This window comes from Amblyomma americanum, chromosome 10, assembly GCF_052857255.1.
Source record: "Amblyomma americanum isolate KBUSLIRL-KWMA chromosome 10, ASM5285725v1, whole genome shotgun sequence".
Taxonomy (NCBI): Eukaryota; Metazoa; Arthropoda; class Arachnida; order Ixodida; family Ixodidae; genus Amblyomma; species Amblyomma americanum.
This window is the reverse complement of record NC_135506.1, coordinates 89,723,223-89,795,311: the sequence shown is the minus strand read 5'-3', so window position 1 is coordinate 89,795,311 and position 72,089 is coordinate 89,723,223. Positions and strand designations below refer to the sequence as shown.

Here is a 72,089-nt window from a genome sequence, read left to right as displayed (position 1 = left end):
CGAGACGGGTGACGACACCATAAGGGTCCCGCTATCGAGGCAAGAGTTCGGCGGCACTTGCAGTAGCGTGGATGGCGCGACAAACGAGGACCAATTGTAGGGGTTGAAAAGAGCGACTTGGGAGAGCCACCTAAGACGACACATGCACACGCGCGTAAGCTTTGCTGAGGCTGCGGTGGCGTCCAGGCGGGCGAGATGAAACCGTCGAGTGGATTTTGGTGAGGCGTAGTGGGACGGGACAGGCCAAGTTGGGTTTCAAGGGGAATGGAGGGCATCCGGCCATATTCAACTGAAAATGACGTCGCCCGCAATGTGTTCATCGGTGCAGTGTTGACGGCGAAAGTTGCGGCAGGAGAAAAGTGGTCCCAGTGGGTTCGGGTCGAAGCTGCGTCGGCACTGTATCCGCTAGGGTATGATTGAAACGCTCCACAAGCGCGTTGCGCTGTTGCTGGTTGACGGATGTGGTTAAATGCCGATGCCAAAATAGTGGATGGCTGTCTCAAATTCATGTAACATGAAGCAGATCGCATGGTTCGTTCTGAGGCGGCCATGCACGCTATACTGAAAAATGAGATGCTGCTCCACAAACAAGATGTTCTGGCAAGATGATGTGTTGGGGAGGGGAAGGCTTCAAACAACTTGGAGAAGCGGTCGATTGAGAGCAGGACATACCTTTTAAGGTGCGTTCAGACGAGCGGACCGGATCGCGGATGGTCCGGGTGCGTCAGCGCTGCCTGCTTGCCACGTGACGTGAACGTAACAGTTCTGAACGACCGTGAGCGGATGGCGCGGTCTTTTCCGGGTTCGGACCGTGGACTGGGTGCTCAAGTGAGCGCTTTATTCACTCCGGGGGCTTCGCGGCGGGCCGGGATTGTTTTTGCTCTTTTTTTTGCTTCTTGTTTTTCAAATGCTGGCTCCAGCGCTCGTCTGGCTTGCTATCCGAAATGAAGTCGGCTTTGCTCCATGCTGACGTCTTTCGCTGTGGCGCGCTTTTCGCCGTATTTTGAGCTCGAGTGCGGCATTGTGTGTCCTCCTTTTCGTGTTTCATTGACTGCGTTGTTCACTCCGTACTTGCTGCAGTATATCGTTATTGTGCGTTTGAGCGTGTGCGCATGCGTGAGTGCCGGCTTTGCTTTGCTGTTTCTGGTAATGTGAGGGAAATTGGAAATAAGGCGCTCAGTGACGAAGCGACCATCACGTTTTTGCCGCTTGTTGAGAGTTGCCAACCTATATGGAATATTGAACACGCTTACCACCTCAAGCTGGCTCTAAGGAATGGGTTGCGGCACAAATCGCCACGGAAATGGATGTGCGACATCCCGAGTGAACCCCATACACAGTCGGTACGCAATGTTTTTATATTTTTCACTGAAGCATTTCACTTAAGTGGGCTTTCGGAATTTGTTCTTGCTGTGCACTTTACTTTGTTACGATTCCATACGCAAGATTTTTGAAGGCGCTGTTTAGAAATAAGCGCCAAACGTTTCGAAATGAACTTAAAACATTGAGAGCTGCGATGAAACGAAAGGGCACCGACGAAGTTTACGCTGGCAAGTGGCGGTTTTTGTCGTGCTCTTTTCCAACCATGGCTTTGTCCAACATAAACGTTTTTAGCTGAGAAGGCTTCCTCGTCGTCATGACAACAGTTAATGCAGCGAGGCGGTGTTTGCTCTCCGCGTCTATGTTGAAACTCTCGGTAGCAGAGTTTTCGGGTCGCCGTAAACCACCCATGCAAGCTGGAGGTGCGTACGCGCGGATTATCCACTGCATTCGTGTGAATGCTTGACGTTTGGACCATAATAGCAGCGCTGACGCGCGCGGACCATCTGGGATTCGGTCCGCTCATTTGAACCCACCGTTTGCGGCGCGCATCTTGTGAAACTGGCCCCTAATGGTTTGGTGTGAACAGTTAAAAAGTCAAAGTGGGAGGTGGGACAGCCTATATCTGTGGCTTGGGACAGCCGGTAGACTGCTTCTGGTACTGGCAAGTTTGGCATGACGGCACGTGTAGCTGGACGTCACTAGCCATATTAGGCTGCCAAAAACACTCCGAGACGCGAGCGTCAGTTTGCCGCGGCCATGGTGGCCTGCAGTGGCAGCATCGTACAAACTACGCAAGATGTGAGGCCACAACGTTTTTAGAATCACCGGAAACCACACGGGAGGTTGGCCACGAAGCCCCTTAACAAGAGACAAGAGGATCTCCATAAGCCGATAGGCAAGGCATAGCTTGCGGGTGCACGCCCCAGCACCAGCGCTGAGCGCGCAAACTATGGTAGCCAGATCAGAGTCGTCGGCTTACGCAGTCCGCAGGTCCGTCAAAGAAGTCACAGACGAGAGGTGTTAAAAATGAAAATCGACTTCTTGGTGGTCGGAGCTACGCTGCTGTGTGATGACAGAATTGTCGTCTTGAAGTTCGATAGACCAGCGCGTGATTTTCGCATTAAAGTGCGCAGAGGACAGCAACTAAGTCAGACCGATGTTGTCACTTACTATGATAAAGTGGCGGCCGCATATAGCTGGCGACGGAACTTCGCAACCGCCCAAACAATGGCTGGGCACTCGAACTCCGATGAGTGCCGCCGACGATCAACGTCTGGGAGTTGGCGGCTGGCAGAAGCCAGGACCGGCTAGTCGCTATACTCGGCTTCCTGCAAGAGAGCCGCTCCAAGCCCATCTTAGCTTGCATCCGTGTGAAAAATGGTTGGGGCAGACTCATCGTAATGGCCCAATCTAGGGGCTCGAGCGGGTCACACTTGATGTCGACGAACACTCGTTGTTAAGCAAGTGTCCAATTTCGCACTGCATTCTTCAACAGGGCGGTTAAAAGCGCGCTTCATTTGACAAAGTTCGGTATGAACCAGTGGAGGTAGAAAGCGAATCCAAGCAAACTTTTGAGTTCCCTGGGCGTGGCTGAAGCTTCATAAGCCATGATCGCACTGAGCTTGTCAGGGTCGAGACGAATGCCATGCAGGTCCACAACGTGTTCCAAGTACATCACCTCGGCAAACTTGAAGAAGCATTTGGCGGTTTCAGGTGAACCACTGCAGTGGTAAATGTTTCCAGAACAAGCTTAGGGCGTCCCTAATGTTGTAGCGGCCGTATAGAAAATTACGTCATTCAAGTATGTCAACGCCATAGCCCCCTTCATATGTCATAATACGCGGAGCATAATGCGGTGAAACGGGGCCGGGCATTCTAGAGGCTGAGGGGCACATGATTAAAAAGGTACATGCCGTCGGGGGTCGCAAAAGCCGTCTTTTGTGCGTCGTCGGAATGAAGACGTGCCTGCCAGTAGTCTGAAAGAAGGTACATGTTGGTATAAAGTATCGTGACCCCTTTACCCCTTTAGGCGGACGAGCTCGTTGTCAAGGCGAAGCAGCGGATATACATTAGTGCACAAAGTATATGGTATTTCAGTTTTTTAATTGAAGTTTTTCTTAAACTAAATTTGTACGCGATGCTAGTGGGAGGACAATCTCGCACTTTTTACAAAACAACTAATTTTTACGATCATTTTAGGTGATAACTTGTTCTCACAGCAAATTTATTGAAAATCTGCTTTTTGTGTTGCGTCTAGGTAACCGCAATTATATGTTATTTTTTGTTACAAAACAAAGCACCAATTTAAAGAATGTCTTTTAAAAATAACCTAACGCATCATTACTCCACACGCAAGACTTTTCTGGCGATCACTGCTTTACTCCGCGAAGCATGGAGTACAGGAAGCTGTCAGTGAACGTTTATTTCATGGTTCTCCACTTTTGCGGCAGCTTTACAGCTTTCTGCTCAGCGCTGCTAGCGTTTTTGTCCCTCGGAGGATATGCAGTGCTTGACTAAATACATTCAATTGCAATATTCTCAGTAGCCCGGCTTGGCCGCTCCATAAGGTCCACTCTCCTCTTCTTCATTCAATTTTTCAAAAGCGAACAGTGCTACTGGTCGTAATTCTGCTGAAAAACATATTCAAATTCCAGATACTTGCGTGACTATGGAAGCATAACCTTTTCAAGAATGACCTGAGCAAACTTTTAGCTCATAGTACCTTAAATTCAGTCAAGGAGATAGACTCAACGTATGGAGAATCAGCCCCATGCCATTACGTTCCCGCTGTCTGTGGTTTAACGTGGAAGGTTTATAGCCTAGAACATGTAAATTGCGTTTGGGGTGACGTATCCGACAAATGCTATCTTTCCTGCACAACAACCGTGTTTTATTTAATGAAATTATTTTTTCCCAACTGATATTAGTCTTTTACATTCCTGACCTAACCACACCGGGTCTTCTTTTGCCTACTTCGCCCTGGAAACCCCAATTATTTTGTTAGCTGTGCAGGATTGGGACCCTGTTGTTTAGATTAGCACATTGCACATGACGTCTCAGATTCTATGTTGTTATTCTAAAACCTGATAGCAGGAACAGCTCTTCGGAAATGTCGATAACAGTCAGTCTAGAGCTATCTAGGCTCGCGCGAACAATGTCACCCTCGACAACTTGCTTTTTCGTTCTGGCGTGTCTCCTGCGAAGATAGAAAAACCAAAGCCTCCCTGAACCCGCATCTCTTCAAAATTTGTGAAGGCAGGGGCTCCTCTACTCTTAAATAGAGTGAAAACTGATGGCATTCCATCTTGTAGTTGTGGCCGTGGATAATTGTCATTTGAAGTCTTGGTGATGTATTAACTGCTGAGGCCGCCCACACCTTATAAAAATGTGCACTAATACATGTAACCGCAGAACATATCACCTGAAAATGACAGCAAGCTAATAATTTAGAACAGACGGGCAATCAAAGCAATGGGAAGCGCCCACGAAAACACAAATATAGCAAATGGTCTCAGGCCAACAGCTATACCCTAACAAATTCTGTAGGAAGAAGCGGGTATTATTGCATTGCATTATACTCAGAAATAACAAAAGATTTTTATGTCTGCGATATTGATAATTTCTACGAAAAAGATTGACGATATATTGCCACCGTACCAATCAAGCCAGTGGCTCCGTACGGTGGCCTAACTGTTTTAGATTGGACTTGCCGTGCCTTGCGCACTCTAGGAGCTAGAGGTTTTTTATCTTCTTCCTCGCTCAAGCTTCCTGCTGTCTTGCACGCCCAGCACGTCAAACTAAACCTGGTTTGAGCGCTTCGACCGTTTATCGGTGACATATTTGGTGGAGCCGCTGGGTAACGGTCCATATACGCTGACCTCGAGGACACTCTCGAAGTCAGTTCCCAACGCGTGGATACAACACCAGTCCACAAGGCGAGCCGCTGCCTGCGAGGCCTACAACCAGAGTTCGGCCAACTCGCAAGATCAGCAAGGGCCATGACGTCCGCTACGACTAGTCAGACAAGTGAGCTTTCCGGGAATGCCCCGCCGTTCGTCCTTCACACACGTCGGTCGCCCCCATCATTCCACAGTGAGAGGTTTGAGGACGTCGAAGACTGGTTGGCCAGCTTTGACCGTGTGGTGGGCTTCAACGAGTGGGACCACGAGCGCAAATTGCGGAACGTCTAGTTCGCACTACAGGACAAGGCCAAGACGTGGAAAGAGAACCACGAAGCTTCCTTCACTAACTGGGAGATCTTTCGTCGAGAGCTCTAAGCCACGTTCAGCACCAGCGAACGAAAGGAGAAGGCTGAAATCGCCTTGCAGTCGAGGACGCAGCAGCCGAACGAGAGCGTCGCCATGTTACTCGAGGACATGACGCGGCTCTTCAATCGCGCCGACCCTGCTATGCCCAAGGGCCAGAAGGTGCGCCACTTAATTCACGGCGTCAAAGAGCAATTGATACCGGACTGGTACGTGACCCGCCAAGAACGGTGGCCGACTTTGCCAAGGAGGCGACGAGTATGGAGCGTTCTCAGCAAGAACGGGTCGCGCACTATGGCCGTCAGGCTAGTGTAGCAGCCGCTCACCACTACACGCCCGCGTCGCAACCCACTGAAGAGCTTCGATGGCTTGTGGGGAGCCTGGTGCTCGAAGAACTCGAGAAACTTCGCTACGAAGCCCCACAGGCTAGCGTCGCTGCCATACCGGACGTGGTCCGAGATGAAGTCCGGCGAGGTGTTTATTCGCCACCAGCTCCGCAGCCAGCGCCCTATTCACGTGATGACATACAGTCAAGCACTACAAAGTCCTCCTGGGCCAGTGAGACAAGCCTTTTCTCCCGTCACTCATCTGCCTTCACCGCGGTACCCAACTGCAGCTGTACCCGTTCCACCGTCGGAGCCCCTGTCCACCCTGTCCACCCCTGTCCACCCCTGTCCACCCTGTAAAGCGCGCGTTTGGCGTACGCCAAACAATAGGCCGCTCTGCTTCCACTGAGGGGAGGCCGGCCGCATCCTGCGCCACTGCCCCTACCGAAGAATGGGCTTAAGGGGGTTTCCACCTGACGCACCTCGACCGCGCTACGGAGAACGGCCGTGGGACATCGAACAGTGTCTGTCCTATAACGTGCAGCCAACGACCTCGCGGCGACGCCAGTCCCGGTCGCCATCGCCAAGGCGGTTTTCTTCGCCAAGCCGCCCGTCTTTTTCTAGCCAGTTCAGAGGCGCATCACCACATCGGGAAAACTGAAGACGGCGTCCCCCAGTGGTAGGGCCGCCGCTATTGGCTCAAGTCAAGAGCCTCCACCCGACGATCCGCGGCTACGATCCGACCGACGACGACCTCAACGACAACGACGTGCTGCGACCGACTGGTGTCTGCCGAAATCCCAGTAATCGCTGATAATCGTGATGTGACCGCACTTGTGGATACCAGCGCTGATTTTTCTGTAATGAGCAGTCGGTTAGCCACGGCCTTAGAAAGGTTCTGACCGCCTGGTCTGGACCACAGATCCGCACCGCCGGCGTCCATGTGGTTACGCCTACTGGCGTCTGCACGTCACGAATCCAGATCCGCGGTGCTACTTTCCCTGGTTACTTTGCTGTGCTGCCCGAGTGCTCCAAAAACCTGATACTTGGTTTGGATTTCCTTTGGTAGTACGGTGCTGTCATCAACCTTCAGGAGCTGGTCGTGTCATTTTCCACTCAACCCCTGTTGGCAGCGATCCCGGGCCACGCGGGGATAAGTTACGCGTCTTTGACGACCACGTATTAATCCCGTCGAGAGCTAGCATGTTTGTTACCGTAGATCGCGACATCACTGGAACTCGTGGCATCCCTGAAAACGACATGTCGCTGCTCCTTGGTCGGTAAGTCTGTGTTCTCGCAAAAATTTTTAGCTGAACAATGGCCGAACCGAGCTCTTGGTAACCAATTTTGGCTGTGAACCTCAGTGTTTGCCTGGCAGAACAGTTATTGTGTATTTTGAAGAACTCGGCGAATTCGCGGGACAGCACTCTTTGTGCGAAGCCTCGGTATAAGTGGAGGCATCGACCACTCCCATAAAAGCGGACGTGAACCCGATCCTTCCGTCTAATAAGAAACGCTGCCTCGAAAGCGTTATCCAGTCTTTCTGTGATTGCTTCTCCTCGACCTCTAAGGTTAGGCAGACACCGCTCACAAAGCACCGAATTATAGTCGACGCGAACCAGCGGCGGTTATGTCAGCCGCCTTACCGGATCTCTTCAAAGGAGCGTGATGCTAATCGCCGCCAAGTTCAAGAAATGCTTCAGAATGACGTGATGCAGCCGTCGTCGAGCCCTTGGGTGTAGCCTGTTGTTCTAGTGGCCAAGAAAGATGAAACCCTACGGTTATGCGTTGATTACCGACGTTTAAAGAAAGTCACAAAAAAATGTTTATCCTCTGCCGCGCATTGATGACTCCCTGGATCGGCTGCGCCACGACAAGTACTCCTCATCACTAGATTTACGCAGCAGCTATTGGCAAATTGACGTGTACGAACGCGACAGGAAAAAGACAGCCTTTATTACCCCGGACGGTCTGTACGAATTTCGGGTGCTCCCTTTCGGCCTGTGCTCGGCTCCTGCAACCTTCCAGCGGATGATGGATACCGTTCTTGCAGATCTGAAACGGCAGTCCTGTCTCGTGTACTCCGATGGCGTTATCATCTTCTCTGATGCGTTCGAAGAGAATCTGAGACGCCTGCGCTCTGTGTTCGAAGCAATTCGGTCGGCCGGTCTTTCCTTGAATCCCAAAATGTGTCACTTCGCTTTCGAAGAGTTTAAGTTTCTGGGCCACATCGTGAGTGCTAAAGAAGCTAGCCCCGACCCCGATAAGACAGCCGCCGTGCCCACCGATAAGCGAAGCGTGCGCCGCTTTCTGGGTCTCTGCGCCTATTATCGACGTTTTGTGCAGAACTTCTGTGAGATCATTAAGCACCTCACCAGCCTCACGAAAGATTCCAAACCGTTTTTTGGGGCCCAGAGCAACAGTAGGCATTTGAAGACCTCCGAACTCGTCTCTAATGTACGCCCATTGTTGGAAACTTCGACGAGTCGGCCGCCACTGAACTGCACACAGACGCCAGCAACATCGGCCTCGGTGCAGTCCTTGTGCAGTGGCAGCATGGTCTTGAACGCGTAATCGCATACGCGAGCCGCACCTTTTCGCGAGCTCAGGCAAACTATTCCACCACCGAAAAAGAATGCCTAGCCGTTGTGTGGGAAGTGACTAAATTCCGCCTGTGCTTATATGGCTGCCCTTTCAGGGTCGTCAGCGACCACCACTCGTTCTGCTGGCTCGCGAACCTCAAAGATCACTCGGGATGGCTTGAACGCTGGAGCCTTCGACCTCAGGAATGCGATGTCGCCATCGTCTATAAGTCTGGTAGGAAGCACACTGATGCCGACTGTTTGTCTCGTGTTTCTATCGAGGACCCCCGAGCTAACCCCGACGACGATCGCTCAGTCTCCCCCACGAACCTTCTCACGCGGACTCTCGTCGTTCTGTTCACGCGACGGCATCCTGTATAAGAAAAATTACAGCACGACAGAAGCTGTTTATCTGCTCGTTGGGCCTACAGCTCTTCGCGACGAAGGCCTCCAGGTGGGCCATGATGACCCATCTTGTGGTCACCTGGGTTTTTGTCGAACTTTGGCACGATTACGGCAAAAGTACTACTGGCCCAGGGTTGCTGTAGTTGTGAAGCATTATGTAAGAACTTGCTGCGAGTGCCAGCGCCGCAAGACGCCGCCGACTAAGGTAACCGGCCTACTGCAGCCTATTGATCCGCCTCAGGTCCCCTTACATCAAGTCGGCATAGACTTACTCGGCCTACTGCAGCCTATTGCACACACCGGTGCACACACCAGCCTACTGCAGCCTATTGATCCGCCTCAGGTCCCCTTACATCAAGTCGGCATGGACTTACTCGGCCCATTTCCGGAGTCCTCACTGGGTAACCGCTACATTGTAGTCGCCACCGACTTCCTCAGCCGATACTGTGAAACTAAGCCTCTTCCCCGTGGTACCGCTGACGAAATTGTGCAATTTCTTATCCAAAACATTGTGCTTCGTCACGGTGCACACACCATTGTTTTAACTGACAGGTGAACAGTGTTCACCTCGGCCCTTACGCAGGAGGTTATGCGCCTGAGCGTCACCAGTCACCGCAAGACAACCGCTTACTTCCTTAAAACCAAAATCCTCACCGAACGGCTCTACAAGACGATCGCCGACATGATTTCTATGTATGTCGATACGGACCACCGGAACTATGACGCCATACTCCCTTAAGTCACATTTGCCTATAATACTGCAGGCCATCAAACGACACGCTTCACTCCTTTTCGTTTAGTACATGGTCGCGAAGCCACAACCACGCTGGATGCAGTGCTGCTTCCAGCTAGCACTACCTCCTCTTTTATGGGTGCTGCCCAATTCGTTCGTTACGCTGAGGCCGCCCGCCGACTAGCTTGAGAGCGCATCCGGCACCAGCAAGATCTCGACGCTCGGCGCTATAACCTCCGCCACCGAAATGTGCGTTCCCAGCCCGACGAACAAGTCTGGGTGTGGAGCCCAATCCGCATGCGAGGGCGCTCTGAGAAGCTTCTACGGCGATATTTTGGCCCATACGAAGTACTCCGTCAAGTCAGTGAGGTGAACTGTGAAGTTCTTCCTCAGGAAACAGTTCGCTCCTCTAGATGGCCGACTCCCGAAGCCGTCCATCTCGTACGAATGAAGCCGTACCACGCCCGCTAGCTCTTCAGGCGTGTCTACACCAGCCGCCAGAACATTCGCCGTCCCTTGCCTTTCTGCTTCTCATTGTTGCGGCCCCGAGTCGTTTCCCTTCAGAGAGGGGAGTAATGCCACAGTACCAATCAATCCTGTGGCGCCATACTGCGGCCGAACTGTTTTAGATGGGACTTGCCGTGCCTTGCGCACTCTAGAGCCCAGTGGGTTTTTATCTTCTTTCTCGCTTCAGCTCTCTGCTGTCTTGCACGCCCAGCACGTCTAAATAAACCTGGTTTGAGTGCTTCGACCGTTTATCAGTGACAATATATTTTGTTCACTACTGTACGTCGAGATGGGTGACGGAGTGGAGGAGGAGGAGGAAAGGAAGAGAGGTTAACTAGAAGAATAGCCGATTTGCTACCCTGCACAGAGGGAAAGAGTGAGGGGAGAAAAAATGAAGGAGAAAAGACAGTTGCAGGAAATTAAAGTAAGTACGCAAAATCACAGCCTTTCGTGCAAGCCAGATGTCCTTAAGCGGAGCAGTGCCTTGGAGGCTTTCACCGCCGACGATAACCGCGGCCGGTGGCCGAGAATCTTCGTTTCCGTCAGTGGGCGCAGGTCTAGATGCTCAGTGCACGGCAGAGAGACGTCTTTCGGCACTGTAGGCAGGACATTCACAAAGAATATGGGCTATAGTTTCATCACACCCACAGATGGCACGTGCGGGGTTGCCAGCCCTACCTATTAACAAGGAGTAGTGCTTGGTGAAAGCTACACCAAGCCACAGGCGACACAACAAAGTTGCTTCACATTGTGGTAGGCTGGATGGAAGCCGAAGCTTCAGCTCTGGGTCCAAAGTTATTGAACGCGAATGCGAGAATTGGCCTGAATTCCTGGCGGCAAGCGCGATGTCCCGTGACAGTGGTCTAAGCCTACCCTCTACGTCGGCTTTCGAGATGGGGATGGACACACAATCGGTGAGCAGTTCGCGCGGCCTCGTCCGCGTGGTGGTTGCCTGCGAAGCCGCTGTGTCCTGGCAGCCATTGGTAAATAATATCGTGCCCTTTGTTGATCGCTGTGTGGTGGAGCTCTCGTATTTCCGCGACAAGTTGTTCACGGGACCCATGACGAAGAGCAGGTTATAACGCTAGGAGGGCTGCCTTTGAATCAGTGAAAACAGACCATTGCTGGGGTGTTTTTTCAGTGATATGCTCTATGGCGACACAAATAGTTGTAAGTTCTGCACCAGTCGATGAAGTGCGGTGTGGCGTTTTCACTTTCTTAACTATGGTCCTTACGGGGATGACTGAGGAGCCAGAGTAACTGGGTAACGGAGTGGAGCTTTCGATAACCGATGCAGAAGCGAATTGCGCCATCCTTCTTCCGTACAAGGACGACAGGGGAGGCCCAGGGGCTACACGAAGGGGAAAGGATGTCCTTGTCATGCAGTTGCCATTCGGCTGGTGAAACACGACAAAGTAGGTGATGAATGGGCCCATGACCTGCAGTTTCGATGCGCTTGTGTATCCAGGAGGTGCACCCGAGTTGTCGGCACGTAGGGCAAGACAACTGCAGCACGGCCGAGGCGAGCTACGCGGAGGTCAGGTTGGGGACAAAATTGAACGACCCTAATTCTAGGACTTCCGGAGACGGGGAGGGAGGCGCCGGAGCTGCAGGCAGTAGAGGTGCAATCGGTGAGTCAGGGTTGAAAACGTACGCTGTGCCTAGTGGTAACCCGTGATTCAGGTGCGAGAGGGTGACAGCTGAGATTCAAGAGATGCACATCGGCATTTCCTTTGGTCAGAGACCGAAGTCTCGTAGGTGACGTCATCCCGCGGTCAGGAGTGGAACATAGGAGGAGCTCTAAGAGCTCGTCGGCTGTTATCTGGCGGGAAAGTTGACACCCAGACCTAATTTGCTGCTCCTGGGGGTATAATGGCGTTAGAGCCCGCAGACAGTGTGTATAGATCGACCTCTTGAACGCGACGTCAGAACTTCGAGACGAAGGCGGAGGCACGCTTGGTCCTGAGGCAGGCAGACGTCGGCATCGAGGTGGTGAAAAATCTGGCGAATCCAGCCTTGGCCACAGGGGAAAGGTGCGTCCGTAGTTTTGGGGCCACAAAGTTGACAATCCCCGCCTGCTGGCACTAGCTGCGCCCGAGGACTGCCGGCCAAACTGGGCAGTCGGCGACCACAAATTCGATTAATAAGGTCGTGCCACAGGCTCACACGAATATCTTAATTCCAATAAATCACCGCGCGCTGCCATTTCATCAGGAGTCCTACCGGTTTCCGTTCTTCACGCATTCATTTTCTTGTTATGGATTATTGACCTACGCCTTCATGTATTTACAAACGTACGCCGGAGCGTTGACCATTGTGTTTGTTATAATTCAATTAATTGCCCCTAGTTCATGACTATCTTCAACAATCTTTCTGAAACTTCTGTAAGTGATGCACTGCAATACAAATGAGCAATGATTTCCCTAAAACAGATTTCATGCCACAATTTCTGTTGCTCTACCAGATACCAGGTTACTTACATAAAACTCTTCATCCATGAAGTCCTACAATACGTAGCCATTGTTTGGCATCCCCATTCACGTGTGGATGTAAACAAGCTAGAATCGGTTCAAAATACTCTGTGCATTTTTTATTTCGCCGACATGGTCAATTTTTCTTGCTTGTTCTCATCTCCCTGACTTGCTCCTCAATCGATTTGGCCACGTAATCACACCCAGTCTTCAAAATTCTTGCACCTGTTAATTATCTCATCTCATTTTAGTGATTTGAAAACCATTTAAAATTTTTTTATCACTATCATTATGATGCTGCCACGAATTTAAGATGTCACCTTTCAGCCCTCTGACTTGTAGAAAGAGTTAGTGCGTGCATATTATAGGGATTTGGAACCCTCTTCCTGGCGCTACTCACGCCCCGTCTTAGAATTTTTTCTAGATTCTGCCATTTGAAGAGGAGATGTTATTGCTTTACATTACTTTGTGCTTATTTTCGAACGCACTCTCCGCTTGTAATCTTGTGAATACCCGATGCGTCTTATTGCTTGGATTACGTGCGCTCAATTTCTCCGCATCGGTCACAGAAGAGGAGGTCCGAATAGGGTTCGAGATGTCCGTGGGGTGTAGCAGACGTCAGCATTATAGTGACTGCAATATAATAGCAAGCGTTCCAACCGAGAGTGTCGTGGTGATACAGGGAGCCGCTGTCAAATAGGGACGCTGCCGGTTGGGAGTGTGCAAAGCCTGAGAGCACTGCCCCTTCAAGTGAAAGTCGCGGTCGCGGATTTGTTTTATTGCGAACCTACATACACGAAACGTACACGAATACGAAACTACGTACAGTTAAAGTATATGCATCAGAGTAAATATAAAGCAGTCCTCTTCGTGACGTCGCGCCATGACTCACAATCCAACTTCACAGGTTCGTTTTTTACAATGAAGCTGTATCTTCGACATTATTTGTGTTCAACAGTCGAATGGTGTACGGACCTGACAAATGACTAACCCCAATGAAGTTACGCACTTGTAGTGGTTGCACTAAGAAATATTTTCGGCTGGTGACTCACAAAGAGATATATTTGAGGCCATAACCTTTTGTTGCATAATCTCTTTGAGCAGCGTCCTCAATCGGCTTCTGCTGGCAGCCATTAGAAACAGTGCACCCCCTCCCCCCTCTTCCCGTAGCTAGCTTCCGATGCTCGGCAGGGTAGCTAACATATTCTAGACACTGCACGAGGATGGCCCAAGACATACGATAGCTGCCGTGGTGAAACGCAATAATAAGAACACATAATAGTCGAGACATTCCTTTTCTCCTCAACTATGATGACTTTGTAAGGGGTGTGAACAGTTTCGCATCAGAGCAACCGTGTTTCACGCGCTAGATTGCTGACCGGATGCGGTAGCAACCGTGTCAAGCCAACATCAGAGCCTGATTACCTACACCACAGTTTCCGACTGAATGAGATGAACAAATAGTCCAGCTCCGATTGAACTCTAGTTTCTACTGAATGCTGCACAAAAATACTCTGAAGAGGGGAGATCGTGTGTTCTAGCACGTGATTGCGCGAAAAATACTAAAATCTTTCAGTTCCTGCGTATATGCAGGAAACCAAGTTCACTGGGTTTTATACCAAAAAGTGAGAGGTTTTCTTTGAACGCAACGCAGAGCCATATTAGACAGAGAAAACGGCATTAAAAATGCTTCGCCGGTTATGTTTTCTCATTGATGCCTTTCCCCAACGTAGTTGGGGTTTTTCTTATCTGTGCTTTTGCTCCCTACACTGGAATGAAGAAACTCCACCAAAACCTGTGCGGAATGCGCTAAAACAGCTCATCACTGTCATCGACGTCACGCCGACGCACACTACTCTGCCGGTAACGTGCCTAAGACTTCAGAGTAGCCTGGTCTGACGTGATGGTGAGGCCGTTCTCCAATTACGGCATGGTAAGGTTTTGTGAAACACCATTGACGCCGATGCTGGTCACACTATAAGTGAGCTGCTAGCAGTCTCGCATTGAAGTTTGTGCGTTTCTCAAAATAATGCATGGGTTTGCTTTTTCTCCAGCTCATCCTGTTATGTGAAACAGATTTACCACTGACCAATCCTTGTTTTTTTCCAAGGCTCGCAGCTGCAACGAATCTCATGGCTGCGAGTTTTTGGGCGCCATGGACATCATGATCCGGCACTATGAGGCCAAACGCGCATTCCACACTCTGGAGTGTCCGCAGTGCGGAGACCCAGTCCTGCACAATCAGCTTGCTGCTCACAGCTTGGCTGGTTGCAGAGGCGGCAATCCCTCAACCGCAGGAGGCGTAGACAGCAGGCTTACTGTGCATGACGTCAGTGCAGCCATGGGGGAATTGAAAACCATGGTGAGATACTGGCTTCAAGACCAACTGCCGCACTCCAGAGTCGAATAAAAACAGTCATCGAGGAGTCGAGGAACGATACGGCGGGCTTGCTGGAAACCGTTCAATCGCTCTCTCAGTCTACAGAGACCATAAAGGGCGAGGTGACGCAAATCACCGGCAATGTAGCCAAGACGCTCGCCGAAATTCTATGATCACGTGAACATTACCAAGAAAGCACAGGCGACGTTGCTGGAGCTTCTTTCCACGAAGAGTGCATACCGTGGCTAAAAGAACAGCAGCGAATTCTTCGCAAGCTGGTAGCGGTAACTGAGCACCCGCTAAGTGGTATAAAAGACCTACGTAAGAGCACACCGCTGGACACACTGCCGGCACTCATCATTGAGAGCACATGCCGGCCGACTACGTTCCATCTGAGTAACGGTAAATACCTGTCACCAAGGGCTTACTTTGGCGAGAAAGTGTGCGTATTCGGCTTGAAAGATGCTCGGTCTCAATTAACGAGTGGTCTGATGCTTGGTGAGGCCAGGAAAGTAGCGACAATAATTAATTGTGATTCCAGGGACAGGTATCTCAAGGTTACCCTCACTGTCGTGAATGTAGCCCCATATGATGACTTGCATGGGTGTTCTCTTTACGTGAATTTAGAGTTCTTCTGCCTCATTCTTTCCTCTCGTTTGCCGCCGGTTCGCCATTCTGTGAGAGTGCTGCATAAACAACCCTGCCAAAACCGTGAATTGCAATTCTTTGTTGAAGATCTGAGCTCAGATCACTTACACTCCTTCTTTACAACAAGTCTTGAATTATTGCTATCCGACCATCACTACGGAGAACTGCCCCTTGAGTAGCGCCAGCAAGTACGTTAACAGGCGGGCACGCACTATCACCGAGCCTCTAGTCGTCAAAAGTGTAGACTTTGCCTTGCTTGTGCATCGTTATCTTTTATAAGTGAACTTTGTGTCTTGTTATCCGTTCGGCTTTTTTATTTATTAATGTTTTCGTCCCTTAAACAGTACTGTAAGCACTCTTGCTTTGTTGTGCTACCCTCGAAAATCGCGCGCAATGAATTAAACTCAACATGGTGATTTTAACAGCCCAAAGGTGGAGAACGAATAAGAGGTTTCCTTCGCAAAACATGTGTGTTCTTCCCCACTTTGGATAGATGATTAGTCTGAGCTTTTTAGTTGGTTGCTCGTCCACGTTTCGACTCAAAACGTGCAGATTTTTATTTCATCGCGTTGTTTGAAATTCAACAGTAATTTATGATAGACCACTCTGGATTAAGGTGGCAAAAAACTGTGTTTTCTGGCGAGATCTGCAAGCAGTGTCTTCAAGATATTAAATTCAGCGGAAAGTGAGTATCTCGGATATGTTAGACATTAAAAATAATGTCAATAGAAAATTGCACAAAATTCGATATTTCACTGGTTTGAAAGCTTTGGTTCAGAAAACTGCTTTTTTTATGATATGTAAGGAAGCAATTTTAGACAAACGCTTAGCACAATGCTTGTAATTTTCTAAGCGTGACATACCGAACTTGTCTAATACGCTATTTATAATTACATTCGACTGCCTTTCTAGATTATAGTAAAATAACTTTGTAAAGAGTTGGCGGCAAATGTGGTTGTGGCCGCTGATGTAAAATTATCGCGATAACGCCCAAATATTCTGGACAAAAGCATTTCTAAATGAGAAAGAGTTTATGAGCACAATTTTTTCATAAACTGTTAGATTTTACTATAACAATCAATATATTGTCACGTAGTGGTGACGGCAGTCGAAGCAGCGATGAAGACGGACGAAAGGATCTTCTAAAAGAACTGTTTATTGGGCTGACTTGCACCCAAAATGGACTGAATCACTCGGCGGCGGCGAAGCGACAAGCGTGCTCGGCGGTCGTCGAACAGAATGCCCGCCGCTGTCGGCCGTGCTCAATTTAAAGCTGATAGCGAACATTCGAGATAAAGGGCGCAAAGTTACTAGAACATTCCGGAACAACGTAGAATCAGCTTTGCCTGGCTGAGATCAATCGAGATAAATCTAGTCGAGTCTTGCGTCGCAAACAAAGCGATAAGGTGGTGTCGCGGCAGATTTGAAAAACGAACAAACACTGCAAATATTGGCGGCATTACTCCCCTCTCAAAGAAGCATCGACCCGATGCATTAAAACAAATAATGCGACTAGTAAGGAAAAAAAAACAGATCTTGCGAAAATAGAGCATGGAAATGCAGCTGCCTTTAGCGCGCATAATACGGCTTCAGACGGACTACATGGACCACTTCTGGTCGTACGCGGCGTCGCTGGGATACAGTCATTGCGTCAGGGATGACTTCATAATCCAGTTCACCCAGCCGACGAAGAACCTTGTACGGGCCGAAATAGCGGCGCAAAAGCTTTTCACTCAATCCACGGCGGCGAATGGGCGTCCACACCCAGACTTGGTCTCCTGGCTTGTATTCCGCGTTGCGTCTTCGTAGGTTGTAGCGTCTGGCGTCGGACCGCTGCTGATCTTTGATCCGTAATCGGGCAAGCCTTCGAGCTTCTTCTGCGCGTTGAAGGTAGGCGGCAACGTCGACGTTCTCTTCTTCTGTAACGTTGGGCAGCATGGCGTCTAGCGTGGTCGTGGCCTCCCTGCCATGGACGAGCCTAAAAGGCGTCATCTGGGTGGTCTCCTGCACTGTGGTGTTGTAGGCGAAGACGACGTAAGGCAGGATGACATCCCAGGTTTTATGTTCAGCATCGACATACATAGCGAGCATATCGGCGATGGTTTTGTTCAGGCGCTCGGTCAGTCCGTTGGTCTGCGGATGGTATGCAGTTGTCCTCCGGTGGCTGGTTTGGCTGTAGCGCAGGATGGCTTGCGTGAGTTCCGCCGTAAATGCTCTTCCTCTGTCCGTGATGAGCACATCGGGGGCGCCGTGTCGAAGAAGAATGCACTCCACGAAAAATTTGGCCACTTCTGCTGCTGTGCCGTTCGGTAGGCCTTTCGCCTCGGCGTAGCGGGTCGGGTAGTCGGTCGCTATGATGATCCACTTATTTCCAGATGTTGACGTTGGAAAAGGGCCAAGCAAGTCCATGCCAATCTGCTGAAAGGGTCTTGAGGGAGGTTCAATGGGGTTCAGAAATCCTGCTGGTCGTGTGGGAGGAGTCTTTCGTCGCTGACAATCTCGGCATGTTTTCACATAGTGTGCGACATCGGCAGACAGTCGGGGCCAGTAATACTTGTCTTGAATGCGGCGGAGGGTGCGAGTAAACCCGAGATGTCCAGCTGTCGGCTCGTCGTGTGAAGCCTGTAGAACTTCTTCGCGGAGACAAGTAGGTACAACAAGGAGGTAGGCTGTTTTGTTCGCTGTAAAGTTCTTCTTCACAAGGACGTCATTCTGCACACAGAAAGAAGACAGTCCTCGCTTGAATGAAGCGGGGGGTGAAGAAACCTTGCCTGCCAGGTACTCGATGAGGCCTTTTAGGTTGGGGTCCGAGCGTTGCTGCTGAGCAAAAGAGCTTGCGCTGATGGGTCCCAGGAAGGCGTCCTCATCGTCGTCCAGCGGCGGTGCATCTACAGGGGCTCGTGAGAGGCAATCGGCGTCAGTGTGCTTGCGTCCGGACTTGTAAACGACGGTGACGTCAAACTCCTGGAGACGTCGGCTGGCTCGCTGAGCTGCTGGCTCGTCCTCGGGTGCGAAGCGCTCAGGGCTGGCTTCACGACTTGAAGGGGGCGTCCGGAACATGGAAGGCTACCCCGCACCTCCACCAGATGTCACGTGGTGGTGACGGCAGTCGATGCAGCGATGAAGACGGACGAAAGGATCTTCTAAAAGAACTGTTTATTGGGCTGTCTTGCACCCAAAATGGACTGAATCACTCGGCGGTGGCGAAGCGACAAGCGTGCTCGGCGGTCGTCGAACAGAATGCCCGCCGCTGTCGGCCGTGCTCAATTTAATGCTGATAGCGAACATTCGAGATAAAGGGCGCAAAGTTACTAGAACATTCCGGAACAACGTAGAATCAGCTTTGCCTGGCTGCGATCAATCGAGATAAATCTAGACGCGTCTTGCGTCGCAAACAAAGCGATAAGGTGGTGTCGCGGCAGATTTGAAAAACGAACAAACACTGCAAATATTGGCGGCAATATCAACACATCTCAGGTTCGCTGGCTCACTTTTTTTTGCTATTAACGTGGTACCTATTGTGAAAAGCTTGCTCTGTTGGTTTTCTAAGGCAGTCTTAACTGCTCAATGTGAGCGTTGGAAAAATTATATAAGATTTTGCAGCACATCGGAAGAATGAACCATAAATATTTCCATAACAATACCTCACAATTTCCCAACCTTCAAAATTTTTGTCCTAAAATGTTGGAGAATTTGTAGCTACATTACTTCTTGAATGGTTTCCTTCAATTTTTTTTATCTTGTTATTACCTAATATTTTTGTAAGCTGGATCATTGCGTACTGAAATAACAGACTCATTACGTCACAATAGGTCAACATAGCTCGGCCACTCTTCCAGTCACGTCAGGGGTACCGCAAGGTAGTGTTTTGGGCCCCCTGCCTTTCCTAGTGTACATTATTGATATCGTTGATGTCTTAACTTCCGGTGTGCAAATTAGGCTGTTTGCCGATGATTGTGCACCGTATAACGATATAACCTGTCCACATGACCAGACTGTACTTGAAAGAGACCTAAACAGCATATTGAAGTGGTGTAGTGAATGGGGATGCTTCTCAACGCTGAATAATCGGTATTTCTTCGTGTAACTAGTAAAAAAAAACACTTATTTTTTCTTATATATTAGGTTCTTCTCCACTACGCAAACCTATCAACTACAAATATTTGGGTGTTACCTTGACACCAGCATTGTCGTGGAACACACGTAATAATAATATTTTTTCTTCTCTTTTTCGCAAACTGTGCTTTTTGAGTCACAAACTAAACCCCCCTCCTAAATTGACATTACTCTGTTACTTTTCATCTGTCAGATCAAAACTGAGTATGCATGTATTTGATGGGATCCTCACACTATGTCAAATATCAGTAACTTTGAAGGATTATAAAGAAAGGCAGTTAAGTTTATATTCAAGAAATTTGCACGGGTTCACTCTCGCTCTAGAATTGTGGCAGACAATTTTATACTTACCTTTGAATCACGTCGAAAGCAGATGAGGTTCGAATTCTTTTCCTTCCTTCTTAACAACAAACTTGAAATGAATAAATTACCTTATTTAACGCCTGCATAAATACGCCACACAAGACATCATCATCCTGACTCACTCACACCCTATTATGCTCCTACTGATACGTTTAAATTTCCCTTTTTTCCTCGGACAATCTCGGGCTGGAACATTGGTTTAGAGACTACAGTGTAACTAAAAATTGTATAACTTTGTACTTGTTTGTTCCTGTTTGTTGATTATAATTTGTATATTCTCTAAGGACCCTCTTCTTGGATCCAAGGGTCTGAAGTATTTAATGAATAAATTAATTAATTAAAAAGACCATTTACTGCTATTTTATTCTGATTCATGAATATTGAATTATGCGCTTGTTTTGTGAAAAATAAAAGTGTGTGCATGTTTTTGGTTTCACCGTTCGAAATAACATGGGTGCTCTTGAAAAGTGAAACATGACGTTAAATATAGGTTTGTCGTAAACTAGACACTGACAATATTTACACTATCTCGAGCAATGCTTGGAATCCAGTAAGAGCTAGGCATCACTTGTGCACTGTGCAGGTCACGTTTTTGTGAATTCGCAGGACACATGAGCGACGCCGACTATACAGCTCTCAAGCTGTATAGTGCTGGTTTGGTTCCGGCTTCATACACCAGTTTCAAGAACAAGAGATGGAGGGATGTCAAAGGTGCGTTTATGTCATGAGAGGCATGAAAAAACTGCAATAGCATTGCTGCTGCGTCGTTTTTGTCATTTCAGCTTCTGAGGCAGGCCGGCTCAAGCACTGTAGAGAAATCTAACTATGTATCAGCGATTATATTGCAGATATTTTAATGCTCCATGTGACCTTAACACACTTTTGACATTGCAGCCATCGATCGGCTGATGAAACGAAAACTGAAACAGTTGTGCTGCTGTTGTCTTTCAATGTTATGTCTATACTCATTAAACATAGAGAAGACTAAAGTAACATTCAACAGTCTAGGAAGGAAACAACACTTTGCTGCAGTCAGAGTGGGGTTGGAAATACTAAGAGAATGCACCTATATGTGGCAAGTATTCACTGCAGATGCAGACCATGACATTGAAAAGCTGGCAAAATGATAGTGAGGTATACTGCCAGTGTTCCTCAATAGGAATGTATACAATTGCATCATGCCACCACTCGTGCATGGAGTAGCAACTTGGCTAACAAAAAGGCTTGAAATTAAACTCAGGCTGGTGCAATAGGGTATTTAAAGGATAACTTTTAGTAATGTTTGGAGACAGAACTGAATGGGTAGTAAGAAATGCCATTTACTGATATTCTTGTAGGGGTAAAGAAAAAAAATGGCCATCGGCAGGGCACGTAACACGGAAACCAGATGAAATGGTCGTTTAGGGTAGGGGGAGATATTCCAAGAGAAGCCAAACGTAGCAGGGGGCAGTAAAGAGTGCGATGTGCAGATTAGGAAGTTTGCAGCACTAAGGTGGCCACAGATGGTGCATGGGAAGTAGGATTACTTGGAGATTAATGGGATAGGCCTTTGTTCTGCTCTGCCTGTAGCTGAAGTTTGGTTGATATTGAGGTGTAGTTGTGCGGTTTCAAACCGTTGACATAAATTTCCTCTTGATTGTCCGAGAGATTTACAGAGCCCCATGTGTGACCATCTTACAAAGGCGTAACTGTAGTGCACATTTAACACTTTTTGTTCTCGCCAGTCACAGTTCTGCAAGATTTTCAGTTCAGAAATGTAGCTGTCTTTTCTGCTTGCACATGGTGCCACTATTGTTCACTGGCCCACTGCCACTAAAGCTATCATGGTTTCAGATGCCCCTAAATTCCGCAAGGTCCATGTGCCCCAAATAGCACCTTAGACAGTGCCAGTAAAACCAATTTGTTGATACTTTTCAGGTATTTTGACTTCTTTGTAAGGCACTGATAGACATGATGAATAAATTTGTAGATTTCTCGCTTCACATGTTTCCACCGAAAGTGCTACATAAATTTGTTCCGAATAAAGCAGTAATGATCACATGAACAGTTGCTGGTCTGATACAGGTGCAAGACTTCTGGCATTTTAGTGTCTAGATCGAAGACATCTGTCTTCCACCATTGTTGTTTTCCTATCGGGAGATTTGCATTCGTGCTTTCTTTTGGGGGGATTAATACCTGTCCTAAAAGTGCATACTCAATGTTCCATGCGCTGGTAGGTTTACCATAGGCTCTACAGGCCCATGGTAAACCACAGATCTATACTATTGTAGCTTGCTGACCAAGTTCATTCAAAGTGGCCAAAGGAGGTGCATTGTTCTGTGGTGCTTCTGCCTGGAGGGTTTTCCATTTAGGTAGACACTCAAGCAAAGTTCATGATGTTCAAGCACTGTCCAGCCACGGCTCATTTTTAGGACAAACAGTTCAAAGTACTTCATCTTCATTTTAGATTTTACTTATTTTTTTCCTTGTAATAAGCTTACTCTGAGCTTTCTCTCATTTGAAATATGCCACAAACGCATCCATGCTCATCGCATCAGGAATACCTCGCTTGTCTTTACCTTAACTGTTGACATCAAAAGATGGATGCCACCATGCTAGTTCGCTTTGACAACGAATGTCACGGACGTAGGAAAAATTCAGACCAGAAAAAACTGACTGCATCAGTCTGTAATAACTGCAAACTCTATATAGGCATTGCTGCAAATTGTTTATTCATCTAATGTTTTCAAACCCTTAGCTTCCGTACGATCTTGCAGTCTCCCATTTGAGGCATCATTATGGCGGTTGATTACAAGCATTTTTCTTCCGTACGTACAATTTCTGTGACTTCCTTCGTTTGCCACTGACCAATCAGATTAAATGTAAACGTGCCCAATTATGCTTGTGCCCCTTGCATGGATGCCACTTCTGCTTGTGCCAGTGCATGCCTCTTGTTCTTGTGCCTTTTGTGTATGTGCCTCTTATGCCTTCACATGTCCTGATTGACATCTGAGTGGGTCAGCAATGACCACTTGTTTGGAAATTGCTCTTTTCATGTACTGTGTATGTTAATACATGTAATGCTCCAAATAGTGAGGTCATATGCTAGTCTAGATAGCTTTGTCATACACATGTTTGGCTTGAAGCAAACTATTCTATGTGGTTTCTTCATTGACAGACAGACAGAAAAACTTTATTGAGCAGGTGAGTTTTAGACCCAGCTGGGTCCCTGGGCCACTGCGCGGTCTCGCACTGCATCAAGTAGGGCATGCCGGGACATGACGTCGGCAGCCCAAGTCACCACAGCAAGCTGCGATGTCGGGTCTGCAGACATAAGCAGAAGGACCTCCCAGTCCTCCCAGCTCGAGATGGCGTGCTGTCCCCGCGGGGGAGGGTCAGCAGGGCAGCCGAAAAGGATATGGGAGAGTGTGGCGCGGGGGTCACCGCATAGGGAGCATGCAGGGGATGTGCCGCAATAGTAAGATGAAAGCTGAGGGGACAACAGAGAGTGGGTGTGGAGGCGTCTGAAGAGGATCTGTTGGGAGTGCGTAAGAGAGGAGTGGGGTGGAGGGTAAGGCAGACGGTCCAAACGGGGTATTTGCGTGAGCTCCGCAAAGGTGTGTGCCCGCTCCCTCGAGAATCCTGGATCGAGACTGTCCTGAGCCCGGCATATCAAACCTCGGGCCAATTTATCGGCAGCCTCGTTTCCAGGGTTCCCAGAGTGAACCGGCACCCACTGAAGCTCTACCCTGCGCGGTAAATTTTGGGTAGGGGTGTCCAACAATTGCCAGGCAGGGGCATGAATCCTGCCCCTGGCAGAGTTGGACAGAGCCGTTTTAGAGTTGCTGAATATGTATTGGGCGTCCGAATGTGCAAGGGCTAGGGCGATGGCGGTCTTCTCTGCCTCCTCAGGCGTAGAACCCGAGGGAAGACGGTGAGTTAGGGGGTGAGGTAGGGATGGATTGTAGGCAACTGCTACCGCTTCATGCGCTGTACATGCGGCGTCTACCCAAACGGCATCGTGGGCTTGCCCATAATACTTATGGAGGGCATTAGCGCGAGCTACGCGGCGAGGGATGTGATATTGGGGATGGACATTTCGAGGAAGGGTTTCACAACGAGAAGTGTATGGATGTGTCGAGGGATGGCTATAAGGGTTGACTGATTAGCGGGTACGTTGATGCGAAGGCAGGAGAGTATATGGCGGTCAGTGGCGCGCGTGGCAAGTCTAAGGTTCTGTGTCTGAAGGTGCGCCTCAAGTAATTCCTGAATGGTGTTATGCATGCTTAGTGCAAGACGTTTGGCTGTGCTAGTGCTACGAGGTAGGTTTAGGGCTGGCTTAGTCGCAAGGCGGATCATTGCGTTCACGCGTTCGGTTTCCGTGCGGTTCAATTTGAGATATGGCGTTCCGTATAGAATGCGGCTAAGCGTAAATGCGTGCACTACTTTCATGTTGTCCGCTTCGTCTAAACCCTTGTTAAGGATGACACTCGGCGTAGAAGGTGCAACATGGGTTGCGTGGAGGCCTTGAGTCTTTTAAGGGTACGTTCATTTCGTCCAGAATCCTGCAAGTGGAGGCCAAAAATGCGGAGGGCGGGTGTGATGGGGATAGGGGTCCTTTTAAATTGATGTGGATGGGTGAGTTAGCGCCAGATTTAGGCCTAATTAGGAAGAGCGCGGACTTAGATGGGGAACATTCGAGCCCGATGGATGACGCATGAGAGGAGATGGTGTCTGCTGCTAACTGAAGAGTTTCCTCAATTTCCCCGTCAGAGCCATGAGTGGTCCATGTGGTAATGTCATCAGCATACAGGGTATGCTTTAGGTGTGGGATTAGAGCCAGTGTGTGAGCTAGGGGGATGAGAGCAACGTTAAAGAAAAGGGGAGAAAGGACCACCCCTTGAGGGGTTTCGAGCTCTCCGAGTGTATAAGGGGATGTGGTAATCTGATCTATGTGCAGGGAGGTAGTGCGGCCCGAGAGAAACGCGCGAGTGTAGTTGCAGGTTTTAGGGCCTACCTGTAGAGCCTGCAGTTCCCATAAGATGGCATCGTGTCAAATTCTGTCAAATGTCTTGGTAAGGTCAACTGCCAGGATAGCTTAAGTGTGTTGGGGGATGGTATCATCAACCACGTCGTGCGTAATTTGAAGTAGGGCGTCCTGCGCAGATAGATGCGCACGAAAGCCGAGCATACTGTGTGGGAAAAGGTGGTTGTCTTCCATGTACGTTGTTATCCGAGCAAGAATTATGTGCTCGAAGACCTTGCCTAGAGAGGATGTAAGAGAAATGGGGCGGATGTTGTCTAGGGTGTTAGGCTTGTGGGGTTTTGGAATAAAAATCATTTTTCCATGCTTCCACGAGGCAGAGAGAGTACCTGGCTCCCAACATTCGTTAAAGTAGTTGACTAAGTCAGAGATGGAAGCATCGTCAAGATTTCTGATAGCTGCATTGGTAATTTGATCATCTCCGGGAGCGGTATTCCGTAATTTCAGTAGGGCGGTGCGAAATTCTGATTCTGTAATAAGGGCGTCAAGCTCGGGGTGGGGTGGGAACGCATAGTCAGGATACTTGCAAGGGAGATCGGGGTTGCATAGGTGCATTTCACCTGGGCGAGGAATGCGTCGGTGTCTTGTCGATGGTTGTGAGGGAAGCGGCGAATGCTAAGGCGCGTCTGAGATTTGGATTGCGTGGGGTCTAGCATGTGCCGTAAAAGATGCCAAGCGCCGGTTGTGGAGAGATTGCCGCGGAGACTGTCACAAACCTGAGCCCAGTTAGCTTTGCAAAGAGTGGCACTACATTGTACTATTTGGGATTGAATCTGGGCAAGTTTGAGTTTTAGTCTCCTATTGTGCTTCTGAGTCTTCCACCTTTGCGTTATGTTGTCCTGGGCTTGGAGGAGGTGGGCGAGCTTGCTGTCAATAACAGGGGTGTTTGGGGTACATTCGAGCGTTTGAGTGCGTTGGCGAATGTCTTTTTGCAACTGAATAATCCAGGTGTCTAGGTCGAAGGGGGCCTGCGTTGTCTGCGCTTGTCTAAATTTGCGGAGCACGTCCCAATTAGTGTGCTTAACGCTAAATTTGCGCTGAGATCGGCGATAGTTTAGGGTTATTCGAATTAGGTGATGATCGCTGCCTAGTGTGGAAAGCATTCTTTCCCATTGCAGGTGGTCCAAGTTTCTACCAAGCGTTAGGACTGGGCTAGTATCGGCAGTAACACTGTTACCAATCCGCGTAGGTAAGCTGAAATAATTAAAGATGGTCAGGTGGAGCGACAGCGTCATTGTATAAAACTGTTCCTCTGTGGTTGGTGCGGCGATAGCCCCAGTCCACGTGGGCGCAATTAAAATCTCCGGCAATGAGTAGGGGGTTTGATCCGGCCAACTGGGTTGCGGATTTGAGAAGTGAGGGGAGTAAGTTAATTGGCTGACGTGGGAGAAGGTAGCAGTTAAGAAAGAACAGGCTTGATTTTGCAGGGGTGGGCGGTAAAACTTCAATAAGGCTGTTAGCGATAGGGGAGGTAATTAGGTGCTCCACCTAATGCAAGGATTTTCTGACATATGTGACCACCCGAGGAAGATCAGTGTGGTGTGAGGGGATAAAAGCGTATCCTGGCAGCTGCCTGCAAACATTGGCGTCCTGAATGGCGATAATGTCTGGTGGGGATGACGAACTTGCGATAATTTGCTGCAGAGGATCGCGCTTTCGCCGAAAGCCCCTGCAATTCCACTGAATAATCTGTAAAGAATTAAGGCCCGTCGGAGGAGCCACGTTGTTGGTTAGTGAGGGGAAGGAGGGGTGGAGATTGAGACTGTGGGAGGATAGTCCGTTGAGACTCCAGGAGTGAGGCGAGTTAAGCGCTCCTCTACCTTGGTCATGATGCTACATATGACACTATCCGTTAGACGGCTAATGGTAGATTCAATCATAAGCTGGCACTGTGCAGTGAGCTGCGCAGTAATGCGCTCTGTGAGCCTGGCTTCCAAGTTTTGTTCGAAGGCCTGAAATTTGGCGTCTAGGTCTATTGGTTCGACTGGGCTCTCATCAGGCCTTCTTATTTTAGGGGGAGGTTGGGCGGGTGGGGCGGGTTGGGTGGGTGAAGGGGAGGGGTGGTGGATGGGGAGATACAGCAGAGGTGGCGGTAGAGAGGGCTGCCCTGAGCTGCTTTACCTCCTCTCGCAGAGCCTTCACGTCCGGGTCCAGGGAGGTCCTGGTGTTCGTCCCGGCAGCCTTGGAGGCCCATGTTACAGTAGACAGGAGGGTCGTTTTCAGCGTAGGAAAGTCGTTCTTGTTCGTTTGCAGCGGTGGAAAGTCATCCTTGTTAGGGGGCATTGCCTTCTGGGGCGATGGGTTGCGTGGTTGGGCGGCACGATTTCTAGCCATGCACGAGCCGGTGCCCGTAAGGTGCTGGCCTCCACAGAGAATGCAGATCAGGATGCAGGAAGGCACACCTTGCGGTTCATGCATGTCTCCGCACCGCGGGCAGAGACCTGTCTTGGGGTGCGGGCACACGTCATACCTATAGCCCGGCCAACGACAGTTCGTGCACGCGTCTAGACATCCCTTGTACGGCTTGCATCTGTACACTACACTCATGTAGCGTATGGTATGGGGGACTGGTCTATGCGCAAAGGTGATCAGTACGGAATGAGTCCTACCCATTCTGCAGGCTGCAATGATATCAGCGTACGGGTTACGGGTGTGGAAGTCCCGTAGCATCTGCTCCTGCGTCTCCTCCCAGTAGGCTTGCGTGATGACCACGCACAGCAACCGCCGGCGGTGGAATGTAGGCAGCGACAGATTAAGCGTTCTCATGGAGGACCTTTTCCCTGAGCTGGACGAGGTGAAGAGTGGTTGTTTCTTGTGGGGTAGCGACCGTGAAGGTGTTATTCGTAGGGTGGATTCTCAGGTGAATATCCCCGAGGCCACGGCCAGCAGCGCTGACTTGCAGGGCTTGCAGGAGTGGCTGCGCCTTGGTGCGTTTCAAAGCGAGGCCTCCTCTTGGTCGGTAAACGACCCGTATAGTGCCGGGAGGGAGTGAAGCAAGTTTGCTTCGGTGTGCGACTGCGTGCGTCGCGCGCAGCTGTTCTTGTTGAGGCCTGTATGTAGGCTTGAAAATCGCAAGGGTAGCGGACGCGGACGCCGTAGGCTTAGATGGAACAGACGCTGCTTGATGGGATATGGCCAGAGTTTCCTCGCTTGAGATTTCACCTTTTTACACGCGGAGTTTTGGGGTCCACTCAATGGGACGAAGGTCTTCCTTCTGCGCTTGCACCTCCATGGCTGCTTGGGGTAGGTGCGCTGCCGGTGAGTGAGGAACGCAGCGCGCCGGCGAGGCTCGCCTCGATGAGGCGAGGCTTAGCGCAGCGGCACAGCAGGCGTAGACGTTTTCACTTGCCAGTTCTTGTGAATCATCGGGCACATCCAAAAAATGATAACGGTTAGCGCCCGTGTACCTTTCTGGATCCGCTGAGGGTCTTGATGGGTCCTTGGGAAGATTTAGCTTGGCACAGGAGCCAGAAATTGGCGGAGTCGATGCGAGACGCGTCTTCTCACTCGGGCCTCTAGCGGCGATCTTTGAGGGTTATGTAGAGGTTCGGATAGTGGATGGTTGTTATTGATAGACAATGTTTCATTATTTCTAATAGGGAAGGCGCGATTGCACTTAGATCGAAATATCGTGCTCTGTTTACTTATGTCTGCATCTTTATGTTTAACAAACCAGAAGACATAGCATACAAAGAAGGTGTACGGGAACGCTGATTTGCCTTTTAAATTTCTGTTTCAAATAATAAGTTGTATTTTATAGAAAGTAGAATAAAACTACATGCCAGAAGTGGGAATCAAACCCGTGACCTCCACCTGTCATGGTGCTGTGCCAACTTAGCTAAGTTGGTGACTGTGTGACCTTCTACTTCTGGTGTATTTGTGTTGCTTGTAACGCAAGCACATAAACAGACCTTGAGACTGTGCACCTGCGTCACCTTGAATCGCAGCAGTATACGTCGAGCATAGTGCTTGGTTTGGTTTATAGGGGTTTAACGTTCCAAAGCAACTCAGGCTATGAGAGACGCCGTAGTGAAGGGCTCCGGAAATTTCGACCACCTGGGGTTCTTTAATGTGCACTGACATCGCACAGTACACGGGCCTCTAGAATTTCGCCTCCGCGGCCGGCATCGAGCCCGCGTCTTTGGGGCCGGCAGCCGAGCGCCATAACCACTCAGCCACCGCGGCGGCCGAACATATTGTATCACTGCAAGTAGGTCATGGGTTGGATTCCCATTAGTGGCATGTGGCTGTTTCTTCTGTTTCCTGTAAATAGAAGCTTTATTGAGTTCAAGGGTAATTTCTGGAGACTGGTAGTTGACATCCTCAGTTCATGACGGTGGTGGCTTGTGCTCCTTCTCGGGCCTGGTTAATCAACTTGCGCTGGTCTTCGAGGTCATAGCTGGACAGGGCCGCCTCATGCTGCTCTCTTCTGCACTCATGTTATGTTTATTTATCGCTTTGTTCCAGCACCATCATTAAATACCAATTCTCCTTCGCCTGTTCATTGTCGGCTGATTTCTTTGATACGCATATTGTAATAAGCACCTCATTTTCCTAGCCCTGCCAATGTTTAGATTAAGGTTTAATCCTCGATGGATTACTTCATTGAAAGTGAGCAACAGCAGCCTTGTTTTGTTTGTGCCACCCAATAAATTGTGCAAGCCAGTCTTGGCATTTATTCTAAGCTGCCCTCTGTTAGCGCGTGTGAATGTTATTTCTTACTATTACATTTTAATTTGCTTTTGCCTACCTGTATGCTAGATATTCTAGTTGTATATATATTTCCCCCTTGGCTGTACATTATGTTCTGCAGTATGATTTTATACTGTGTGCTGTGTGTGTCTTGAACTAATTGTACAACTCTGTTCACGAAATGTCAGTTACATTCTCATTTCAGCTTGGTATAGACCAGTCTTTGCACCTGCTCTGCTTTGATGTGTCACAAGAGCCATCATATTAGATTTTGTACTTTCTAAATGGCTCTATATAACAGTAAAACTTCAGTATTCATGTTAAATACTTGTGCAAATTGTTGTCATTTTCCTAGCATGTTTGGATCATAGTGAATGAACTGCAATAATGGTATAGCGAGGTTTACAACGTGTAGATGCAAGTGTCCAGACAAGAAAATCATACGACTGAAAATTTCTTGTTAAGATATCACACATATTATAGTTATGGAAGTGAACGCTATATGTATACTTGCACATCTGGAATGCAACCTTAGTGCAGGTGCACGGGGATCCCAAAAACAAAGGTAAAATCCCTTAAAGTTTCCGTGTACATAAAGAGAAGTTTCATTGTAGACTATACTTTGCAGACAGGTCAGTCAAATAGCACATTTATAGGCTCGATGGGATAGCCGTAGCATAATTTTCTGTGAGCAGTTCAATTGCATGGAATTAAATAGTCCCAATGGTCAAACGCTTTTGAACCACCCATGACTCGAGAGAATCTGCGTGTTCACCACACGCCACGAGATTGTTTTTGCTAGTATTTAAGGCAGCTATAAATACATTGTTGTGAACACGATGTATGACGCAAATCGACACAAAACGGAAACAAAACATATGCAGTAAAGGGCAGTTGTGGAGCTGCTGCGTCAAATGATGCACTTTGTTGCATGCTGAAACCAAGAAGAGTTTTTGCTCATTTTTGCATTAGAAGGTAATTGGAAAGCTTTCACAAGAACTAGACCAAAACTGAAGCCGGCGCTTTGAATTGTCAGATTCGTGGTCCATGCATGACTTTGTCACGTGTGCAGGGGCGCAGGAACAAGGATTGCAGTGAGAGCGACGACTCCGCCCATTTACAGATCAGGTAGCACAGCTCCCCCAATCAAAGGGCACTTGCTACCCCAGACCACAGGAAAGTCTGGTGTATTCGCACAAGGCTTGAAGATCACATGACATTCGCTTCAAGTCCCGACAATAGCTGCCTTTTTGGATACGTGCGACACTGCAAAGATAGCGATTTTTGTCTAACACCATTCTATTCACTACAACTCTAGCGCCTGTATCAGGCCTCAAGAATGATAATGGGAATAATGATATTGAAGAAAGTATTTTTTCGCTCCCTCAGTAGAAACGCAGAGTTCCGACGCACATGTGTCATTGTTCAAAATTTAGAATAGTTTGTGAGTAGAGTCTGCTATTCGATTTCAGTCGCACGTGCAATTTCTGTTTGAAATATCTAAAGAGTAACCGACAATTGTGCACTTTCCTGGCCCTATGTACTTGCAGTCAAAAACAGGCGTTTCTAAAAAGCGCTCAATATCTTGACATAAGCACAATCTCGCCCTTGTGACATTAATGAACGTATGCTTTTCACGTGTGGCCAATCGGCAGCACGCGCGGTAGTACTAGCCGTTACAACGAAACTCGTTGACGGCCACCTAAAGCGGCCGCTCTTGCGCTCGTGGAACAGAATGAGTGCAGCACCACGCGGCGCGTAACTGCCTCGTGCCTCCACACCGCCGACAGTGGCTGTGAACGCGCTAGTGGAGTATGTGTACAGGCGCCAGTGCTCCTACCGTTTTCGATATCCACGATGCGCGGCGAGCACAAAAACAGGGCTTGTAATTGGGATAATGAGGTGGCCGAAGCTGCGGCACACACGTGCACTACAGCGGCGTATTCGTGTTGACCGCTTTCACCCTGCAGAATTTTCGTCTATTAGAATGGCCCTTTAGGCCATACAAGATAACAAAAAGCTGAAGGCAGCAACAAAAGCCCTTGACACAGCCCGCGCTAGTGCATCTCATAGAGCGCCGCCAGCGCACTCACTCGAGTCTTAGTTTCGTTTTTGCTCATTTGTTGTTTACGTCTGCCTCACGCGGCAGTGGATCTGCACAAGCAGCAATAATATACCAGTCGCTCATAGCACGCGGAGCGTATTCGAAGAAATTTCCTGCATGTTTCAAAAACTCTTACACTTTGGCGCTTTAATGAAAACGAAACCTGTTCGGATATGACGTTGCTATTCTGAATGCCTTAAATAATCACGAAAGATTTCACGCGGAATTCTAACTCTCTGCCAAAGCTAAAGGCTCATGGCAGTGAAGACTCGAGTGTTGATGCGCTCAGACTACCAGAGCTAAAGTTTCAAGCGGTCAATCGTTGTTGATTTCCTGAGGATAAAATACGGCCGCTCACCCCGTAGTTCAAATGCGACATTAATTAGTCGCAAAGCCTAGTTCATCGGAACCGATTCACTGGCACTAAATGAGCTATGCCGTCATCTAGGCAAAATGTCTCTCAGCGTTGCTCTCGAGGCGTTGCGGTAGAACGAAGGTATGGGACCACTCGCATTATAGACCGAACTGCCGCCAATATGTTTCGCGTTGCGAGCCGTTCCTTTGTTTTTTCGCCACCGGTGCACCGCTTCGTGCCCCTTAAATGGTGATACCTGATGTCAATTGATTGGCCGGTGCCATTAATGTTGAGGTAGAATAATTTAAAGAAGACGATAAAGAGTACGTGAACGGCGGAGACTTTAGTTTCAAGGACGGAATTCTTGCATTTCGTGCATATATTTTTATATACTTATCAATTTTACCCTGAGCAACAATCTCTGTGCTATCCACACTTTCAGTTTGGTCATAATATGTTTTCTTTTTGAGGAGCACTATAGTCTGGGTATAGTCTGGGTATCTGGGTATAGGATATCTTATTCTTGGTGTTTTGTTCTGTTATCGTGTCCAGGTGAACTTGCTGGCTTCCAAAGCCGAAATTTTGTAGCAACTTCCTTTTCTTTATATGATGCAAGAACTGACAGTTTCCTCCCAACCGCAATTTTTTCTGCTGCAAAAGCTGGTACGTCTGCTACAGAATACCATTTTTCGTGCTAAAAAACCTGAAATTGCTGCTACAATTGCGATTTCTTCTGCTAGAAAACCTGCCTCAAGAAGCGTGCTGTCGGTTCCACCACTGAAGGACACCCCGATCGAACCCAAGGGTTACGCATGACTTTTTTTATGTGCACCCTTTGTGTTGAAGGAAGAAAAAGAATTGAGGTTTCAAATGCGTATAGGTTTTCAGCCATACAGTCGCAAGTCCTTGCGACCACATAGCCCCTTGTGACCACACAGCCATCGAGAGCGGTTTTTTTTTAAACTGGGTGACACTTCCATATTTGTTGGAATACAACTGTATATAGCCCACTAAAAAAGATTTGGATGGTTTTGGATGTCATCTCTTTTTATCCCTCTAATTCTGAATTGTTACAAAATTATATTTTAAGGACTTGGACTTTTCTATTCGCTGTTAAAGAATGCTGGATAGCTCTACGTTTTTAGATTTAAGAGCATACATCTTTCTTCAGCCAGCTAAAGAAAGTTAGATAGCTGCCACTTTATAGGTGAAGGGAGATACAATTTTAAAGTTATAAACATCTGGCTAAAGGGAATTGGATGGCTGCTAGTGCGCTGACGTAGATGCATACACTTAACTTTAGCCAGCTGAAAGAAGAATTGATGGCTGTGAATCTTTAGCCTCATGTACACACATTAGTCTACAGCTAGCTAAAGAGGATTTGATGGCAGCTCGTCTATAGCTTTAAATGGATATACTAGTCTGTAGCCATCTAAATAGAATCAAATGGCTACCAGTCTCTGGCCTCGTAGACGTACATTAGTCTACAGTTAGCCAAAGAGGATTTGATGGCAGCCTGTCTATAGCTTTCAGTAGATATAATAGTCTATAGCCATCTAAAGAGAATACGAAGGTTCCCAATCTGTAGGCTTGTGTACATACGTTTTTCTGTAGCCGGCTGTAGGGAATTCATTGGTATCGTGTCTTTAGCTGCGCTGGCAGTAGAACTGCCGATAGCCGGTCTCAGGTACTCCTGCCGTCCTTTATAGCCGATTATAAACGGCCATGAAGGGTGATAGCTCACCATAGGCTTTGCTGTAGACGGCCATAAGCTATTTTTGTATGGGATATTCAGGAGACGCGTATAGGAAGGCTATGGTCTTGTTAGCATGTACTTACCAAAGACTCCAAAAGACATTGGAGCAATGCGAGACACTGCAAGTGACATACATGAATGGAGATCGTGAGATAGGACCGACTGGCGTCTTTTTGTCCATACTTTTGCTTTCTGCAAAGACTGCTGTCTTAAAATATCAGACAAACGTTTTCTGTAATTAAAATTCACTGTAACAAATACATTCTGGAAGCATTCGTTCGCTTCAGCGACGGTCAAAGACACTGTAACGCCCAATCCAAACCGCTAGAAATAAGCCTGTTGTATTCCAAGGAGTTCGTTTCAGAGTGAATAGATGGTGCCCTTGAAATCTCCGCCTTGCTGAGAAAATTTATGTGGTAATTAAACAAAACAATCGCGACGGCTGGCTTGTGATCTAAACATGAAAGCTGTTAAGTTTATCTATATAACAGAAGGCAATTGTAGAAAACAAAATAATTCTGAGCTATTTTAGAAGTGGTAAAGAACTTTATATATGCAATGAGTAAATTCTCCCTGCCATTGCACAAATCAGTAATGCTGAGTGGTCACTAGAGAGTGATAGTGTGAAAGATATAATCGAAAACATGGCAACGAGTAAGAGTGCCACGTAAGAGTTTGTTGGCAGCAATATATGAGAATACTTTTATTATAAATTATGTAACAGTTAAGGTTCGTTCTTGGCGCTCCACAACAGGGGCCCCTCCGTCTGAGACGGTATAACAGACGAGATCAGGAAACACTTGACTGAAGAAAGGGAAACTCCAGCTTTATACTAGAATTTACATATTTATAACACAATAAACGGCATGCTTAAATACGTGGAACTGGCCAAGGAAAAATCTTCCGTCTTTGGCATAGGCGAAAAGGCAGGGGATCAACATCTAGCTCAGAGCAATTTTTCAGGCTCCGGGGCCCGGTTTTAAAGACCTAGGAGCCCGGCCGACACCTTGCATCACTCAATCGCAACAAATGAATATATGGTTGGTTTACAGGCTTCATAGCATGCCTTCCAGTTTCGGCAAGGTTCCAAACCCTCTCCTTAAAATACACAGCATGAAAAGAACATCAAAATTTCTATTAGAAAATGGCATTCCGGGAATGCATCCTCAAAATGATTGGCCCATTAGGCTTTCGTGTCACGTCCCATGCCTCCACAGTATTACTTTCACTCTCTCCCTTACAAATAAAAAGAAAAAAACACACGAAAATACACAAAAACACTCTCACGTGTCGCCGGCTTCCTGAGAACCCGCGACCCTGGCGGTTCGCAGCGTTAAGGTAATTATCGATCTCACCAGAGCCGCCACCACCGCGGGTAACAAACTACTCGTCTTCGTGTCGCCTGTTGACAGGCACCCCCCGAAATCCGCAAATTGGCGCCAACCATAACGTCGCTGAGCCGCGCGGTCGCTGAGCGGTTATGGCGCTCGGCTGCCTGCCCGAAAGACGCGGGTTCGATCCCGGCCGCGGCGGTCGAATTTTGATGAAAACGAAATTCTAGAGGCACATGTGCTGTGCGATGTCAGTGCACGTAAAAGAACCCCAGGAGGTGGAAATTTCCGGAGCCCTTCACTACGGCGTCCCTTATAGCCTGAGGCCCTTTAGGACGTTAAACCCCCATAAACCTAAACCTAAACCATAACGTCGCTGCCTTTAAACGTGCGGCGGCATCTCTTTTGTCCAGCTACGTTTCTGTAAACCGGCCCGTTCGTTCCCCGAGAGCTGCTGGCATACAACGTTCTTGCGCGTCGGAGTCGCCACGGCGTCTGCTAGTCGCGTCCGCGCCTGAGCGTACGTTACACTTAATTGTCCCCAGTGAAGCGTCCGCGTGCGAATCCGTATCACCTGGCGGTGTTGGCCCTCAAAAAAAACAAGCCCTGCCAACCTTTAAACCTCGACGGTCTTTGTTAGGACGAGGGGGGCGGCCGGGGTGGCTCGTGTCTCCCCGGGCAGCCGCAAAACGGGGACATCGGGGAGTTCCGAAAAAAACTTGCCTTCTACTTCCCTCTAGCTTTGTCGTGGCCCTGGCTGGTCAACGTCTGTCTACCTCGCCTTGCGGACACACCAACAGGTATTAGCGAGGACAAATCGCCTCTTCACGGCGCCGGGCCAGCAACAAAAGGAAGGACGATTCCAACAAAGCAACGGGCATCCACTGATCCCTTACAGGAACAATTGAGCATTTTTTATGTCGAGATTGGCGCTAAAGTGTTCAGGCTAACTAGAATTAAGATATGACACAACTCTTATAGGAAAAATGTTTGATGAAATTAAATATATTGTTTTTGTTTTTAACTGTTAGGCACAACATAATTTTTTCAGGAGGTATAAAGCTTCCTTAGAGTAGTTTGCATTTCGTAATCGTAACACCTTCATTTGAAGCGTGCTAAATTTTCCTCTTACATCAGCTGTAATATCTCACATACTAATGAACACCATAATTCTTCATAATACATGCTGGTCAACAGGTTTGTTGTGCAATGAACAAGAACAAGTCTGTATTATGTTCACAGGCAATTATCGCAAAAGGCTGAAAACTTACACCATAATTGGCTTTCCGAAAGCGTAGATATTCAGATATCAGGCCACAATATGAAATTTGATTAGTGAATTCACTAGTAATAGCTCACTACATGCCATGATGTGTAATAACGGAAGGGCGATGTTTCAAGAAAACAGTCTCACTGAGTGTATCTTTATATGTGCTGGCATAACACAAAAAGGAAAAACTTTTTCTGTATTGGACGAAAAATATTGAAGATACCAAGTTTTATGTATAAACAAGTGTTCAAATACACAAGCAAAGTCCTAGGGCGCTAAAATGTTCGGTTTATTATGAAGCAGGTAACGATATACCGTGGAACTTTTGAACAGCACTAGGTATTCAGAATAACTCATTTTGCAAAAGGTGCAAGTACATTTGCGCTTATAAAAGAAATGAAAATACAAATCGTTATTTTTGCAAATATTGACATTTGAAGAGAGTCGTCATACCTTAAGCTCGAAATGCGACTAGTGATAGGAGCTATGGAGAGGAAATTGAGAGGGAACTCCAAAAGAACATTTAGAGAGTGCTTGATTCGAGAAGCAAGTTCTGTCACTCTTTCCGCAATGCTTTCTTTCGGATGTTTTGTTTTGTTTTAGTCGGCTCTTTTACCCAAACACGGCACCATGTCCATTTTTATTGGCCACATAATCTGAGACATGGGTTGCTGCCTTCCCGTACTGTGGTGCTTCGTTAATAATAGATCGTAGACAAGGACAGTCAAATGACGATAGCACGACGTTGCGGCTATGAACACAGGGGAGAAAACTTCCTGACGTGGCAACTGATCATTTCGGCCGACTATTATTTAAGGAAACGCAAAAAGATTTAACAGTCGCAAGTGGCGCTGCAATAAAAGAGTAAACAACGTAAAACATGAGTTGAAACGCCTAGCGATTGGTGTGTGCGTATGCCTGGAATAAAGCCAACGAAGGCTCAGCAGAAATTTCAGTAGTAAATTCTAGCGAGGTCCAAATAAAAGCTCCTTGGTCACTCTGCCACTGCAAGTCGTGTAGTAGGCAGTCATAGAAATTTCAATTTATTTCAAGCTGAAAAAGAAAGAGTAACCTACCCAGCATGTTTGTTGGTATTGACGCAATAATTTTGATTTTTTTTTGTTCATTCTTCAAAGCTCGCGACACATGGCTATCAATCTGTGATGCAAGACGCGAACCGATTTAGCGCGATTGATCGCGCCCAGACGGAGCCTAGTCTACGTTGTTCCGGACTATTGTGCTTAATTTGCTCGCCGCATCTCGGAAGTTCCTTGTCGGCTTTAAACTGCGCACAGCCGAGAGCGGCAGACGTTCTGTTTGACGAATGCCGAGCACGTTTGTGCCTTCGACGCCGCGGAGTCATTCAGTTCATTGTGGGCGCAAGTCAGCACAATAAAGTTTGGTTTGAGAGTCTCCTTTCACTGTCTTCCTCACTGCATAGACTGCCGTCACCACTACATGACATCTGGCGAAGCGCCTGGGCGACTGTTCGTATACCGACACCCCCTGCGCATCACATCGGAGGATGAGTCATGAGTTCATCGAGCCAGGCGACATCTCCAAGCGGCGCGACCTGAGTTGAGAACCCTGCCGGATCACACCCGAAAGCGAAATGACGCTGCTACGTCCAACATGACCTCGCCAAAGATATCGACTGCCATCATTGTGCAGCAGCCGCGAGTACTGCCGAACTTCAATGGATCACCAGGCGAATACCCGAAGAATGATGGGACCAGTTTTATAGCGTGGCATCGTTCAACGGTGGGATGATGCGACAAAAATCGGACACGTCTTCTCTTCTATAACAGAGCTGAACACGTGCGAGATATGAAAACCATCAGTCTTTGCTAGCGGCACGGGCCCTATTCAAGAAGGAGCTATTGATGCCTTCACGAGCATATTGAGTGAAAGAAAGAGACGAACGTCTCCTCGAGTTCTGGACCAAGCTCCCCAATGAGTCTCTCCTGGGTTACGTCGATGAAAGGAATCGCCCCTTTCGTAGTGCCGACCCGAGATGACCGAGGACAAAAGTCTCCTTTCTAATGCGCGGGGTCAAGGAACAACTCTTTGCCGGCTTCGCTTACTGGCGGCCACAAAACTGCGAGGAATTCACGCAAAAAGCCTCAGCGATCGAGAAGGCTCTCGATGTCCGGACTCGACAGTACAACCGCCCTGCTCAAGTCTGTGAAATTCATTCGGAACCGATGAAAACCACCGTTGTTAACTTGCAGGAAATTATCCGAAAAGTCGTCCGTGAGGAGCTACGACGACTGCTGCCATCTTCCTCACAGCCCCGAGCAGAGACCCTCAAGGATGTGGTAGATGAAGAAGTGCAACAAGCACTTGGAACCGCTATTCCGACGGCTTGAAGCCCCAGGCCATGACTTATACCACCGCGGTGCGCAGCCAAAGGGGCCCTGGCACTGTGTTCCAGGAGCCCTGCGCACCGCCCCTAAGATCTCGATCGGGCACCTGCCCAACTCTACTGCAAGCTATGCCAAGGAAAGCCAAGCTCTTTAGGACCACCGATCAGCGCCGCTCGCTCAAATTTCATGCCGGCTAACCCGGCCACTTGCTACGGCACTGCCCCTACGGAATTATGGATCTACGTGACTTTTCAATTGTTGACCAATGGCACATCCCTGGCCAACGACCACGGGAAATCTACGGGTACGTGCGCAGAGAGCATTACTTGTCTAGCCGTCTGTCCCGCTCATCATCGCCGTCCACACCACGTTTTGTGTCGCCAGGCCGCCGCTACACGTATCTTATTGGATCCGACCTGGAAGGCGAGGCTTCATCACCCCCAGCGGCATTCAAGCGTTGTTTGTCTACTTTGTCTGCTGAATGGCGTCCTCGTGAAAAAAACTTCGCCGGAACAAGGCCGCGTACCTCCTCTTCGTATTACTGGCTGCGACTATCTGCTGATGTCGCTCGTTATGGAAAAACATGCGGAGATTGTCAGCGACGAAAGACTCCCCCAACCCTAAAAGCGGGATTCCTGAACCACACTGAACCCCCTCAAAGCCCTTCCAGCAGATCGGCATGGACGTGCTTGGCCCTTTGCAGATGCCAACATATGTAAACAAGTGAATCAGCTTGCCCGCTACGCCGAGGTAAAAGCCCTGCAGAACTGCTCATCACGAACAGAGGAGCAGCGTTCACAGCGGAACTGACGCAAACTATCCTGCGCTATAGTCAAACAAGCCACCGAAGGGCAATTACCATTGACAAACGAACGACATTACTGAGCGCCTGAACAAGGCCACAGCATGCAGAACAAGACCATAGCATGGACGCTCTACGTAATGTTACCCAACTTACCGAAGACGATAACCTCCGAGTCATTGCCTATCTAAAGCGCGCGAAAGAAGCATGACGCCTGGCATGTCCGTGCATCTGCACCGAAGACATTCGGAATACAAGCGGTGTGACCGTGTATGGGTGTGGACCCCCATTCTACTCCGCGGACTCAGTGCAAAGCTTTTGCGTCGCTACTTCGGCCCGCACTACATCGTTCATCGATTTGAAGAGCCTAATTATCGCTGCGTCTTAGCGCCGCCGCGGACGCCCAGAAGTGGTCGTTGTGCGCCGAATGTGTTGTTTTGCGCGCTAGTGGACACTGTGCTTGCATTTTCAATGATTGTTTTTGCACTGTTTTTTTTTACCACCTCTGCTTTCGTTTGTAAACATATATATAGGGTGGATGTGTATTTAAGGAGAGGGGGGGGGTGGTAATGACGCAAAGTTTTCTTTGTGTTTGTTCATTCTTTAAAGATGCAGGCAGGCAGCTTTATCGCTCTGTTTGTGATGAAAGGCGACACCAGATTTATCTCTATTGATCGCACCCAGGCGAGCCGGTTCTACGTTGTTCCTGACTGTTGTGGTCAATTTGCTTGCCGTGTCTCGAAAGTTCGTTATCGGCTTTAAATTGAGCGCAGCCGAGGGCGGCAGCCATTCTGTTAGACAACCGCCGAGCCCGCTTGTTGCTTTGGCCGCCTCCGAGACATTCAGTTTATTGTGGACGCAGGCCAGCCCCATAAATAGATTAATTTGGAATCCTCCTTTCTCTGCCTTCCTGTCTGGACTGCCGTCACCACTTCGTGACAATATTAACATGATTGTTTCCAGAGTTGACCCCACGTTACCCGGGAATAGAGTCACGCCGAATCATGTTGGCTCATGTGAATTTTTTAAGATGTAGTGATATTTTACATTATGCAGTTATTCAGCAAGATACGATAAATATGTCACAGTAAATAGGAAAGTGTAAGAGCGAAAAACAGTTTATTTGTAGATTTTTTCTGATATTCAACATTTATTTTCCTTTTGGGAAATCGACGATAGTCAAACTAAAACACTCCCGGAATTGGGTCTATGTACCCTTTCCCTCTTACAAAGCATCTTCCTGTTTCAGCTCAGGGAACCCGGCTACTCCCTTCATCGGCCCCCGGTGGTGCATGAGACAGGTACGAGAGCTTTCTATGCTTTGTAACTTAAGCAATGGCAAGGAAGCTTCCAATCGTGAAACAAATGGCACATTGACGCCGCAATCAATACTTAGCAGTGAACACACGTTGCCAGTAAACTACCCTTATTGGCAAGTTGATAGCAAAGTAAAAATGGCCTCGTACACTGCAGAACGCAGCTAATGGCGTGAAAGGCTATAAGAAACCGTTGCTTGGCAGCTAAAGATGATTTTTCTGGCATAAAAATTAGCAGTGCATGAAAATACATAGCGCCTCACAAAACAAAAACAGCGATGAGAGGAAATACATGAGCGCTAATTTGGAGCAAATAATTATGAACCAAGGAGCAGAGTATATAAGTGCATCTTATGGAGTAACATCACGCACAGTCAACGGGCAAAATTATCATTAGCACTGCAAATATTGCAGCTCCTTCGCAGACAGAGTAAGAGGTGGCTTAGAAGCACTGCTATCATCCAAAATATATGTCATCGACGCCTCGGTGATTCGGCGTGCAAGTTGGCAACTCCTTTTGGCGACGATGGGGTATTCCTGATTCAGGGAGCTGCACTGGATTCTGCTGTTGGTGCTGAATTTGAGATCGCACATGATTTACATATCCTTCAGTGCGCATCAAGGAACCCTTCACGCTTTCAATCACATTATCCGAATGTTCTTGGAAATCATTAAGTCACATCTCTACTTTGAACTTTTATATATTATTTATTAGAAATACCAGTGCATCAGGAGGGCATTATCGTAGGAGTCTATTTGCAACAACACAGGAAAAAATAAAAGCATACTCAAAAGCGTTGAATGAGATATAAAACAATAAATTAGAAACGACAATTATTTTAACTAATAGCGGAAGACAACCCATTAAACACGAAGAAAGGTATCCAATAACAGAATCTGTTAATTAACACTAACTAAATGAGATATATGTGACGCTCTCTACAGGAGATGATAAATCGGGTGCAGATACTACCTCATCCGGGAACGAACTGCATACTTCTATTATTGGTGGAAAGAATGAAAACCTCAATACATTTACACACCTTTTATATGGCATGCTTTCTTCACAACTTTCTCCATACTTTCTCCACAATATATCAGTGCACTTCAGACGACTCATACGGCAAATGCGACCAACTTGGCCTTACGTTTGTTACTGCACCCAAGCTTGTTAGATGTGCCGTTTAATTAATTTCCTCATGAAACACTAAGAAAGGAAGTTTTTTCGGTAAAGAGGAAAAGAATGGTTTTATTGAGCACATACCTAGCGCTCTGCGCGCAGTGAGCGTGTTTGAAAATGCAATCTTGTCTACTGGCACCGTCAGTGAAAGAGACAATATTGGCTCGATCGTGCAATTAAGCACCCTAGCTCGAAATTTCTCACACGTGCATAACTTCGCACGTCATAGCGCTGCGGTTTGCTTAATCACTTTGCACACTCTATTTTCAGGCCACCGGGTTAACGTCTTCGCACGGGCCACTAAATGTTTCAATTTTCTTCCCCTCGTGCATTGCTGCCCGGCCGCTGTAGGACTTATGTGAGCATTTTTGGGAATTTTTTACGCGTCTCTGACTGCAGGTTCTACTGCCACTGAACAGGAACCTTTGCAATATCAGTTTAGTGCTAAAGTAGGGGCTCTAAAATGGTACACAACATACTACATATGGTGGTGCCAGGCAGGCCAGAATACACAGCATTAAGCCTGCGTTTAAATTGAAAATTCGTATCATGGAGGGCTCGTTAAATAATAAAGGCTCTCCGCTGCGTTAACTTTAAAGACAGCAAAAAAAAATATCTGATAAAAGGCTTGAAAAAGCCAAGATCACGACCAACATCATAGAAATAAGCGGGCGGGTTCGTGTTTGTATGAGTTTTCTGTTCGCTTCGCATTCAAGGGAAAGTTTATTGTTTATGATTTACAAACGTTTAGCGTCCCGAAGAGACTAAGGTTATGATAGACGCCGTAGTGAAAGGCTCCGCAATGTGCATTCAAGGGAAAGTAATAAAACTGAGGCTTGCCTCCAAGTGCGGCTTGCCCCCACTTATCGTAATATCGCTTACTTGCTAGTTATCTTTAATCAACTCTGCGTTCTCTTGACGCCTCAGTGCGACCCGAGAGGAAACGGACAGGAATGCAGGCGAGGCTGTGATTGCTACTGACATATTAGCCAAGTCGAGTGGGGAATGTGCCTCGCGATTGGCTTGAGACATCCACCGGCCTACCTTCCGAGGCTATACTGACCTCCGCTGCGTGGAAAAGGCTCAGGGCTCTAAGAAAATATGCGGCTGTCCCCTTAAAAATAAATAAATTTCTTGGCTGCAGTGTTTCTTTATTATCCGTGTGGTAACTTAACGCTGGATATAACGCGAACAGTTCAGCGAGTCATTGAGACTTCGTCGTAAAACTTGAGAAGGCGTAGTGGAGTAATACGACAAAGTTTTCTCCCGATGCATTAGTAAGCTTAATGCTTTTTGAACAATCTAAGGTAACATACACTTTCTTAGACTCTACCTGTAATTTATTTTAATGTTTTTTTTGTATTTAAGCTAAGATCATTTTAAAGGCATAACTTGATTAGTATTTTCTGCACTTCTAATGATACAGAACGTGCTGGAGAGTATCGATTACAGAGGGAAGGATTTATAAAATCTGTGAGGAAGACGGCATATTAAGATCTTTGTTTGCTGAAATATGCGTTTCCCTGTGTTTACTGCAGTACTAAGAGTGTCGTTAAATTGATTCAACGTACGTTCAAATATTGCTGTGCCAGTGGTTTCTTTTACAACCACCGTTATATGCGCTCAAGCTAACTCGCGAATTTCTGAAATCTTCGAAGGATGCGGGGAGGGATGTGGATTTCAGCTTGCATAATTGATGAGAGCGCAGCTTCTGGAAGTAGGCGTGAAAGAGCTCTCTAAAAGAGCAAACTCCCGTCCAGGGATACGGTACGAATAGTTGTGTTGTCCAATACATATGGACCAAATTTTCCTCTCCCGGGACTGCGGATGATATGCACAGCCAGAACATAAACCAACAAATTGCAATTCAAGAAGCTTTAAATTTCAGCGCTAGCCTCCATCAGCCTTTAGACCGTCAACTTCCTGGTGATAACGATGACGGTCTCAAATATCTTTGCATGGGTGACGCACAGCTGCATAAGACGCCTCATACGACTGCACCGGTATTCTATACCTAATCCAAGGTGCCACTTTGCTCGTAAACACATCACGGACAAAGGAGGGAGTGGACATTTGATTGACCTTTCTAACTATCCTCTGTCCAGAGGCTCTTATGCTGCGCGATATCAGTGCACGTTAAAGAACGCCAGGTTGTTGATGTTATCCGGAGGCCTTCCCTGTGGAGTCTATCATAGCCTGAGTCGCTGTAGGACGTTAAACCCCATAAAATCGTAAGCCGACAAAGGCTGTTCAGGTGTTCGGGTGGCTTTCGAGCTGGACGGGATTGTCTGCCTGCCTGTACTCTTGGTCAAGAACGCTTTCAGCAAGTGCTTCAGGTTACAACGCCTAAACGAAGACTTCGAATAGAGGGACGCTTAATTTGAGGCTCTGTACAAAACCCGACCATTGTGCGTCAGTGTATCATCGTCTGCGCATTGCACCTTGCAATGCCCACCTTCTCACCGTTTACGCTTTTGCTCAGCTTCTTCATCATCATCACACTAATTACATGTACATGGTGTTGACGGGCTAACAACTACGAAACTTAATGTTGTGGTTGCTTGAGCTTGGTTTTGCGGCGATATTCGCGTAGTTGTTTCAACCTTAGACAGCGGCACTGTCGGGCAACATGCCTGCGAAAATTAATGAATACCGAAACTCTGTTTGAAATGTCTATAAATTTATTTCACCTTCTTTCTCTCACTTCAGCCACTCGTTAGAAGAAACATCACAAGGCATAGCCTTCATCACGATCACTACCTTGCCATCTGCTAAGTCATTTCTGTCCATATCTGCATTAGTATGGCTTGATAGCTCAGTATTCTTTCTAGTTCAATGCACTGCAAACTGTTGTGCATAACATTGCCCGTTTGGTGGTTCTAGCTTTAGTAGAACGCTGTCCTTGCTTCTCGTTGAAGGAGTCAATGGAATCTGATATAACTGCTATAGAGTTTTTCACTAACTCCAAGGCGGCGAATTAGCGTCCTCACTCATATATTAACGCGTGGCTTGTGCTTCGCGTAGAGTCCTAGATGAAAACAGCATTGCAAACCACGGCGTTGTTTTCATGCATGCCCGAGCTAGCCGGCGAATTCTGTGTTCGCATGTAGCGATGGCTTACAAATTTTCGTCTTCAGTGATGTTCCGCACATTTGCGTCCAGCGTGGTGATAGCTTCTTTGTTATGAACGAGCCTAAATGTGGAGTTCTGGCTTGTGTTCTGCGGAGCGATTCTGTACACAAAAGACAAGGAAGGCATAATGAGATTTGAGGTGCTGTCGTCCCCATCTTGTCTACATCCTGTGTACCTTCTGCCTACTAGTGTCATCGAAGCTTTAATACGAATCTCTAAGGTTACAACTTTGGTTACTTCCGTGTTTGACTATGGCTAGATACAGAAACTGAGGTTTTTTGTGGTCTTTTGACAAGGCCGCCTCATGTTATGCTGATCAGACAGAAAATTGTCGAAAAATGATGCCCTCTCAACTCAGCAGCTTTACTGGTATAAAGAGAAGCACAGAAAAATGGAGTCCTCAGTTAATTGGTCTAATGCAAAGTAGCCACCTACATTTGCGATTTATAATTTGGGGATGTTTTGCAGCCACACGACGTGATGCAATCGCTTCTGCGTAGCCTGAAGGTATAGGTTGGTTAGGATTCAGGCATGTTCTTCTTGCAGGATGGCAGTGGCTATAAAATTACCGGCATCCCCGCAGGCATAGCAGTAGAATTCTATGAGGGTTGTACTGCACGGAGAGAAAAAAGACAGGTCAAGCTGTTCTTGCTAAAACCATGCAGTATAAGTAGACGTTAATCTGCGACGTTGCAATCACTTGATAATAAATATATATATATATATATATATATATATATATATATATATATATAGGCAAATAAGCTGTCCAATATTGTCGGCTCAAGGCGGTGACATCCAACTCATTCGTCACGCCATCACGCATGTCTCCTCGCATCGGTCATTCGTTGAAAGTCAGTTGCCAATGTGCCCACACGATCACTTTTTCCAAGTCACTTTTGCTCCAGCAGCAAGCGATTGGAACGATTTAACGATGAAATTGTGGCCATCACCTACCAATGAACATTCCCAGAAAAAGCCACGTCGCTCCTGTCATCATGAGGAAAAATCTCACACTTTTTTATGTTAACCCCTACCCTTATGTTATACTCCAAAAAAGGTGGTTTTTAAGGAATTAAAATGAATTGAAATTGCGTTTTCACAATGATCTGTAATCCTGTCCCGCATAGTCTTACTCGATGGAAAGAGTTTCGTCAACCTCAAACTATATGAAATGCAGACTTCGATAATGTATTAAGGGTTTTAAAATATCGCTTATGTGGTATTAGATACTATGCTGCAGCACCAAGTCTGAACGCAATCTGAATACAACCTAACTGAACAAGAAATTGTTTATTTGGACCGACAGGCAGCAGTGCAAGCGCCGCCGCGAAGAGGTAGACGAAGTGCAGTTGGGATGCTGAGTACCACTTGAGAGTTTCTCCATCGCGACGCTTTTCGATGAACGCCCACCGACCTGTGCTTCGAATAAGCATTTTTACACTTGGTGGGATGTCTCCGTCCTAGTCATCATTCAAGAACTTCACAGACGAATGTCACTTGCTCACCATGCCAGACGACGCGAGCCAACCGTCGCCGCCCATTCCAGCCACCATCCTCTGTTCTGGGGTGCTGTTGTTCACAGCGTAACCAGTCTCTAATTGTGGTAATGACGACCATGAATTTGACGACTGGCTGGCCTGCTACGACCGCGTGATCACTTACAATCGGTGAAATGATTCCGTAAAACTGAGCAACGTTCTCTTCTACCTCGTCGACGTTGCCAACCTATGGTTTCGTAACCATGAAGCTGACTGTCCCACCTGGTCGTAATTTAAGACGAGTTTCGCCGGCCTTTTGCTTGTCCCGTCGTGCGGAAACTCCGCGCAGAGCAACGTCTCTGCGATCGACCGCAGCTACCTGCGGAAACCGTCACTAGCTATATTGAGCACATATGGAAGAGTGTGAAGCCTTCGATGCTCGAGACTCACAAAGTTAGCCGTATCCTTCAAAGAAGCGTTGTTGACGTTTTCCAAATGCTCTTAGCAAAGAACTCAATGCTCATGGTAACTGCGCTAGAGACACGGACAAAGATAGAAGGACACCACGAACGCTAACATCAACTGGCTTTATTCTAGACAGGCACATGAATATATAGGCAACGTGTACATCAGATCACACCAAAAAAGAACTTTTGAATTTTGATTCGGCCCATTCAAAATTAGTAAAGAGATGTATAGCCAAGACATGCCTTAGTGCTGCCATAAACAAGTCCTGCTCACACAAGGTGATGGAGAGTGTGCACCTGCAGGCGGATCGCTTGGCGAAAGCAGGCTTCCCTAGGGAACTCCTGACATCTGTCGCTGAAGGCCTGCAAAAAATGATAACCGTTAAGAAACCGGCAACGACGACTGAGCTACAAGCGCATGAGCGGGTTAGATACGTGGCACTGCCCTACATCCATCAGCTGACACACCGCCTAAAGAAGGTGGCGCAGAAAGGCAAGGTCCGAGTTATGCTGACTGCACCCGATAAACTCGGAAAATTGTGTAAAGCCGTTAATGTTGCCTCAGTTCTGAAGAAACCTCTTTGCCCGATAAAACATCAAAGGCCAATTGTGGCCTGCAGGACTAATGTGGTATACAGAATTCCCCTGTCCTGCGGGAATCTACATCGGCCAAACTGGCCATTGTATCAATGTTCGGCTTATGGAGCACAAGCTGGCTGTCGAGGCATTATCAGGTCCGGGACACTTGGCGGCACATTGCAAAAGACGTAAGGGTAAATGTTCTCCGATATTTAATCAGACCAGGGTCATTTTTGTAAGCTCAGATCAAAAACAACGCGAAATAGTGGAAGCATTCCTCATTCACATAGAACGACAGCCTTGCGTAAGCAACCAATCGGTATCACTGTCATCTAAAGAAATAGATTTCCTGAACAAGAAGGTGCCGTTGCACATGAGCTTTAGGGTGTGATCTGGTGTACACGTTGCCTATATATTCATGTGCCTGTCTGGAATAAAGCCAGTTGATGTTAGCGTTCGTGGTGCCCTTCTATCTTTGTCCGTGTCTCTAGCGCTGTTACCATGTGCATTGAATCTAAAGATCACCAACTAGCCCAGCTGTCTGCTTTAAATAGCAAAGAACCCCAGCTCCGCCGGTGCCGCCATTCGGCTGTGCTAAACTATCCCAAGCAGCACGAAAGAATGACCAGACATTTGCATTATGGCGGTGAAAATTAGCATAAATACCGTTCCTAACGTCATTTATATCATGTCCACGGTTCAACAACAGAATCTAATGAAACATTTGTCTGTGCCACTCTTTCTTGATGTCAACGGTGCCTACGGCAACGTGGCCTATGAAGCCATCTTTGATGCGCTGGAAACTGTGGGCATCGTTGGTCGGACGTCTGCGTGGATAGAGAGGTATCTGACCAAAAGATCATTTTTTATCTATTGTGAAGATGGTCGGTCACCTGCGCATTATACGTACCATGACGCGCCCCAGGGCTGTGTAGCCCTACTTTGTTTAATCTGGCGCCCATCGCCATCCAAGAGATCCTCCCTAACAACGTCCAGGTAATCTGTGTACGCCGATTACATCTGCAATTGGGCCTCCTATGTGACGCGTCTCCAGGGGCGTGCAAGACTTCTTCGGGCAGCAACGATAACTTCTTCCAATTTCCAGAAGCAAGGTCTCACTGTTCCACGGGAAAAAATTGGCGCTAGTGGCATTTAGACGCAAATGTTTGACTCCATATCCTGTATGCATCCACGCTCACATCATTGCTTAGTGGAAATCTCATCGTTTCTAGGGATTCTAATAGACCGCAACCTACCATGGAGCCCGCAATTCAGCCTACTACAAAATGGCTAATACCTATTGCTCACTTACTCTGATTTCTAGGCGCAATATCATAGGGCTCGTCCGTCCAGTGGTGCTGGACGTGTACAGAGCACTACTTCTAGGATTCCTGCGGTACATTGCACCCGTACTTTTAAACATGTGCAAGACTAAATGCGTGCCGTCCAGACAGTCCAGGGTCAAGCCCTTCGCACATGCCTGAGTGTCCGTCGAAGTGCATTTACACTGGGAAGCATTGCTGTCTCCAAAGACCCCCGATTTCGACGCATATTGCCACAGACCTCTTGCGAATGCGCGTACATCACATCTCAAGGATTCTACAAGATCTCCTTGCTCCTGTGCCTCTGCAGAGACCACATTCTGCACTTGCAAAGGTAACAGCAATGCAAGAGTCGTGCATCCCAAAAACCGTTCACTCGAGCAGCACGACCTCCGTCTCCAATGTGATGACTGCGGCTCCCATGTGTGCGCCTTGCTATTCTGGGGATAGCGAAGAAATCAGGTTTTATCAACGCCAGCCTTTAAGCAACTTACTCTGTCCGTGCTACACTTTTAATATAGGGACCGCACTCATGTCTATACGGATGGCTCGGTAACCTCTGCTAGTTCTGCTAGCGCCGTGATAGTTTCTGCGAGACAGACCGAAATTAAGCCAATAATTTCGTGCAAGGCTACCTCTACTGGAGCAGAACTGGCCTCACTTCTTGCAGCGGTAAACTACGTCAACACGTTCCTCAAAAATGAGCGCACTATGAAACTGCCCTACAATATCTTGAATCATCCTTGAGCTATAGCGGCCATGAGTAACTTGTAGCGGAGGTACAAAATCTTCACCACCAGACAATAGAAAAGAGTCGCGAAATCATCCCCCACTGGGATCCAGGCCATAGTGGCGTTGTTGACAACGAACAAGCTGACGATGCTGATACATTGCCTTACAATGCAACCAACATTGAACGCATGCCCCTAACAAGAGGTGACGCAGCCAGGCACCTTCAAATGCTCAAGAAGTACTTTGGTTTGGGCTAGTTAAGGCATTACTTCTGGATGATTTCTGGACGGCGCGAAAAGAACAAGGACGAAAGAGGCACAAGAACACTTCGACGTTAAAATGTAAGGGTTTGGGCGAATAAACCTCAGTTGCGGTTTGGCACCTGTCCTGTTGTGTTGTTGTGCCTATTTCGTTCTTTTCGCGCCATCCTGAAATCACCCAGAAACCTTCAAATGCTTGCCCGAAACGTGAATGTACACTCGCGGTGTACCACTGGAGGCTGGACACCCCGCTCGCAGCACTTCGACTCTTTACTTCAACATCAAATACCATATAGGATCCCCCGCTGTTAAATTATGCTTTTGTGCCTCCTGTGGCTGGGAGTGGCGTTCACAAATGCTTATTTCCATGGCATAGCAATGACAGACTCTCCAGCGTGTGAGCAGTGCGGATACGATGAAACGATCGGGCACGTACCGTGTGACTATCCTATGTTTTGAGCGAGAGCGTGCCTTCCTGGCTCCTATACACCGCCGCTTGGACTCTCGTCCTCTCGCAGAAACCGAGATTTTTTGGCTTTGGTCTAAACCTTCATCACAAATGAAAGCTGTGAAGGCGTTCTTCAAGTTTCGAAAGGAATTGGGGTGGACTTCCCGACTATAATTTTTAAGATTTAAGTGTGCGCCCTCGGCCCCCATTTCATAGTGGTCGATGGGCACGTGAGAAAAAAATTTCGTTGCCGCTCTTTTATTCCTTTTGTTCGCCTCCCCACGTGTAAGGTGGCCTACTGGGCATCGCCTGGTTAACCTCCCTGCCTTTCCGTCCTTCTGTTTCTCTCACTCTCTGATGCGGTCAGTTTATTTCTTAGGACTAAAAATGGCCAGGTTTAGCTTGGTTAAGCCAAGAATGCGTTGCATATCTCGATGGCGTTCCGTGCTGCTCCGTTGACTCGATAAGCTATTGACTCGATCGCCATTGAAACTGCCCGTGCAGCAGCGCTCGATCGCCTTTCGAGGGCCGTCGAAACGCCCGTGTGACAGGGGTATAAGACTGTCCCGGTGAAGGAGCGCAGCTCTTTTATACATATGCCGTGACGTCAATCATAGCGCAGCGCCCCTAGCGGAAGGAGCGGGAGTCAGGTGGTGGCTGCGGCCGCGCGCGACCGCGCCAGTTGGGGCCCAGCTTTTCCTCCGTGACGTCACGCGCCGGCGCAGCGCCCCTAGCGGGAGGAGCGGGAGTCAGGTGGTGGCTGCAGCCGCGCGCGACCGCGCGAGTTGGGGTCCAGCTTTTCCTCCGGCTGTCGTGACGTCACGTCACGTGGTTTGGTGGCTGCCCGGCCGCGCCCATGGGCTGAACTGAGTGATTGCAATATGCAACGCATAAAAAAACAGGACTCTTACAGTGGGCGCTACCGTGAATGGGCGTTGGGATGGGCGTTTTCGGCATCATGATTTGTCTCCAACATCCTCTTCTAAATCTTATACTTTGTTTTATTTTTGCCTTTTATATTCCCTTAATAATAAATCATTACGTCATCCGTAAGGCCTGATTTCGTTTCTTCTACGTTTGCAATTACACATTGTTACAAATTCATACTTTGGCTTTCTGACATACGATGCCTATCATTGGTACCGACCTATTTAGGGTTATTGATAAGCATTCGTCTTTATCACGTTTTTTTTTCTTGGGCGGTCAATTCTGTTGTTTTCAATCCTGTGACATGGCAAATAATACATTTTAATGAGAAAAGAGAGTGTACAAGTACTAGTCTTGCAATGTTAAAACATTTTCGAAAGGAAACAAAAACTATAGAGTACAAACCGCATGAGAATCTCAATCTTCTTTGCCATTAAAGTTTATTTGCTTCTCGAACAAAACCTGAAAAACTCAGGTAGTCCGTGCACTACGCTTTTTGTATTTGTTGCACAGGAGGCTTCATGCTCGCTGGAAGGTAGCCGCGAGGAAGGGGAATGCCAGGGTCGAGACAAGTCCCCCTCTGGCGTGCATATGAGACCCTGAAGCACAGGCATCCTGGTGGGCATAACCATTTATGTCCTCTCGGGTTACACTGTATGGAAAAACAAGGCCGTCTAAAATCAGACCTTTTTCTCTGCTAACCTTTGCAGTCGTTTGAAAGGTTTCACTGGCAGATATACTCTCGAATCCGTTCGTTTCCCTGCACCTGAATATATACAACGGCAGATTTAAAAGACTCTGTAGGGACGGCCGCCTAATTTATTGCATGAATAAATGTAATAGAGCGGGACTGTGTACGCAAAAAAACTAATTTTTCTTGCACAATATTTTATTCCCATTTCTCAGTAATCAGAGCTATATATGCGAGTACCAAATTAATGCGAAAAATGCGGCTATCAGGCTTAATGCATTGGAAAGCTGCACAGCATCTTTTTTCCTATACAAGTGAGATATACTATTGAACATTCTCTATTCCGTTTCACTTTCATGTGTATGACTTTTCTTGCGCTCCTGCAACACCTGATAGGTAGTTTGGCCAGGAATGTTGTGCCAGTTACTTACTAAAAAACATTTAGAGGCGATCATGCAATGTAGTGTAGCCAATATGTCCCACCAGGCTCACTTTTACCTTTCGTTATTGCATTTTAGCCCTTGTTTTTTTGCGTGAGACAATAAGCTTTGGCTTCGAAGTCATTGTTGCGCTGCTCACTGAGTGCGCCGGGCTGCAGGACCGCAGATAAGGCGTACATCACGTTGGAGTTCTATATTAAGAGATAAGAATGCTTCTGCGGGTTGCGTTTCCTGAAGGGCCAGGGTAGGCCCTATACCTCCCATATATTCTAACGCAAGCGCGTCAAGGCTCTATTTCCATAGAAAATCCCCCTTCGTCCCTTAGCGAAAACTAATACGTTTGGAATATACTTCGGAATATTTATAATGTATTTTAAACATATTTTGCATTCATGAATGCACTGAAAATATGCCGGAAATAGGTTCTTGAAATGTTATGCTTGGTATTCGAAGTATATTCTTAAACTTTGCCAAAAAAACGTCACTTAAAGCATGCTTGGAGCACGTTTCAAATACGTGAAAAATTATGACCGCGCTTTTACCATCTTATCAATATATTAAAAGTGTACTTTCGAAAAAATTAAAATAATTCGTAGTATGCATCACAAAAAACAACTTTCGAGCAAGTTTCAAACAGGTGAAAAAATATGAATGAGGTTTTAGCATCTTGTCAATATATTTAATGTGTACTTTCGTAAATATGAAATTAATTCGTTTGAAGTATACGTAATTTAAAGCATGTTTCGAGGACGTTTAAAACACGTGAAAAAATGAGTATGTGTTTTAGCAACTTGTCAATATATTACAAGTGTACTTTCGAAAATGTTAAATTAATTCGTTCGAAGAATACGTCACTTAATGCGTGTATTGAGTACGTTTCAAACACGTGAAAAAATATGCATGTGGTTTTAGCATCTTGTCAATGTGTTAAAAGTGTACTTCCGGAAATATGAAATAAATTCATCTCAAGTATACTTCAATTTTAAAAAACGAGCAGTCATTTTAAACATATTTGAAGCACACTTTTAGCTGCCGTGGAACAATGTAGTGCTCGGAATCGCGTTTCGCGAGATGGCTTTTGCGTGTTGGCAATGTATTGAAAGTGTACTTGTGCAGATACGGCAATAATTTGTCTAAAGCACACTTCAATTGTAACGAATGAGCTGTCCGCGTAAAAGTATTTGCAGCTCACTTCAAGCTGCCGTTGAACAGTTACTGCTCGTAGTCGCGTTTCGGGAAATGACATGTTGGCAATGCATATAAAGTGTACTTTCGTAAATACGAAATTAATTCGTGCGTAGTATGCTTCAATTCTAACAAATGGGTAGCCCGCGTCAGCATATTTGCAGCACACTTCAAGCTGCCGTGGAACAACCTAGTGCTCGAAATTACGTTTCCGGGAACAGTGAAAACTCTCCCTCTTCTGTCATCAATTCGTGTATGTTAACTTCTAGCAGAAAGGCAATCACCACCTATTTAAATTACGTGTGGACAGCGTGATAGCATTGCAACGGCAATGGCGTCATGCTTGCCTCCGGACCCGAACATGCAAGCGAAAAGGACCCCGACCGGCAAGTCTCACCGGCACCCATAGATGCCCATGTATTTGTAGGTTGACTGTTCGACTCCTGACCGATGCCTGACACAAGTTACTACTAACGATTCAGTTCTAGACAGACCACAGATTCGAACTGGAGCACTCTGACGCTTGCGCGACAATTTGGGGGCCCACAGTCTTAGCGCAAATAGCGCCTCACCGGGCGAGATAATGCGTCTCCTCTCGAGGGGCATATAAAAGCCAAGTATCACGCTTCTCGGAGCAGTTCCCGTTCGCTGACGTCAGTTTCCGTCGGCATTTCTTGCGCGGCAACATTTTTCCGTTCAGGTCCCTTCACGTGACCTTGCATTGGCATAGACTTCCTGATGGCAACGCGTTTTCTCTCGGATTGTCTGTCTTCTGATGCTTACAACCAGTTCATTCATTACTTAATTCTGTTCATGACAACTTTCATCAGTTTTATCAGGTAAATCCGAATAGCACACCTTTATTAAGCCGATCCGGAGTGAATATGTTTAATTATATATTTTAGTGTATTGTTATGTAGTGTACTGCATTTAGTGTATATTTTTGTATACTTTTAATGTATTTAGTGTATATTTTGTGCATATTTTGAATGCAATAATTGTATATTTCTAGTATATTTTTAATGTATTTAATGTGTATTTTAGTATATTTCTAATGCTTACTAAATATACTAAGCGGACAGAAAATGCATTATTGATGCATTTGTAAGAATGTTCAAAATAGTACTCCTGTCATATTTAGAAAGCATTCGTATGGCAATTTAAGCATAGGAACAAAAAAATGCAAAGTTAATACGAAATGAAATTTTAGCACAGCCTTTTTTCGCTAAGGGGTCTTCGGCGTTGTAAGCGAGAAATGCTCGAAGAAGCAACAGTGTGACCTTGTAGCTCCATCACAATCTGGCCACCGCAATGTGAGCAAGCTGACCACCAAGTGGGGTGGCAGTTAACTTAATGATGTTTCGTCAGAAGTTGCTCGAGAACAGCAACCTGGGTCGCCCAAGCGCCACCGGTGGCAGCATCTGTCATGGCAGGGCAGAGACACATAGCTCAACCGCTGCACCACTGCGCCAGGAATGATACGATGGCTCACAGGGATCAAAGAATGTAAAGTCCAGAATGACCGTTCCGCCACATATGGTTATTAACCTATTAACGCTATCGCATCGAAGCCTTAAGGCGGAGCAGAAGTGTCTCCTGTAATTTTTGGCTGATATTTGTGACCCATTTTCTCAGGATCTCTTGTATGGGATGTCGCCACACTGCTGTCATTGTAATCTCCATTTCGTCCTTACTTTACTGAAATAGAATTACTGTTAAATAAAAGTTTGTTAATTTTGTTTGTTCTCGACCCTTCCAATTTTTAGGAAGAAATGGCACTGAACGTGTGTGAAAAAAACTTTTATGCATTATTTTTCATGTTTTTGTCTTAACAGCCTTCAGAAACACCCGCGGCGCAGAGCAAATGTATGAAAGATTTTAAAGACGATATCCAAATGGCGCCAGAGACTGTCAGTTAACAAGAAGGTTCCATTTGTAACTGCCACTCACTTTGTCTACCGTGTCCCGTTCGTCTAGTGTCGTCTTCTGTCCTCACATCTGGTGCCAAACTTAGCACACCCGTTGCGAGTGCACAAATACACGGTATCCACACCTTCGGTGACAAATGAAGGTAAGGAAGGCCACCGGAAACCCTTCGGTTCCGGGATTTGACACTCGCCACCCAAGTGCTGTCTAGTGTGATCGTCCGCACACATCCAGCGTGCAGGCGTTTCTGCGACAGTTTTTAATTAAGCCTCAAATAATATTAAAAGCCCGCCGCGGAATCAGAAGAAATACGCAGTATCGCACGGTATGGGCCAATGTTCAGGTAGGTAAGTGCGTTTTGGCTTCTCGAGCAGTTCTTCAATTATGTTCAGAATGTCGGTTCACGACACCACATTATGTTTGCGGCGGTGTGTTTTACAGCTCATTTAAATGATTTCTGGAAAATAACGAGAATATATTTCTGCGAAATTTTGTCCTTTTTCGCTTTCTACATTGTAGTAGTGTGTTGTGTTGAACTTTATGTTACATAAGCAATTGAGGCAATCATGCGCCTAATACCAGTATACTTTGTTGCAGGGCGTGTCGCTTAGCAATCGTAATATATATTTAAAAATAGGCGAAATAAGCGCAGTCGCACATATCTGAGGCAGTGTCCGTGAGCGAAGTATCCTTTTCCTGGAGACAGCATTGGCCTGAAATGGCAATCGAACAAATATTTTGTGAGATTTTAATCATATTAAGGTAATAATTTTAGAGGTAAGGAAACTGGACCCACAGGTGTGCTTTATTTCGAGGACACATAGGTAGTCTAACAGTGATAGTTCGCAAGAAAGAAAAAAAGATGGAAGCTAATACAATGTTTACGAAATAGGTGCTGCCATTCAGCGCTACAGGCATCCGAGGAAGTGTCACCAATAGTGATGAAAGCCTACTACGCTGAGTCAATGTTTGTGCGCCCGCCGGTCATTAAAAAAGCAGGGTGGTCACTGAAAACTACACTATGTTCAAGTCCCCAAGGGCTGTGCGCTGCAGGCGCATGCAGCTGCAGTGAATGTGGTCTGCGTGAGATATGCAAAAACCTAACTGCCGTTCAAGGACATCCTGAAAAAGATACATCAGGGAACGCTTCCTGCAGTATTGCTCTGATATCGTATCTGTGTGGAGTAAGCAGTGTGGAGGCGATTTTACAGCACTGGATACGACCAAGAGACACCCTTCTCTTTTCCTAGCAATCGCCCACGGATTTTAATCAGACCGAATCATCACACAAAGAGGAAAAGTGAGATCTTATCAACAATAGCAGACATTGCCACGTACTCCTGCAGTAAACAAACGTCTCAAGAGCGAAGTCTGAGTGGGCCTGGGATAAAGCATGGGTGTGTCGTAACCCTGCTTATTACGCATTGCTCAATGTGTAGCCTGCGTTGAAGCTTCCGTTATAACACTGTACACTCCTGGATATGGATTGCTTGTCCTTTATCGGTGCTCCTGTTGTGATACTTGTGCACTATACAAGACGGATGGACTTTAAGGACCAAACCTTTTCAAACTATTCGGCAGGTGCTTTTATCTTGTGCCGCTGTGCAGTGCCGAAGAAGGTAATGATAAAAAATCTATCAGTACAGCGTATTCTTCGTCTGTGGCTACATCAATGATGTCAACAGCTCTTTGCTTGAATAAAAAAAAAGTACTTCAGTCTGGTATATGAAAAGAGTGTTCTATGTGGAAGGAAAGAGTTAGAGCAGTGGCTGTATTGTGAGCAAAACTCCTTGGTCAATGCATTAATTTTTTACAAATTTATACAGCGTTACAATAAAAACAGTACGCAAAAGGCAATAAAACATTTTCACTTTTCTTCGAGACATATAATATCCATCCACTTTACACGTCGCTCTAAAAACGTCTGTCCGCCCAAGGGTGCAACAAATAAAAAAAAGCTTTAGCGATTTGGAAGAACCTTAGACAGTTAAATTAGAACTGACTTTGAGCTGCGCCACACGGAGCCACCTGCAGTTTACTTCACACACAGCATGCGCGCTGTTGCCCTTAGAGTACGATCATCCTCATGCGCCACGCAAAGTGTAACTTAACGCTAACGACAGCGAACAAAATCGTAGGATAGGCATTCGCCACTAAGAAAAACATAGAATACATTTTAGTGCTCATATGAGTGTTTATCACGTGGAAGAGCCGCGTGACAGATCGCCGCGCACAGCCGCCACGTTCATCAAAGTCTCTATTCAGAGAGCCGTGTGCTATGCTGCGGAGGGCATGTGCTGCGCAGCATCGACCTGCTACCTGGCTGCCTTTACTCGATACGTGCGTGTGTCTCCCGAAATTTTTTTATGCGAGCAAAGTGAAAGCAGGATGCTGGTGTGAGTGTGTATGGCGGGTTGGTGAATGCGAAAAGGTTAAAGGGGTAGGGGCACCTATCTTTTGTGTGCGTGTCTTCCTGTTTGGAAAGATGCGTAAGACATTAGTTTCGTGGACTACCACGTTGCATGCAGCTGCGACCACTAAATATTATATTATCAATATTTTCTGTCATGCTGTTTCAGTTTCAACACCTGAACGATAGCTTTGACGTCAACGTGTGGTTATACGTCAAGTGAGGCATGAAAAAATTGCAGTATAATTGCTGCTTTTAGATTCGCTGTCATTCCGCTTCTTGAGGAAGGCTGGCTTCAGCCCTGTAATGATTTAAAGCGATGAAGCAGCGATTACATTGCATTTTTCTATGCCTCTCGCGACATATAACCACACGTTGATGTCAAAGCCATCATTCGACTGTTGAAACCGTAACACCATGAAAGAAAAATTTGATTATAAACGATTTAGCGGTACCACAGCGAATACCACATGCTGACTCGTGCATAGTAGTGTCTTCAGCATTATTGTGGAGAAGAAAAATAGTCACCAAAATTAGTTGTCTATACTTCTTTAAGTGCGGCTTGAAGCCTGTCAGGGTTGGTGCACTTTCGTGCAACAGCCCCATCAGGCGCTGGGTCCACATATGTGGACGAGACCTGAGCCTCCTCATATTTCGTAAGCAAGGCGAATTTGCACCTTTGAATACCATGCTCTTATCATTTTGACCAGGAGGACCCGGGTTCGCACCGCACCGCGGCGGCTGCGCTTTTATGCAGACAAAACGCTAAGCCCCCATGTGCTGTGCGATGTCAGTGCGCGTTAGAGATCCCCAGGTGGTCGAAATTATTTCAGAGCCCTCCACGGCATCTCTTTATTCCTTTCTTCTTACACTCCCTCCTTTATCCCTTCCGTTACGGCGCGGTTCAGGTGTCCGCCAATATATGATACAGATACTGCGCCATTGCCTTTCCCCATAAACCAATTATTTCTATTATTACCATTTTGACCCTCCTTGTCAAGTTTGTGGCGCCATCTCTTACAGCCAGAGCGAAATTCGTTTGTAAAAAAAAAAAAGCATTACACCGTTAAGGCGGCACGAGTAAATAGCTTTGGTTTTGGCATTCTATTTTTACAAATGATCGTGAATGATGCAATTTAGGGCTCGGAGTGTGTCGATACGTTAAAATAGAAACAAAATACCAATTTTCATCGTCCCCGACGAAGAAAAAGTGCTTCAGTAGATGTTCAGAGTGGCTTGTCCACAAATGTGGACATGGCGCCTGAATGCTGAAAATATCGAAGTGGCATTTTCTCCTCAGAATGCGCCGTTTTCTTGTGCACGCATGGTACGAAATGGACTTACTCCTTACGGGTACTGAAAACTATGCTTGTACAAAGAGAACGTTGGACGACTCCAGCGCTGAAGCGTTTTTCATGAAAATAGCCGATGGAGAAACACTTCCAAAGTGCGGCCGATCAAGCAATGAAGACCCGCAGGTGGTCGCAAAGAACCGCCACTTAGCTGACCCGCTGCCGACAAACACAGCGTGCTATGACCAGTGCTTATAATCAGGAAGGTCTGGGAGGGTCTTAGGCCCCTAACAATATTCGAAAAAAGATCTGAGACCATTTGTGCCAGATTGTAGAAAGCATGGATTCGAAGGAAGCAACCAATTTCAGTGACGGTCAGAACATTTTTTCTATATCGTTTTAAAAATTTCGCTGCAATTCTTAGCGTGAATCATTGCATTATGTATGAATCCCAAGACATAGAAAAATACAAATTTGCAGCACAGCACAAGGAAGGAAGGAAAAGGTGAATTCGCGCCCTTACACCATGGTCAATTCAGAGCTGGCCGCTAAGCTGCAAGGCTACAAAACAATAATCAGCACATTCATTTCATTTAATTTATTTTACCCTCAAGGCTTTCGCATCACAGAGGGGGTTCGAGAGCGTAGAGCGAGGGGACAGTTTGTTTCAGGTCTCTGACATGAAGTGGTCAAACTGCGACCTTTAAAAAAGATTTCTCATTTTTGAAAAACCATGTGTAAAGCTGGCCGCAAAATGCTATCTCTCTCGCCTTCACCACCTGTGCTCAGATCAGTCGAGACCCTTTCGATGCAGCCGGACTTGAAGCGTTACATATGATGGAAGCAACAATTGGCCCCAGTTTCTGAACACATTAACTACACAACGGTGCCGACGTGAAGGCTGCACATCTAAAAGCCGCGTTCGGGGCTGGAAATACCGAATATTCATCTGCCTGTTGTCACAGAATTACTGGTTTTATCTGTTTTTATCTGTTGATAAGTCATGAACTGCAGAATAGTTCTATGAACTGTATATTTCTGCGGAGCTAAACATTTATTCATGTTCAACGATCAGTTAGAAAAGGCAAGCAAATGCAGCAGTGTTTATGTTCATGTATCAGATTTATGACGCTATGTTCACAAATGTGGACGCGAGTAAAATACGCTTAAATATGAATATTTTTTGCGTAATTTTTTTCACACCACTTCTACTTAGTGTAATGCTCGTTATTTATTCAAAAGAAGATTTTTTTCCTTTCAGCAGGTTTAACCATGGCGCTTGAAGGGGACAGAGAAAAAAATTGTCCCCTTGGTACAGTGGTTAGCGTTTTACTCCGATTGTTTTAGGTTGCTGGTGAAAGCCCTGCCGTCACCTGATTTCTTTCCGTATGTTTTCTTGTTTACGTTTTCATTGTACGCGAATTATTTCGTTGTATTTGATAGTTTTTAGCCCACGTCGTCGTTTTTTTTCGTTCTGCAACCAGTACGGGATGGTGCAAAGCGTCCTAATAGGCCGCGCCCCAGCCTACAGCGCCATCCATACTGGTTCCATAATCGGGTATGGCGCCGGGACGCTGGACCCCACTGGCCGAGAATTTTGCTGTAAGGATGCCATTGTTCTTCTTGTCTCTAAGCATGCATATCTCATTTTGCTCTAGTTTTTTAGCGATAGCTCCATTACGGTAGCATTTCGAGCCTTCAGCGTGGCGCCGCGCAACCCTGTGGCGGTGCGCCATCCTGTTGCTGCACCGCCACGCTGTCGCGTGATTGGTCACGTGGTGTGGAACAGCTGCCGGCGGCGCGGCGTCGTGGCTGATCACGTGGTTCGTCACGTGGTTGGTCACGTGACCAAGTTCCACTCGGCCAGCTGTAGCGATCGCGTAACTCCAGGTTCAACCAGTGCTAAGCCACAGCCAATTTTTTTTCTTGAAAGCTCTTCGTCTACCTCCAGTGTTTAGAGCATCCTCCACTCAGTACATATTATATTTAGTTATGCCCCTTTCTTTACCTCCAATTGATTAACTCTCTGTGCCCTATCCTCTCTGTGACATTAAAGGCTTTCACACTTCAACATTTTTTGATCAGAACTTTTGTCACTGAAATAGCTTACCGGCATCCTTTCCGTCCTATTCACCATTTTTTTTTTGCGCACTTCCTAATGATATCTCTGGCATTGTCATTCATTGCTTGAAGAATAAGATGGTAATGCTCGGGTAAATCAGAATATCTGTTCTATACCGATATACTAGATTCCTCAATTTTCCTTCTTTCCGATAACTTGTTGATGGGTTCCTTGATTACAGGTTTTTTCCGTTCTCTGTGAATATGCCGGCTAGTTTTAGATCTTACCATCCTAATGTCATTACGTCTCAGCTCGCCTAGTACCTACATATATTTCATGATGTCAGGATGTGCGCACAGTATGAAGTAATTTCCATATTTATCCTCGCCGTTCGAGTTTTTCGATGTGCGCGTCTGGCACATCTGTTTGCGGCAGAAGGTCTTTATCTGTAAATTATACATTCTGAAACCTCTGCCAATAATTCCTGATTGCTATTTCTAGAAGCTACAGCAGAGTCACCCATTGCCTGGTATCCTGCTACTTCTTACCTACGTTGGCATCGATGTCACCTATCAACAGTGTGCTATGTTTAAACCTTACTCGCTGTCGGTCGCAATTGTCTTCAGACTCTTACGACTATCTGGTCATCAGTACTGACGCGGGCAACTGGGAAGTACCACCTTAAATTTGTACCGTTTTTCATGCCTGATATTGCAATTACCACCCTCTAATTAATGGTATAGAAATGAACTATGCAGCCAGCTATACCCTGGTTGTTCAAAAATCTCCTTCCTATGGCTAGTCGCTTCATAAACCCCTGATAGCATAATGCATGGAAGCCCTCTACCTCTGTATATGTTTCAACTGTCCTTTTCGCTTAGTCCAATGACCAACCATTTAGTACCATCTTGTTGTTCAAACAGCCAAGATTCTAACGTCTTTGGATAAGGCTCTAGAGTTCAGCGTTTCCAGGTTCATTTCCTGAGTCCGCCTGCATGAAGACAGATTTTTAGCACCCTCCAGTGCATAGCACTTCTGACTGCAGCGTTCTTCAGTGGCTTCGCAGTTGCTAGGCGAGTGGGGCCGAGATTTATGTGGTGTGTAAGTAATCAGGGGTCGAAATCCAGTTCTTGTGACAGGGTGCGTTTTTGGCTGAGGTCGCCGGCCTTAGGAACTGAAGCAGGCCAGCAGTGAATGACCACAAACGCTCTAATATTTTTACCCGGTGGACCATTTAAATGGACCTGTGATTCGAACACCAATCCATTGATTTGAACAGACTGCTAAGTCATCGCTGCTTCTCGTAAACTTTATACCTACTGATATTTCTTTCAGAATTTCATTTTTTCTCCTTTACACCCCAAGGCTTTTAATATGGGGGACACATTAACATGTTTAAGATTTCTTGAACATATTGAAAAAAAGACAGCAGAATACAACGCAAAAGAAGGAAGAACAAAACAAGCAAAATTTACGGTAAAGCTTAGAAGTAGATCTAAGCGACATAACAGGCAAGAAGTGTAGCTCGTTCAGGGAAGACCACTTGTTAGCTGATTTTACGTTTTTGTTTATCGCGAAATTTTTTTGCATAATTTTAAGCATTCAGCCTTCGATCATTAAAAATATTACTCGCCCATATCAAGACCCTCATCATGTTTTAAAACCGCCGGTAATTCATTTTGCATACATTTTACAAAACCATTGGTGAGTACCCGAGCAGCATATTTCTGCCCACTTACAATTCTGGTCTTAATGACTGAAGGTTTTGTTCTGCATCGTTTCGTTTCTCGCTTCAAAACTGAATGTGCCATTTTGGGTGACCAGGCTTCGCAACTGTGTTACGCCCTAATAAGTTTGGTCACTTTCTATAGCGAGAAAATAAATAACAATAAAGTGAACCCAAAATAACCAGCGTCGCTATGGAAAGGAAATTGGCCTGGATCTGAATGCAGTGAATTGCGAGAGCTTGTCTAAATCTTTTATCAGCGTGAGCTCTTACTCATCACGTTTCGAGATTTCGTGGGTTCTGCTATCGGATGGAAGGATGGATGGATGAATACGGCTGAACCCTTTAAATCGGGTGGTGGCTGAAGCCACCTAGCCATGTCTTGTGAAATTTTACTCCTGTCTTGCTTTTAGCAACCAATCGTATAACCTTCGCTTGGTTACTTCTACCCTCTTAAAATCTACTTTACCTTCACTATCCACAAACCCTAATGCATTGGGTAAGTGAGCCCTGCTGCTTTCCACTGTAGGGTGAAGCCCTTTACAGAAAAGTATCAAGTGTTCAGCCGTTTCCTCCTCCTCTCCGCACGTAATGCACAACGCGTCTAACTCGTGGTACCAGACTCTATACGTCTTAGTCCAAAAACTCCAGTCCTGGCCACAAACAACAAAGAGCTTCCCCTACAATTACCATAGATATTTTTTTTGGCAATTTTCTGTCCTGTATGTTTCCAGTGCCGATTTCTTAAACTGTTTTCCACAGAATTCTCTGTTTCTTTAACCTTTTTCTTAACCTATAATTGCTGATTTCCCTCTTACTGCTGTCCAGATATTTGATTGTAAATTTTCTAGTTCGCTTTCTCCATTTCGTGTCAACATTCTTTAAGTACAGATATCTGAAAACTTTCCTAGCCCACTGCTTTTTCCCCATTTTTCTCAATCGTTCCTCAAATGCTATCTTACTGCTAGCCTCTCTGCTCTCGAAAGACGCCCATCCCATATCACCCTGTACCCAATGATTTCATGTATTGCCATGTGGTCCCAAAGCTAACCTCCTTACTCCCCGTTGTCACTGAGATCACAGCGCCATCTGTGGCAGCAATTAGAAAGCAACACATCCCGCATTGAGACTTCTAGTGCCGTCTACAATAGCATTGTAGAAACAACCACCTGCCGCGCGTCTATGGCGATGTCGTGGTCCAATAAGGTGGATATAGGTTGAACTATGTGGCCGCCAAGATGGCGGCCAATAAACGTTGTTGTGCCCTCCTATCCCTCTTCCCTCCAAGAAATATGCTTTAACGGGAGGAAGACTGTACCGTAATGGGACCGTCATATGTGTATACATTCGTTCCACTATATATACTCCGACAACAAGGGGCACCCATCCGGGGACATTAGTGTACCGAATTTGGTAGGCAAATAAAAACCTTATGAATTTTGGTATGAAAATAAAACCACAATGAAATATTAGGTAAAAACTGAATACATGCAGTTACTAATTGAAGCGCTATCATATCGCAGCGCAAGCCGAATTCTAAGCCTACCTTGATTCTCCCCCCCCCCCCCCCCCTCGAGGGGGTGTTAACTCGGCAACGGGCGCGTTCTTCTGCACTTTCTTCGTCTAGTAAACCAAACAGCTGACGCTCGCTACTTCAACTTCTTCCAAACGGTGGCGAGCTTTTTTTCTGATGATAAAAATTGTAGCACGTGTCGCAGCCAACAGGAATGAACGTTTTTCACGCTTTGTCCGGCGCTATAAACCGGTCGCTCATCTCCGAAGCCTCCAAATCACTAACTTTAACGGCTATGTTTAATGCATGTTAATTGGAGCTTCAAATTTTAAGTCTGATCATTGTCATTGAGTCACAGGCTGAAGTTGGTGGAAGCCGCTCGAATCAGGGGTCAGAAAAGACGGTGTCCGCTTATTTTGAGGGACGCTACCATTACTCTTCATATCGTTTAAGGGCTGGCACTATTTTCTTCTTGTTACTCCAGTTCTTCCAAAGCGGCATGCTAATTGAGCTTAGGAGCCAATTTTATTAAAATGCATTGATAGCATGAGATGAAGGGCGATCGATCAAAATCACAGGAAGATGGCATTGTTGAGGAAGTTCGTGGAGTATTAAAGCAGCAAAAAAAAAAAGGGCTAGCAAAGCTAACTGTTTTGGCATGACCGACCCTCTTGACTCTATTCACTGCACCTTTAAGCGGCATTCAGAGGAGAGAGAAATCCACCCCTCCCGAATAGTGGGGGGGGGGGGGGGGGGTTGTACACGTCACCAAAACCTGACGTCTTCGTGCTCTGGCGCAGGTGCGCCAGGCCCCCTCGGGGATGGTGGCCTTTTTCTCGGCCAGCACAAAAGCTCCCTCGATTGGCAGTTATTTCTTCGTACACCTGGAAACTTCGCAATAGGGTGGGAGGCAACGCCTTGTGAGCCATATGAGAACACCAAGTACTTTGAGGAAATAGAGCTCTTCCGGCCTATGTGATGAGCGCACGTTTTTCTGGTCTGAAGGACAAAATATGCGTCATACCGAGGAGTCTCTCAGTCAGAAAAAGAAATGCTGCGAGGCGTCTTGAATCAGGGAACAAAGAGGGGGAGGGAGGGGACCGCTTGATACCAGTAAAACCGGTTGAGAACCGAAACAGGCGCAGTTATGTAAAGAGGCAAACGCCTTGTGAGTCATATCAGAATAAGATGCACTTCGAAGAAACTGGGCGCGTAAGCCAGCGCAGACGCGGCCTCGTCGGCGCGCTCAGAACCTCGATCGTCTGGCAACAGTGGCATCCCTATCAGACTTTGCCCCCCCGTGTGAATGTGGGAGCGGGAGAGGAGAGGGGGGTTTAGGTGCAAGCTTAGGAGATATGACATATTGGCGGCCAAGCGTTTGAACAGAAGAAGTCTCCTCAAAGAGCGCACGTATGATCCATTCTTGCGCACAGTTGACTGAGACCAGAAGAGTGCACAAATTATTGTTCGTGTATTGCCTGAACTAGGATTACTGTTTCTCTAAACCATGCACCACACATCTGCAGCAACCGCACGGTGAAAGCCTGCTTAAATGACGGCGTTTTAAGAGGTTCACTTACTGCACTGGAGCAGCAGAAAGGAACAATAAGGGCAGTAACAGCAGTAGGCAGTCCATCAAGAGCCTGAGGCAGCTGCCTTGTCAACGATATCCTCTTCCTGGTAACATTTACTCCCTTTGAAGGAGCATTTAAGCGGAATTTTGAGACATAAATTCAGAAAACGTCGGTTGATGCTAAACGAGAGTATCCATATCTACATTCATTAGGATATGTCAAAGGCAATATTGTAAGAATATGTAATCCATTGTTCCAATGAGATTCTAATAGGAGGCTGAATTTCAATCATCAATTATAAAGCACAAAAAAAATTGTTCTAGTGTTGCTCTGAAACGAGCTCTGATACAGCCAAATCTGAAACTCTACCGCAATAATTATTGCCTTAGCGCCGGAAAAATGCAACATTTTAAACGCACTGCTCCAGGCTGCACCTAAGGTCACTATGATCGACTACAACGTCGAAAAAACATGTAGATGAACTCTGCAACAAACTTATTAAGGTCTCGCGCATATTAAATTTGCACCGCCACTACCCGCAAAAAGCAGTCCTACGTTTGATTTATGACAAGAGGTTGTAGTTTTCGGTTTTATTTCTTGGAAATCGCGCGAACTTTTTTCTGTGTCTATTTTGCAAAGAGCAATCGTTTTTTTTCGGTGAATATAATTTTCTGGGTACAAATTTCTGGGTTTTTTTTCGGTGAAGTATATGATGACAATGTGCGGTCAAAAAGTTCGTGCTATTTATTTGGTTTTTTTTAGCATTAAAAAAAGATAAATACTTGGATTAACAGTTATATTGTTGCAGAGGGAAGTTGCCGGGTAACAATAAAAAGAAGAAACATAGGTTGCAAATTATTGGGTCCTGAGAATAAACTTAAGTGGGCCTGCATCGAATTGTCAGCGCCCTGACGGCAACGATGGAACTGCCGCTTCACCATAGCAGAAGCTAGAGCATGAAACTTCTGCTCCTTTCATGCATAATTTCGACTTGACACTTGTTAGAGTTTGAAAGAACTCAGCGTAATTACATGCAGAGGAAAAACCTATTTGATGAAGCGACGGCGCTAAGCGGGTGATGAGTCTTATTAGACAAAGTATACCCTAGCCGACAGTATTTAGCTATGAGGAGAAGCCTCCGGGTCTCCAACGGAGTGTCTGATTTTTGCTGATCAATGCCCTAAAAGTCACAAATTTACAAACACCGAGTCACGGCACTAAATTTCAAATATGCCGTTGTGTTACCGCGTTCTTGGTTGCAGCACTTTTATCATTTTCTCCTGTGACCAACTGTATCTGGTAGTGAATACCCATCTTACTGTGACATCCATCCGTGAAAAAAAAAATTACCTTTGTCTGCTAAAACCAAATTTTAAAAAATTAATCTCGCACAAATTTATCGGTGCTCTTCGGCATAAAATGAAAGGCCCAACACATATTTAAAACGAACTGTTTCTGTCGACACCTAACTACTGCCTTTTAATCTGGTGAACTACATCAAAATACGGCAGTGAAACTTAAAATCTGTCAGAAGCTTGCCTTGCGTCTCATTACTAATATGCGTTGCTATGTACATACCTCTGATTAATTCGTGCACTTGAGCCTTCTTTTTATTTAATTCATTTACACTTATCGTCTAACGTGTACATATCGCTTGTCCGTTTGGGCGTGTAATCAGAGCATCCCGAATTTGACGCCTCTTAACACGCGCACTTTCATCTACAATACACGTAACATTGACGTATGGGTGGTGGTCTCATTTTCGTACATAATACCATGCTGTTCTTCTAAATAGCGTTGAGCTGACCAACAGCTTCCCGGAAAAGATGTCAATGCGAGCCATTCATGCACATTTCCTTACGGCTGACATTTCATAATTTCTTCAATGCTTGTGTTTGCACTTTATTCGCGTATCGGTACCTCTGTTATCTCAAGCAAACGCGGAAAGGAGCAGAACATCAAAGCAGTCAAACTTTGGGCTACATGGTTTATATGCTTGCCATATCCGCTGTTTCTTTAAAAGTTCATTGAAAGCGCAACCTGTTCGTAGAGTCTAAACATTAATGCGACAATTGTACGAGGCCTCAGTCTTTCTTAGCTTCGGAGCCGTTCTGCTCCCAATAGAAACGAAAAAAAACTGCAAATAAACCTAGTACAGGTCACATGCTCTTCGCAAAGGAGAGGCTAGTTTATTCATGCAAATCATGACTAGTGCGATTACGAAGAAAGCCAGCGGCAAACGTGTGTGCACTCGTAGATGGTTCAGAAAATCCCAGCGATGGCAATAGCACCGCCGAGCACCGCTGGCCGAGCACCGACAAAATCTCGTGCATCGAATTTGTGTTTATATACTCACCACTGGACGATATTCACGGGGCACCAGTTTTCCCGGCATTCGTAGGAAAAGCTTGAGGCAATCGTTTGTCGTAATGCTTTCTAGGTGGTGCCGTGCAATTTCTCGTTGCAGAGAGCTTACCTTTGATACTCAAGTTGGAGGGTAACTTGAGACAGAATTTCGAAAAGACGACATATCTGCCTTCCACTGTATGCCTTCCCATACTTTCGTATCATAACTGTGACGCAACCGTTCATCGTACAGCGTTTCGTGTGATGTCACACGCACGAGTGTGTGTGTTCGTCGTAATACAGGGGTACCCAGGGACACAAATGCTTTTTCATTCCCACACGTAAGCAGTCTTAAGAGTTTGTGCCGAATGTTTATTTTATATTGAGGCACGGTTATCGTTTTGGCTGCGGAGAGTGTGAATGATACTTCTATGTATATATATATTAATCGATAATACTGTGCAGTGCGCGTTAGAAAACACACATCCTCATTTCTATTTGTCGCAATTAGCCAGAAACACACAAAGGCTTTTGTGCTTCATCTATTGATGCAGTGTTGGTTTTCCTGCCTATCGCAACAAATTTCTTATCCCTCCTGCTTAGATGACTGGGTGCCGATTAGCCGCTGACCATAGCTTTGCTTAATCAAATTATTGAATCGCCCCTTTTCGCTTCTGTATACATAGTCTCCTTCCCGGAGTGCAGCCCTCCGTTACTCTTTAATGAGACGTATGCTAAGCAGAACGACTGCCTAGCGAAGCAAGACGTGCGCATAGTTGAAAGGGCAATATATTTCGACCCTGGCGGCAGAGAAAAACGAAGAGACAAAAGGCTCGTTTACGACATTCTTTGCTCGCCTGCAGCCGCCAATTCTTATTATATATTCGTGGCCTTATCTAATTAAAGCCAGCTAGCGTACGCAGAGACGATGTTCTGTCAACAATGTCGGCAAGCAAAAAGGGCACTGTTGTGGATTTAGCACGCTTGTGGATTTGGAGCAATCACCTGCAGTCGACATAGACACTTGTGCAGGTTTTAGGAACCGTCTTGTTAACGAAGTGGGAGAATATGCGTCACACAGGAGAGCAGTTTTTTTCCTTCACGTTGGTTTATGTTTTTATAACTTATAAACGTGCAGGAAGCTCAGTGAATGGTTTTCCCTAGTCGTAAAAGGCTCAATCTGATGCTACTTACTAGCAAACTGAATAAAGAATTGACATATTCTCCGACACGTTCATAAACAAAAGGCAGTGTTGGAATATCCCGTTCAGAGAAAAGCAATTCTAAATTGTGCGACCGATTGTCAAGGAAATTAAATTCCATTGGTAAGTACCGGTACGATACAGGTGTTCTATACTTTTCTCTTTAGTGGTGCTGGTAAACTGTCATTCATTATGCCAAATGCACTGCATCCCATTGTTATTCTTCTAGTTACTTCAATCTCGTGATTCTGATATGACGCCACCACCTGCCCTTAGTGAATGTATTCACTTATCACTTCTAGCATCTCGCTACCAATTATAAATTGCTGTTCCCATCCCAGTGTTGAGCATTACTTTGGTTTTCTGCACATTAATATTTAGACTCGCCGTCCTGCTCTGCCTGTCTGACTGATCATGCTGTGCAGTTGCTCTCGTGGCTACTTAATAATGCATTATGATCAGCGATTCGCAGATTACTAATTTATTCTCCATTAACTTTTATCGCCAACTCATCCCAATGCAGGCCTCGAAATTCCACCTGGAAACAGGCAGTGAAAATCTTTGGCGAGATGGTGTCTACCGTGGCTGAATCCCTGGCGAAAGCCAACAGTCACCGAATCCAAGGAGCATAGGGGATGTTAAATATATTATTATCGTAAAGGAATCAAGCTGAGACGCGGCCGCCCGATCGAATGCTTAGCCTTTTGATGTCACTTCCTTGTCCTCTTCTCCCCGCTCCTCCGATATTTACTTCGTCTTTGTTGTCCCGGCATCACACTCGGCCACGACTGCGGACCTGCAAGGAAGAGACAACAGCACAGTCCTTCACACATAACACGCTTCATGACAGAGGGGATTCCACGAATGTCTGTGAAAGCCTGAAGACAATAGGGGTCAATCATACACCGACGCACAGGGATCGTATATGCACTGCAAACGACTGGGACCATAATGACAGCTGTCGTCGTTGTTGTTGTTGCCTCAAATACGATGACACATAAAACAGGTGAACACCAACGTTTCAAGCCAACCATGCGAAAACTTTCGCTCCAGCTCTGGCGGCCATAGTAGTGGGAAGAGGCACCATAACTTATTCCGCCATGCGGTACCAAGGCTGGCGCACCTCATTAAAGAGAGAGTTACCTGGAACATGTGGAAAGTTATACGATGCAGTTTAGGAATAGTCACTTTCTTCTGAATAAACTAAAAGATGCACCTAATGCTTTTAAGCTCAAGTGTGCTAAATGCATTACAATGCCCATTATAGATTAAACGCCAATAATGGGCAGCCAGATAAGAGTACTTGGCAAACAAGCTTCACTATTTTGCAAGGTATGCTGTTAAGTTTATACTTTGCGCTTAACAAGACATTTGTATGCGCCATTTGTTACAGCTTTGAAAACTTGCAAAACTTTTATACCAAAAATCTAATTTTGACTTCTCTCTTTTAGCCGTCTGTTATCTGTTCGTACAATGGTGAGCGCTATGAAAAACATCAAAATTTGAGCATTCATTTACTGATTTAACAATAATAATTGGTTTGGGGGGAAAGGAAATGGCGCAGTATCTGTCTCATATATCGTTGGACACCTGAACCGCGCCGTAAGGGAAAGAATAAAGGAGGGAGTGAAAGTCGAAAGGAAGAAGAGGTGCCGTAGTGGAGAGCTCCGGAATAATTTCTACCACCTTGGGATCTTAAACGTGCACTGACATCGCACAGCACACGGGCGCCTTAGCATTTTTCCTCCATAAAAACGCACCAGCCGCGGTCGGGCTCGAACCCGGGAACTCCGGATCAGTAGTCGAGCGCCCTAACCACTGAGCCACCGCGGCGGGTTTTACTGATTACTCATAATCATGTCTCATGACTTCAGTTTTTTCTGTTTGCGAAATAAGCTTCATCTTGGCGTATAATAACAACCAGTAGATCTGCAGTTTATTGGAGATGTGAGGAATTTTGTGCAATTTTGCGTGGAAAGCTTGTTTCCCCTAATATTGCTCACGACTGTTCAATTTACATGCTAAATGTTGTTATGCTTCATATGCCGAGAGTGAAGTGC

The 72,089-nt window shown here is 46.5% G+C and overlaps 1 long non-coding RNA gene across 1 annotated transcript; it reads right to left on the bottom strand.

Annotated features, from left to right (window-relative positions):
- Positions 1-52,085: 52,085 nt before the first annotated feature.
- LOC144107500 (uncharacterized) lies at positions 52,086-66,630 on the bottom strand. Its single transcript, XR_013309289.1, has 3 exons — positions 66,488-66,630; positions 56,563-56,617; positions 52,086-52,314 (listed from the first exon to the last, which is right to left on the bottom strand). It is a non-coding gene; the product is annotated as an uncharacterized LOC144107500 (long non-coding RNA).
- Between the last annotated feature and the right edge of the window lie 5,459 nt (positions 66,631-72,089).